This window comes from Bos indicus x Bos taurus, chromosome 24 (genome assembly GCF_003369695.1).
Source record: "Bos indicus x Bos taurus breed Angus x Brahman F1 hybrid chromosome 24, Bos_hybrid_MaternalHap_v2.0, whole genome shotgun sequence".
Lineage (NCBI taxonomy): Eukaryota > Metazoa > Chordata > Mammalia > Artiodactyla > Bovidae > Bos > Bos indicus x Bos taurus.
In genome coordinates this window covers 12,589,004-12,650,667 of record NC_040099.1, presented here as the reverse complement: position 1 = coordinate 12,650,667, position 61,664 = coordinate 12,589,004, and the positions used below count along the sequence as shown (strand labels likewise).

The 61,664-nt window shown below is 42.3% G+C and overlaps 2 protein-coding genes and 1 non-coding gene across 6 annotated transcripts; all 3 read left to right on the top strand.

Moving 5' to 3' along the window:
- Positions 1-5,237: 5,237 nt before the first annotated feature.
- Positions 5,238-27,223, top strand: SERPINB10 (serpin family B member 10). The gene is given in 6 exon segments (XM_027525530.1): positions 5,238-5,319; positions 12,456-12,536; positions 20,477-20,619; positions 24,335-24,490; positions 26,434-26,518; positions 26,521-27,223. Coding segments are annotated over 6 exon segments (864 nt in total). The 3' UTR covers positions 26,838-27,223.
- LOC113882771 (serpin B8) lies at positions 24,466-51,423 on the top strand. Of its 4 annotated transcripts, XM_027525880.1 has the most exons (8): positions 29,262-29,540; positions 38,398-38,575; positions 42,597-42,734; positions 44,310-44,395; positions 45,056-45,173; positions 45,765-45,907; positions 47,486-47,638; positions 50,897-51,423. In XM_027525880.1, the coding sequence occupies exons 4-8, from the start codon at positions 44,318-44,320 to the stop codon at positions 51,299-51,301; spliced, it is 897 nt and encodes a 298-aa protein (XP_027381681.1). In that variant the 5' UTR covers positions 29,262-29,540; positions 38,398-38,575; positions 42,597-42,734; positions 44,310-44,317; the 3' UTR covers positions 51,302-51,423. The 4 variants fall into 4 exon arrangements, with proteins under 4 accessions (XP_027381679.1, XP_027381680.1, XP_027381681.1 ...); XM_027525878.1 differs by lacking the exons at positions 29,262-29,540; positions 44,310-44,395 and adding an exon at positions 24,466-24,490; XM_027525879.1 differs by lacking the exon at positions 44,310-44,395 and having other exon boundaries at positions 29,182-29,540.
- On the top strand, positions 32,718-32,790 carry TRNAK-UUU. Its single transcript has one exon. It is a non-coding gene; the product is annotated as a tRNA-Lys (tRNA).
- Positions 51,424-61,664: the final 10,241 nt, after the last annotated feature.

The following is a 61,664-nucleotide window of genomic DNA, read 5'->3' as shown; positions in this document are numbered from 1 at the left end:
GGTAATAACTAGTAACTTTCTGAATCATTGTGAGGTTCTGAGTCTTAAGATATATATCACCTTCATCACTGAATTAGAGGATGAGCACAGAATTATAGGTTCAAAGTATTCTTCACACTTTGTTGTTGTTCAGTTGCTATGTTGTGATCAGTTGTGTCTGACTCTTTGCTACTCCATGGACTACAGCATGCCAGGCTTCCCTGTCCTTCACCATCTCCCTGACTTTGCTCAAACTCATGTCCATCCAGTAGGTGATGCCATCCAACCATCTTATTCTCTATTCCCCTCTTCTTCTGCCTTCATTCTTTCCCAGCATCAGGGTCTTTTCCAATGAGTCATCTCTTCTCATCAGGTGGCCAAAGTATTGGAGCTTCAGCTTCAGCATCAGTCCTTCCAATGAATATTCAGGGTTGATTTCCCTTACAATTGATTGGCTTAATCTCCTTGCAGTCCAAGGGAATCTCAAGAGTCTTCTCCAGCATCACAATTCAAAAGCATCAATTCTTCAGCGCTCAACCTTCTTTATGGTCCAACTCTCACATCTGTACTTGACTACTGGAAAAACCATAGCTTTGACTCTAGGGAACTTTGTGGACAAAGTGATGTCTCTGGAGTTTTGCTTCTTGTAGTTTTAATAATTTTATTTTTGCTTTTAATGCTGTTCTTAATATTTTATCACATTATGAGTCCTTTAAAATGGTTTTCAAAATTTAGTTTATTCATCAGGAGATGTTTTCCATTTGGAAACCTGCATCTTGGTTTAGTTCTGGGAAACTCTCAGACACCACTATGGCCTGAATATTTGTTACCCTTACTCCAACACAGATGTTGAAACCCTAATCCCTGATGTAATGTTGTTTTTAGGGGGGCCCTTTGGAAGATAATTGGGATTAGAATTGGTCATAAGGGTGTGCCCCAGAATGTAATTAGTGTTCTTATGTAACTGGGAAGGGTTAATTTGAAATTCACAATGAATCTGCTCTTTGATTTTTAACCCTTATATTGTCGATTTTGTTATTATAGGCATACATAATGGTCTGCCTCAGGGAGATAACCTGACTCTGCCCACCTGTGAAGGACTGTGATATTCTTAGATTCATCGTGTCGCCTTAAATTCTTTGTGTGGCAAATGGCGGGGACCTCCCTTGTCTGCTGCTTACTCGTGGGGCCCAGATATTCACATTTTGGGAGGCGGGCATCACAGATAGATGTGGCATCTTTGATTTCTGATGACAGGAGATATTCCATTTCACACCACCCATGAAATCACAATTGATGCTTTTGAGCTGTGGTGTTGGAGAAGACTCTTGAGATTCCCTGTGAGCCAGGAAGTGAGCCCTGACCAAGTGCCCAATCATGTTGGCACCCTCATCTCAGACCTGCAGTGTCCAGAACTGTGAAAAATGGATGTTCTCCAGGCACCCAGTCAGTGGTCTTGTTACCTGACCTATGGTTGAATAAAGCAGCCATTATCCACAAAATTGTCTGGGCTCCACCCTATTTCCTTTCTTCTTCTGGATTCCCATTTAAATAATACTAATGTACCTAGAGTCCTTTTTTTTTTATCTAACAGATTTTGAATATTTAATACGTTCCTTGCAATCTTAACATCAAATATTGCAAAAACAAAACAAAAGCTAGAGCAAAACTCTCCCTTTACACCTGTTCTCCATTCATATAGCCCCTATTCCTTCATGCTCAGTAGGAATATTGGTACATATTGCTAAACATACACCAGGCAGGCCACAACTACCAACAAATAAACAAATGAGCAAAATTCTGCTGATATTATATTGTTGACTTAGGATAGCATTACCTCTTTCCTTGCCCCCTCCAAACAGTCATCAAAACAATGCAAAACCAAAATTTTATCAGTAGAGCTAGTATGTGTGTGCTGGGCTCAGTCACTTCAGTCTTCTCAGACTCTTGGCAACCCCGTGGACTGTAGCCTGCCAGGCTCCTCTATCCATGGGATTCTCCAGGAAAGAATACTGAAGTGGGTTGCCATGCTCTCCTCCAGGGGATCTTTTTGGCCCAGGGATCAAACCTGCATCTCTTATGTCTCCTGAATTGGCAGACGGTTCTTTACTGCTGGCGCCACCTGGGAAGCCCATAGCTAGTGTTGAGACCGGCTCGACAAGCAGGGTTTCCAAAGTGCGATACAGCAAAAGAATCAGAAATGAGACACAGGAATTTAGAGAAAAGCGATGATCAGGGGATCAACACCGCTCCAAGGCAAAGGTGCCGAAACTGAGTCCAAGCCAGCTTTGTTATACTTTCAGCCGTGAATGAAAGAATATGTGAGGAGTTAAGCTAATAACTTATGTGGCCTTCAGGGCCAAAAAACAAAATGATCATTAACCACTGAGTAATTGGGAAACAGTAATTAATAACAAATCAGTAACTAAGACTAATATTCTTATCTATTTTTCCACCAGAAATTTAAAACATGTGACTCTGAGATGCCAGTTGAGAAACAGTCTGGGGTCAGTTTTCTGACTCCAGGATCATATCTTGTTTTCAAGATTATGAACTGTTCCCTCTAGACTTATTCCAAGAGTCTCATGCCTTATAGCATCCAGTTTAATCAATAATTATAAATGTCTTTTGTGGCCCTTGCTGGGGCCTGCTTTTCTTTTATTCTTCCTGTCTCCTACAAGCTAGTATATCAATATATAAAGATTTCATTTTATTATTTATCTATTTTTGGCTGTGCAGTGCAGCCTCTGGGACCTTTGTTCCCTGATCACGGATTGAACCCATGCCCCCTGCAGTGGAAGTTCAGAGTCTTAAACAGCAGACTGCCAGGAAAGTCCCTAAAGATTTTAAACAAGAGGTAAGTGAGAAAGGAATCTGGAGAAGTTTTGTGGGAAAACATGAGTAAAACTTAGTCTGTGGTTTTAGAGAAGGTGAAATAATTTCTTGTCTGATTCCTCCCCAAACCAATATGGATACATTGAATGTAATGCAAATAACTAGATCTATGCAGTGATATAGCCTGAGTCACACTTTAGTGAACCACTGGCAGTCAAGACGGACAATCCCTCGATCTGGAGCCTCCATACGATGCATGAGTGTGTGTGTGCATGTGTGTGCTAAGTCACTTCAGTTGTGTCCAACTTTTGGCAGCCCTATTGACTGCGACCAGCCCTACTGACCAGGCTTCTCTGTCCATGGGATTCTCCAGGCAAGAATGCTGGAATGGGTTGCCATGCCCTTCTCCAGAGGATCTTCCCATGCCCTCCTCAAGGGGGTCAGACCCAGGGATTGAACCAATATCTCTTAGGTCTCTTGCACTGGGAGGCGGGGTTCTTTACCACTAGTGCTGCCTGGGAAGCCTTGAGATCCTCCGGTCCCAGGGATCAAAACTGTGTCTTCTGCATTGCCTGGCAGGGTTTTTTTTTTTTTTTTTTTACCAGACCCAGTAACTGCATCTAAAACACCCGTCCAGACCCCATGTCTCTGGAGTGGGGACAATGGACATAAACTAGTTGGAGTTGTGCTTGGGGGTCGACACCAGCACCCAAATGAGAAGAACAGAAACATTTCCTGGATACTTCACGTAGTAACTTGTGAGCAATTTAACAGCAAACAGTTTACCTATAATAATCTCCATATCATTGCTCTTAATTATTCTACTAATTTAAAACTTTCTGTTTTTGTAGGAAAAAAAATATCCTGGGGAAGCCACTAATCGCTGCCAGTTGGCAGACTAGAGAAAACATGAAGCTGGGAATGTGTGAGTTACAATTCGTCATAATTCCAGGCTCTGTATGCAGACAGACATAGAAAATGTGGGCAATTAAGTAATTGAAGCAAAACCTTATCTATCTTTCTTTTTATCTGAGCTTCTGGCCAAGATAAACTTGAAAGGAAGAGTGTGTGGGCTTATAAAAGTGAATCAGAGGGTGGGGCTAAGAAAAGGGTGGTGCTAAAATTGCTAAAAATTACTCCTACAGTTCAGAGTTAATTAACTCAGCCACAATCTCTTACTAAAGGAACCCACTGCCAATTCTGCTCCAGTGGAAGAAAGCAAGGTGTTGTAAATATGTCTCTGTTTAAAAATATTTATTTATGTTTTCTTTCTTCATTGAAGTGCTTAGCTAAATAACAAGTTATCAAGACTTCCACAGAACAGAAATGATAGTTGAAGGCCATCCCCCAAGAATTCTGTGCAAGTCTGAGAGATTTAACCCTGAACTGACTCAAAGATTGTGCTGGAAAAAGGCTAAGCAGGAGAGCACCTTCATTTCCAAAGATGTGAGAGAGATGGTTTTACCATGAATTGTTAAACCATGAATGATGTTTTCTCCAGTCACATTTTTGGATTTGCAACCTTTGTATCTGTCAACAGAGGCAAAAAGAAATAGGATAGTCTCAGAATGATTGAACCAAAACCCTTCTACCCCTTCAAAAGATTGGACATGGCAACATAAACTTGATCTCACTCATTTGTGTAGGGAACTATTGATCTGACTCTTTATCCCCTACTCCTACCCAGCTTCAAGTCTTGGCCACCATTCCAGGGGCCATTAGCTTTCCCCTCTTTCATAGAATAATCTAAGCCCCTAACCTTACACTACATGCTTATCAGAAACCCTGCCAGACTATTAATTCCCAGAGAAATGGCTTTAGGTAAACTTAGAAGTGCTGGGAGTGTGGAGAGGTTATTTTCTGATATGCATGGCTCCACCAGGTAGGCAGTATTAGCACTGTCGGAAAGTCAGGAGGCCTTAAATATCCTCTCATGGAAAAGGGGAGGAAAGTCCTTCCTGCTCCCTCCTCCAGCTCACCATCATCCTTCCTTTTTACCTCCTCCTGCTTATCCTCTTTCATCACCCAATCCCTCCCTTTTACCATAAAACCTTAAAGGCAAGAAAATATAGTGACAAAAGCATTTGCATTTAGGTTCCAGAGCCTGGGATTGTGATGATAGCTCTTAGATGACTATGCATTTTAATCAGCACATTTAACCTCTCTGGGCCTTAGCTTCCTAGCAGATAAAATGAGGCAATTTGATTAGAAGGAATGGAAGATTCTTTCCAATTCTGATTTGTTGGGAATATGTATATCTATGATGAGACATTTTGATGAATGCCACTATCCTTTTCTTATTTCCATATTTCTTTAGTTAAGCCCCTTTACAGATTGAGATTTTACATAAATGTGTTTATTTATAGGTATGTATACATACTGTATATGTATAGTGCGGGCGGCTGCGACCGGCATACTTAAGCATGGCCAAGAGGAATTACCCCACGTCCGAGGTCAGGGGCAGCGGCTGCGACGGCATAGGAACGGCTGAGAAGAGCTACCCAAGTCTGAGATCAGGGGCAGCAGCTGAGAGGAGCTACCCCGCGTCCAAGGTCAGGGGCGACAGCCGAGAGGAGCTACCCCATGTCCGAGGTCAGGGGTGTCAGCCGGGAGGAGCTACCCCACGCCCCCATGCCCGAGGCCAGGGGCGGCGGCCGGGAGGAGCTACTCCATGCCGGAGGCCAGGGGCGGCGGTGGTAGGACCAACCCCACGTCCAAGGAGCGGTGGCTGCATGGGCCCAAGAGGGCCTAGAGGAGCTATCCCACGTTGAAGGTCAGGAAGGGCGGCGTTGAGGAGATACCCCTCGTCCAAGGTAAGGAGCAGGGGCTGCACTTTGCTGGAGCAGCCGTGAAGAGATACCCCACGGCCAAGGTAAGAGAAACCCAAGTAAGACGGTAGGTGTTGCAAGAGGGCATCAGAGGGCAGACACACTGAAACCATACTCACAAAAAACTAGTCAATCTAATCACACTAGGACTACAGCCTTGTCTAACTCAATGAAACTAAGCCATGCCCGTGGGGCAACCCAAGATGGGCGGGTCATGATGGAGAGATCTGACAGAATGTGGTCCACCGGAGAAGGGAATGGCAAACCACTTCAGTATTCTTGCCTTGAGAACCCCATGAACAGTATGAAAAGGCAAAATGATAGGATACTGAAAGAGGAACTCCCCAGGTCAGTGGGTGCCCAATATGCTACTGGAGATCAGTGGAGAAATAACTCCAGAAAGAATGAAGGGATGGAGCCAAAGCAAAAAGGATACCCAGCTGTGGATGTGACTGGTGATAGAAGCAAGGTCTGATGCTGTAAAGAGTAATATTTCATAGGAACCTGGCATGTCAGGTCCATGAATCAAGGCAAATTGGAAGTGGTCTAACAAGGGATGGCAAGAGTGAACGTCGACATTCTAGGAATCAGCGAACTCAAATGGACTGGAATGGGTGAATTTAATTCAGATGACCGTTATATCTACTACTGCAGGCAGGAATCCCTCAGAAGAAATGGAGTAGCCATTATGGTCAACAAAAGAGTACGAAATGCAGTACTTGGATGCAATCTCAAAAACGACAGAATGAACTCTGTTCATTTCCAAGGCAAACCATTCAATATCACAGTAATCCAAGTCTATGCCCCAACCAGTAATGCTGAAGAAGCTGAAGTTGAACGGTTCTATGAAGACCTACAAGACCTTTTAGAACTAACACCCAAAAAAGGTGTCCTTTTCATTATAGGGGCCTGGAATGCAAAAGTAGGAAGTCAAGAAACACCTGGAGTAACAGGCAAATTTGGCCTTGGAATACGGAATGAAGCAGGGCAAAGACTAATAGAGTTTTGCCAAGAAAATGCACTGGTCATAGCAAACACCCTCTTCCAACAACACAAGAGAAGACTCTACACATGGGCATCACTCTACAGATGGTCAACACTGAAATCAGATTGATTATGTTCTTTGCAGCCAAAGATGGAGAAGCTCTATACAGTCAGCAAAAACAAGACCGGGAGCTGACTGTGGCTCAGATCATGAACTCCTTATTGCCAAATTCAGACTTAAACTGAAGAAAGTAGGGAAAACCACTAGACCATTCAGGTATGACCTAAATCAGATCCCTTATGATTATGCAGTGGAAGTGAGAAATAGATTTAAGGGCCTAGATCTGATAGATAGAGTGCCTGATGAACTATGGAATGAGGTTCTTGACATTGTACAGGAGACAGGGATCAAGACCATCCCCATGGAAAAGAAATGCAAAAAAGCAAAATGGCTGTCTGGGGAGGCCTTACAAATAGCTGTGAAAAGAAGAGAAGCAAAAAGCAAAGGAGAAAAGGAAAGATATAAGCATCTGAATGCAGAGTTCCAAAGAATAGCAAGGAGAGATAAGAAAGCCTTCCTCAGTGATCAATGCAAAGAAGTAGAGGAAAACAACATAATGGGAAAGACTAGAGATCTCTTCAAGAAAATTAGAGATACCAAGGGAACATTTCATGCAAAGATGGGCTCGATAAAGGACAGAAATGGTATGGACCTAAAAGAAGCAGAAGATATTAAGAAGAGGTGGCAAGAATACACAGAAGAACTATACAAAAAAGATCTTCATGACCCAGATAATCACGATGGTGTGATCACTGACCTAGAGCCAGATATCCTGGAATGTCAAGTCAAGTGGGCCTTAGAAAGCATCACTACTAACAAAGGTAGTGGAGGTGATGGAATTCCAGTTGAGGTATTTCAGATCCTGAAAGATGATGCTGTGAAAGTGCTGCATTCAATATGCCAACAAATTTGGAAAACTCAGCGGTGGCCACAGGACTGGAAAAGGTAAGTCTTCATTCCAATCCCAAAGAAAGGCAATGCCAAAGAATGCTCAAACTACCACACAATTGCACTCATCTCGCATGTTAGTAAAGTAATGCTCAAAATTCTCCAAGCCAGGCTTCAGCAATACATGAACCGTGAACTTCCTGATGTTCAAGCTGGTTTTAGAAAAGGCAGAGGAACCAGAGATCAAATTGCCAACATCCACTGGATCATGGAAAAAGCAAGAGAGTTCCAGAAAAACATCTACTTCTGCTTTATTAACTATGCCAAAGCCTTTGACTGTGTGGATCACAATAAACTGTGGACAATTCTGAAAGAGATGGGAATACCAGACCACCTGACCTGCCTCTTGAGAAATCTGTATGCAGGTCAGAAAACAACAGTTAGAACTGGACATGGGACAACAGACTGGTTCCAAATAGGAAAAGGAGTACTTCAAGGCTGTATATTGTCACCCTGCTTATTTAACTTGTATGCAGAGTACATCATGAGAAATGCTGGGCTGGAAGAGATACAAACTGGAATCAAGATTGCCGGGAGAAATATCAATAACCTCAGATATGCAGATGACACCACCCTTATGGCAGAAAGTGAAGAGGAACTAAAAAGCCTCTTGATAAAAGTGAAAGAGGAGAGTGAAAAAGTTGGCTTAAAGCTCAACATTCAGAAAACGAAGATCATGGCATCCGGTCCCATCACTTCATGGGAAATAGATGGGGAAACAGTGGAAACAGTGTCAGACTTTATTTTTCGGGGCTCCAAAATCACTGCAGATTGTGGGTGACTGCAGCCATGAAATTAAAAGATGCTTACTCCTTGGAAGGAAAGTTATGACCAACCTAGATAGCATATTCAAAAGCAGAGACATTACTTTGCCAACAAAGGTCCGTCTAGTCAAGGCTATGGTTTTTCCTGTGGTCATGTATGGATGTGAGAGTTGGACTGTGAAAAAGCCTGAGTGCCAAAGAATTGGTGCTTTTGAACTGTGGTGTTGGAGAAGACTCTTGTGAGTCCCTTGGACTGCAAGGAGATCCAACCAGTCCGTTCTGAAGGAGACCAGCCCTGGGATTTCTTTGGAAGGAGTGATGCTAAAGCTGAAACTCCAGTACTTTGGCCACCTTATGCGAAGAGTTGACTCATTGTAAAAGACTCTGATGCTGGGAGGGTTTGGGGGCAGGAGGAGAAGGGGACGATAGAGGATGAGATGGCTGGATGGCATCACTGACTCGATGGACGTGAGTCTGAGTGAACTCCAGGAGTTGGTGATGGACAGGGAGACCTGGTGTGCTATGATTCATGGCGTCGCAAAGAGTCAGACACGACTGAGTGACTGAACTGAACTGAACTGATACTGATATATGGGCTTCCCTGATAGCTCAGTTGGTAAAAGAATCTGTCTGCAATGCAGGAGACCTAGGTTTGATTCCTGGTTTGGGAAGATCCCCTGGAGAAGGGAATGGCTACCCACTCCAGTATCCTGGCCTAGAGAGTTTCCTGGACTGTAAAGGAAATCAGTGCTGAATGTTCATTGGAAGGACTGATGCTGAAGCTGAAACTCCAATACTTTGGCCACATGATGCGAAGAATCGACTCATTGGGAAAGACCCTGATGATCGGAAAGACTGAAGGCAAGAGGAGAAGGGGACAAGAGGATGAGATGGTTGAATGGCATCACCAGCTCTATGGACATGAGTTTCAGTAAGCTCCAGGAGCCGGTGATGGACAGGAAAGCCTGGTGTGCTGCAGTCCATGGGGTTACAAAGAGTTGGACATGACTCAGTGACTGAACTGAACTGAACTGATACTGATATAGGGAGTAGGAAATGGCAACCCACTGCAGTATTCTTGTCTGGAAAATTCCGTGCACAGAGGAGCCTGGTGGACTACAATCCATGGGGTCAGAAAGAGTCAGTCTGGGCAACTGAGCATGCATACTGATATATCTATATACCTCTTGAAAACTGCAGAAGAGCAATCATTTTGAAAAGGGAATATTTGACTTCTGACCTAGACATTAGTCTTTACTTATAATTTCCCCTGAAAAGATCACTCTCCATCCCTTGAATGGATAAATTATTTCATGAGAATTTCATCCCCAAATTTTGCATCTTTCAGAAAGCACTTTTCACTACTGGCTTAGCACTTCAGTACTTTTTTTAAAGGCAAGAATTGTTCTTCTTGTATGTTCTAGGCTGCATCTGATATACTAATGATGATATTAACAAGAGAGTTAATGAAGCTGAAGATAACTGGCTATTAATTTTCCACAAGAAATTAACTCTTTCATCAGAAAGAATTATCATTTTCGGGGATTTGTTACAAGTATCTAAACTCTAGAATAATCATAAATCATAAGTAGAAAGATATAAGTCCTCAGCCCTAAAATAGTAGTTTCTCCTCTTTCCTTCAAGGTGATTATGCTTTGGCCATGGAGCCAAGCATTTTCCATATGAAAAAATTCATAAGTTCTTAAAAGATAAAGCTTAGGGGACTTTCCTGGTGGTCTAGTGGCTAAGACTCCCTGCTCCCAAAGCAGAGGACTTGAATTTGATGCCTGTTCAAGGAACTAGATCCCACATGCCTCAACCAAAGACCCTACATGCCACATATAAGACCCAGTATAGCCAAATAAAAAAAGCTAAAAAATGAAAGATAAAGCTTAATCTATAGGCAGTAAACAAAGCATCATTTAAATGCACATAGCTATAAAGAAAACAGGGAGCTTATCTCCAAGACGACACTGGATCTGTCAGGAGAAAGTGCTTATATTGACTTTGACACTTTGTAAATTTCAAACATTTTATGAGGGCGTAGAGTTATTACAAAACTAGAGTTGTTGCTCTTTTTATTAAAATGTGTTAGCCTAGAATTATCATCAGCTTCTGCAATAAGTAGGTGATGATGATGCTTCTGTATCATCAACTAGAGATGATTTAAGGGCTAAGAAGCTGTTCGGTTAAGGGTAAGCCTATGACTAGGAGAGGTTTCACCAGTTTTCACTGTTAACTCAAGTCATGATAAAATCAAGACTTTGTCTATACATGTTTCTTCTGTGATTCAACCATTTAACTAGAACGATCTCCTGACTTTTCTAAAGTTCTCATTCTAGGTTTCTCAGAGGGCCAGATGATATCAGTGCAAGACCAAGTTCTACACAATAGTGGCCGTAATGGGAATCTCTAGACCTAGGAATCTGGCTTATTTTAAATTAATCAGTTTGAGAAATTATTTGGCTATAAAATGATAATGGTTTGAACTCATTATTTCTTTGATAGCGATCCAGTCTTAAAAAACTTAAAAGAAAATATCAGAGTGATTAAAAGTGAAATTTAGAAGCTGAATACAATATTTTAGAAATATGAGAAAGCTTGAATTCCTCTGTTCATTAAGATTGGTTTCAGGGAGACTCGGTGAGTGAGAATAAATACAAGAGTCTTGACTTCTCTACTTCTCTATAAGCATTTCTTCTCTACTTCTGTATAAGCATTATCTCTGTTCATTAAGATTGGTTTCAGGGAGACTCGGTGAGTGAGAATAAATACAAGAGAGTCTTGATTTCTCTACTTCTCTATAAGCATTTCTTCTCTACTTCTCTGTAAGCATTATAAACTGTGGAAATTTTCAGGTTTAAATAGATTTTAAAAAATGGTGACTAGAACCCAAACTATAAACACTCTAAATAAAAAATAAGTATTTGTAAGTTTCCATTTTGTGCAAAGTCCTGAGCTGGGTGCTAGTTGATGCACAAAGAAGATTAAGAAAATTTTGCTCTCAGGGAACTTATCTTAGAGTTGAAAAGATATAAGTATATAAAAACAGAACTAGCAGTGTGATGAGTGCCAAGCAAGTGGTGAAATTTACGTTATGGGACTTTGGTGGCAGACATGCTCCTGTGAACCGCCAAGTTCAGAAAAAGCTTCCAGAGGAAAATATCTGCAGCAAAGTTGGGTTTCACCTTCTTGTAAAGGAGGATAAAGGCTCTCCAGGAACCAGGATATCACTCATCAAAGTGTGAACAAATAAACAAGGTTAAAAAGTATATAAACAGGGGGTAAAAGATAAGTGAGAAAAAGTACAAAGTCAAAAAGGTGTATAACTATTCCTCATTTACTGGTAAAGTCAGCAGGTATGTGTTGTATTAAAAAGAAGCACTTGGCTGATTCCATTACCATTTATATTCTGGCATTTTCAACAGGGAGCCACTAACTGACCAGGATCCAGGTGTTCTCTCAGGAGTATCAGCTGTAGAATTTGAGGGAGTTCTCTTAAACTCTCTAGACTCCAGTTTTCTAATATTAAAATAATATTGGAATTATGTTCATTCAGTTCTTATGAGAGTATGGATAAAAGATATACAGATTATTGTCGTTGGTGTTTAGACGCTAAATTGTATCCAACTCTTTGTGACCCATGGACTGTAGCCCACGAGACTCCTCTGTCCACAGGATTTCCCCGGCAAGAATTCTGGAATAGGTTGACATTTCCTTCTCCGGGGGATCTTCCTGCTCCAAGGATTGAACCCATGTGTCTTGCATTGGCAGGCCAATTGTTTACCATTGAGCCACTGGGGAAGGCCCATATAGATTTTACATTGGATAATACATTCTTTTGTCATTTCAATGAGTGTGATAAAAAAGATAATTGTGTAAGCCAAAAAATCCATGTACAAAAATAAAATAAATGGAAAGGATTATTAACACGATCTTTAACTGCCTTACTTTTCTTATATCTTCCCAATAGACTCTATAGCAAAATCTGTCAACCAATTTGCTCTGGAGTTTGGCAAAAAGCTAGCTGAATCTGCTGACGGTAAAAATATCTTCTTTTCTCCCTGGGGCATCTCAGCTTCCTTGGCCATGGTGTATTTAGGCACCAAAGGGACCACTGCAGCCCAAATGGCCTAGGTGAGTAAGAAAGATCAACTATCCTCTATGTCTTAAAATGAAATGTTTCTTTTTTTTTGCTTTCACTTTCATTCCTCTCCTGAAACCCAAATAATCCACATTTTACAATCATGTCTTCCAAAATAAAAGACACACAAATTTTCCAGACCTTAAAAAATAAGTCTGAGAGAGTGAATCAACTGACAGCTGTTTCTAGGAAAACCATTTAAGAATGCCTGTTCTCTGGCAAAATCGGTTGTAGGGATGAGGTTATCAAGTTTGGTTCAATGTTTAAAAAAAATTGTTTTGATTATTAAAATATTTCAAGAAAGTCATGGCTCATATTTGGATAGCGTTAGTCATCATCTTTCTAATCTTAGAAGGATTTTCTTAAAAACACAAATAGAGGACTTCTTTGGTGGTCCAGTGGTTAAGAATCTGCCTTTCCATGTAGGGGACACAGTTTCTCAGGGAAGATCCCACAGGCTGCAGGGCAACTACTGTAGCCTGTGAGTCGAGAGTCTAGACTCCAAAATAAGGGAAACCCCACTTAGAGAGTAGCACCCAGTCACCTCAACTACAGAAAGCCTGAATGCCCGTGCAAAGCAGCAAAGCACCAGTGCAACCAACAATAAATAAATAAAATAATAAATGATTTTAAACGACACAAATAGAAAAATCAAGTGAATTTTGTTCCTCATGCTTTGTTTGGTTGTTACTTTGTTCAGTCCCTGCTTGTCTGGACAAATCTAATGAATCCATGAAGAGAATTAAAATAGCAGAACAGTATTATTGTATAAGCAGTTATTAATTTGATGTAAGCATTCTCAAATCACAGCGTGTGTGTGGGCATAGCCTTATATATCAAAGCAAAAGTAAAAGCCACTCATTAGTGTCTTGACTTTTTGTGACCCCCAGGGACTGCAGCCTGCCAGGCTCCTCTGTCCATGGAATTCTCCAGACAAGAATACTGGAGTGGGTTGCCATGCCCTCCTCCAGGGGATCTTCCCAACCCAGGGGTCAAACCCATGTCTTCTGCATTGCAGGCGGATTCTTTACCATCTGAACCATCAAAGAAGACCTTATATAGCAAAACATATAATCTAATAGCCATATATATATGTATCTATGCATGTGTAAACATAAATGTGTGTGTTTTAAATAAAAATAGAAGCAAATAAATTCAGCTCTATATCATACAGCAATATAAAGACCAAGTGACAGAACTGCCACCCAAGAGGGTGGCCTCCATGACAAATGTAGAAATGAGACAGATAATAATCTTGAATGAGAGAGGCAGGGTACATATTCTGTCAGTTTGGACTGAGAATATCTCCTTAGTCTTGTAATTTACAAGATACGTCATGGCTTAAAAAGAGTAATAACAGAATTTTGGTTCACAGAAATATCCTAGTTCACAGCTAGTTAATAATAGGCTAATTATGAAAAGGTTTCACTATGAATGTGATAGATTTAATCTTAGATAAATTCCAATTTGGGTCCATTTCTATAAATGTATTGCTGGATGTTGCTTACTCTTGTTTTATTTCAATGCTACTTAAATATTAACAGCTTCAGTTTGAAATTAATGAATTCTCTCAGTAAAGTTCAGTTCAGTTGCTCAGTCGTGTCTGACTCTTTGCAACCCCATGAATTGCAGCACACCAGGCATCCCTGTCCATCACCAACTCCTGGAGTTCACTCAGACTCATGTCCATCGAGTCAGTGCTGCCATCCAGCCATCTCATCCTCTGTCGTCCCCTTCTACTCCTGCCCCCAATCCCTCCCAGTGTCAGGGTCTTTTACAATGAGTCAACTCATTTGGCATGAGGTGGCCAAAGTATTGGAGTTTCAGCCTCAGTATCAGTCCTTCCAATAAACACCCAGGACTGGTCTCCTTTAGGATGGACTGTTTGGATGTCCTTGCAGTCCAAGGGACTCTCAAGAGTCTTCTCCAGCACCACAGTTCAAAAGCATCAATTCTTTGGCACTCAGCATTCTTTATAGTCCAACTCTCACATCCATACATGACCAATGGAAAAACCATAGCCTTGACTAGGCGGACCTTTGTTGGCAAATTAATATCTCTACTTTTGAATATGCTATCTAGGTTGGTCATAACTTTCCTTCCAAGGAGTAAGCGTCTTTTAATTTCATGGCTACAGTCACCATCTGCAGTGATTTTGGAGCCCCCAAAAATAAAGTCTGACACTGTTTTCACTGTTTCTCCATCTATTTGCCATGAAGTGATGGGACCAGATGCCATGATCTTCATTTTCTGAATGTTGAGCTTTAAGCCAACTTTTTCACTCTCCTCTTTCACTTTCATCAAGAGGCTTTTTAGTTCCTTTTCACTTTCTGCCATAAGGGTGGTGTCATCTGCATATCTGAGGTTATTGATATTTCTTCCGTCAATCTTGATTCCAGCTTGTGCTTCTTCCAGTCCAGCGTTTCTCATGATGTACTCTGCATAGAAGTTAAATAAGCAGGGTGACAGTATACAGCCTTGATGTACTCCTTTTCCTATTTGGAACCAGTTTGTTTTTCCCTGTCCAGTTATAACTGTTGCTTCCTGACCTGAATATAGGTTTCTCAGGAGACAGGTCAGGTGGTCTGGTATTCCCATCTCTTTCAGAATTGTCCACAGTTTATTGTGATTCACACAGTCAACGGCTTTGCCATAGTCCATAAAGCAGAAGTAGATGTTTTTCTGGAACTCTCTTGCTTTTTTGATGATCCAGTGGATGTTGGCAATTTGATCTCTGGTTCCTCTGCCTTTTCTAAAGCCAGCTTGAACATGTGTAAGTTCATGGCTCATGTATTGCTGAAGCCTGGCTTGGAGAATTTTGAGCATTACTTTACTAGCGTGTGAGATGAGTGCAATTGTGCTGTAGTTTGAGCATTCTTTGGCATTGCCTTTTTTTGGGATTGGAATGAAAACTGACCTTTTCCAGTCCTGTGGCCACTGCCGAGTTTTTCATATTTGCTGGCATATTGAATGCAGCACTTTCACAGCATCATCTTTCAGGATCTGAAATAGCTCAATTGGAATTCCATCACCTCCACTAGCTTTGTTCATAGTGATGCTTTCTAAGGCCCACTTGAGTTCACATTCCAGGATGTCTGGCTCTAGGTCAGTGATCACACCATTGTGGTTATCTGGGTCATGAAGATCTTTTTCATATAGTTCCTCTGTATATTCTTGCCACCTCTTAATATCTTCTGCTTCTTTTAGGTCCATACCATTTCTGTCCTTTATCGAGCCCATCTTTGCATGAAATGTTCCCTTGGTATCTCTAATTTTCTTGAAGAGATCTCTAGTCTTCCCATTCTGTTGTTTTCCTCTACTTCTTTGCATTGATCACTGAGGAAGGCTTTCTCATCTCTCCTTGCTATTCTTTGGAATTCTGCATTCAGATGCTTATATCTTTCCTTTTCTCCTTTGCTTTTCGCTTCTCTTCTTCTCACAGCTATTTGTAAGGCCTCCCCAGACAGCCGTTTTGCTTTTTTGCATTTCTTTTCCATGGGGATGGTTTTGATCCCTCTCTCCTGTACAATGTCACGAACCTCCATTCATAGTTCATCAGGTACTCTATCAGATCTAGTCCCTTAAATCTATTTCTCACTTCCACTGTATAATCATAAGGGGTTTGATTTAGGTCATACCTGAATGGTCTAGTGGTTTTCCCTACTTTCTTCAGTTTAAGTCTGAATTTGGCAATAAGGAGTTCATGATCTGAGCCACAGTCAGCTCCCGGTCTTGTTTTTGCTGACTGTATAGAGCTTCTCCATCTTTGGCTGCAAGGAATATAATCAATCTGATTTCAGTATTGACCATCTGGTTACGTCCATGTGTAACATCTTCTCTTGTGTTGTTGGAAGAGGGTGTTTGCTATGACCAGTGCGTTCTCTTGGCAAAACTCTATTAGCCTTTGTCCTTCTTCATTCTGTATTCCAAGGCCAAATTTGCCTGTTACTCCAGGTGTTTCTTAACTTCCTACTTTTCCATTTCAGTCCCCTATAATGAAAAAGATATCTTTTAAGGGTGTTAGTTCTAGAAGGTCTTGTAGGTCTTCATAGACCTATTCAACTTCAGCTTCTTCAGCATTACTGGTTGGGGCATAGACTTGGATTACTGTGATATTGAATGGTTTGCCTTGGAAACAAAGAGAGATCATTCTGTCATTTCTGAGATTGCATCCAAGTACTGCATCTCAGACTCTTTTGTTGACTATGATGGCTACTCCATTTCTTCTAAAGGATTCTTGCCCACAGTCGTAGATATGATGGTCATCTGAGTTAAATTCATCCATTCCAGTCCATTTTAGCTCCCTGATTCCTAAAATGTCAACGTTCACTCTTGTACTCAGGTCAAACCCCTGTTTGACCACTTCCAATTTGCCCTGATTCATGGACCTAACATTCCAGGTTCCTATGCAGTATTGCTCTTTACAACATCGGACCTTGCTTCCATCACCAGTCACATCTGCAACTGGGTGTTGTTTTTGCTTTGGCTCCATTTCTTCATTCTTTCTGGAGTTACTTCTCCCCTGATCTCCAGTAGCATATTGGGCACCTACCAACATGGGGAATTCATCTTTCAATGTGATATTGTTTTGCCTTTTTATACTGTTCAAGGGGTTCTCAAGGCAAGAATACTGAAGTGATTTGCCATTCCCTTCTCCAGTGGACCACATTTTGTCAGAATTCTCCATCATGACCCATATGTTTTGGGTGGCCCTACACAGAATGGCTAATAGTTTCATTGAGTTAGACAAGGCTTGGATGTGTGGTATCTCCTCTTGGCTGCTCGCTGCTCCAGCACTGCACTGCTGCTGCTTGCACATCAATTCCACTAATATCCCAAGCTTGGGAACATGATACACTTTATGCTCTGGTGACAATTTTGCCTTAGCTTGCCTGGGGATTTCCTGACTTTAGTATCTGAAAGTCTCAGTCCCGGACAAACCAAGATAGTCAATTGCTTGGACTTGTAACAAAAGATGAATCCTAACTTCCTAAACTGACATAGAAGCTCAGCGTTACCTCAGAGATCTTTCCTGTCTCTCTACTTCAACTCTTGTCATTCTCTGACTCAAAATTAATGCTCAGGAATTCTAAGTGGCAAGAATCCTGGAAGATTCCTGTGCTACCTCACGACCCCATACACCTGCTCCTGTGTCCCCGCAGTCTGAAACTGTCCCATCTTCTGCCACTCCTAGCCCCTTCATGGCCACTGGATAACAACTCAGGGCCTCCCTCAGGGATAAGAGCCTTTCTACTTGCTCTCAAAACCCCTTTGGGAACCTTTATCTTGACACCATGTTGCTCCTAAAGTTAACAATTGTTCAGTTGTTCATTGAAGTCCCTACCTCTCCCACTAGATTCAAAGACTCAAGTGCAATATTACTACCTTTTTTGAGTTTCTGCTTTGAATCACTAACACATAACAGCCTCGCTTATGGTAGTTGCTCCAAACATTAATGTTTATTGAAGTGAATTGAGGAAGCTGGCAGCCCTAAATTCTCAGTTCTTTTTTTCATTGAACTAGTGACTCATCAGCCATGCTGAGGCAGGAGTGACTGTTTTCCCTAACTTATGCCTATTTGGATTTATCCAAATGTGAGCCTGGTTTGAGAATTATAGATTAGCCTGTATTTACAGAAAGAAACTATTTGCATTGTTCCAGTTCATATGAGAAACAAACGTGATTGTACAGGCAAAAGCACATTGAAATACACAACACAGACTCAGCATAGTAGCTGTGCTAAGTCACTTCAGTCATGTCCAACTCTTTGCGACCCTATTGACTACAGCTCACCAGGCTCCTTGGTCCATGGGCTCCTCCAGGCAAGAATACTGGAGTGGGTTGCCATGCCCTCCTCCAGGGGAATCTTCCTGATACAGAGATCGAATCCATGTCTCTTATTTCTACCTGCATTGACAAGCAGGTTCTTTCCACTAGAAATGGAAGCAATTATAGTGCCAGAGCTGAACTAAATCTCAGCTCTCAAATTCCTGCCCTCTGCCTTCGTGGTTCTCTGGAAGACAGGAGGGGGCCTTACAGACAGGAAGGCAGGGAACGACCCATGTGCTATCTTTCACCCCAGCAAAGTCTTTCAGAGCTGAATAGAGAGAAACTGTCATGCTCATAAGATTGGTTTGTGTAAGTGTCTTGCCATCTTCCCCATATAGGCTGATGCGCTCAAGGAGCATGACAGAATCCATTTCACCAGATCACAGAGCTGTCCAGATCTCCCTATGATGACAGAAATGTGCCATAAATCCGAGGGCTGCCATAGCAGATGACCACAAACTGTGTGGTTTAAACCAATGGAAATATAGCCTCTGATAGTTCTGGTGCTTTCCTAGTGGCTCAGTGGTAAAGAATCTGCCTACCAATGCAGGGGATGCAGGAGATGCAGGTTTCATCCCTGGGTTGGGACGATCCCTTGAAGAAGGAATGACAACCCACTCCGGTATTCTTGCCTGGGAAATTGCATGGACACAGGAGCCTGGCGGGCTACAGTCCATGGGGTCGCAAAGAGTCAGACATGACTTAGTGTGAAACAATGCAACAACACAATTCTGGAGGCTGCACTTCTGAAATTAAGGTGTTAACATGGCTCTGTTGCTGTTCAGTCGCTAAGTTGTGTCTGACTCTTCACAACCTCATGAACTGTGGCACGCCAGGCTTCTACTCCTTTGGAAAGTTTTAGGAAAGAAGCCATTCCATGCCTCTCTTCTAGTCGCTCATGGTTGCTGGCAAACCTTGGCTTATAGAAGCATCTCTCTGATCTTTACCTCTGTTGATACATGGCTTTCTTCTTTTGCTTTCCTTTGTCTCTGTGTTTTAACAGTCCATGTGTCTGTTCTGAATTTCCCTTCTTTTATAAGAACGCAGTCATTGAATTATAGCCCCAACCTAATCCAGTATGACTTCATTTTAACTTGATTCTACCTGCAAAGACCCTATTTTGAAATAAGACCACATTTACAGGGACTGGGGGTTAAGAATGAATGTATCTTTTGGGGAGGACAAAATTCAGCCCACAAGAGTAATATTCTCTCCCAAATGCATAACCTAAGTATTATCTTGAGGCAGCATCAGACAAATCTGAACCAAGAATTACGCATTCTACAATTTTGTTTTTCAAAAGTATCAAGGTCATGAAAGACAAAGAATGAATGAGGAACTGCCTCAGATTAAAGAAGACTAAGAGGAAATGAAAGCTAAATGCAACCGGAGTCCTTGGATTGATTTCTGGTCTAGAAAAAAGGACACTATTGCCTTTCATTGGAGAAGGCAATGGCACCCCACTCCAGTACTTTTGCCTGGAAAATCCCATGGATGGAGGAGCCTGGTAGGCTGCAGTCTATGAGGTCGCTAAGAGTCGGACACGACTGAGCGACTTCTCTTTCATTTTTCACTTCCATGCATTGGAAAAGGAAATGGCAACCCACTCCAGTGTTCTTCCTGGAGAATCCCAGGGACAGGGGAGCCTGGTAGGAGGCCGTCTATGGGGTTGCACAGAGTCAGACACGACTGAAGCGACTTAGCAGCATTGAAACAACAGATGAAATTTAAACAGGGGATGCCCCTGGCAGTCTAGTGGGGCTGGGCTCTTGCCTTCCAAAACATGAGGTATGGGTTTGATCCCTGGTTGGGGAGCTAAGATCTCACATGACTTGTGGCCAAAAAAACAAAACATAAGACAGAAGCGGTATTGTAACAAATTCAGTAAGAACTTTAAAAATGGTCTACAAAAAAAAAAAAAAAAAAAATTAGAAGAAATCTAAATAGATCTGTTGATATTAAAAGTATTCTATCAATACTGACTTCCTAGTTTGAATTCCTGTATGTTCCATTTAATAGTATTTCATAATCATCAGTTTTATAAGTGTGGCATTTCACCACGATGTAACTGTATCATTTGGAATCTGTCCCTTTGCTCCTGTAGGAAAAATCCTGAATCTCCTACCTGATGATGCTGTGGATCCTACAACCAGAATGGTTCTGGTGAATGCCCTTTACTTTAAAGGAGTCTGGGAACATCAATTCTTATTCCAAAATGCCACAGAAAAGTCTTTCAAAATAAACAAGGTAGGAGCCTGTTAGTAACCAGTATGCATTTTATAAGATATTGCAAATGAAATTCTATTTTAAATTCATTCTATCTGAATATATGTTCCTGTAAACTATGGCTCTTTACTCGGGGAGGGACGACTGACCTAAAAGCCCCAGTTTCATCCCATGTCCCCAGTAATCTGGACATTACCCTTTCATTATTTTATTCTCTGAAGATAGACCACGCACATATTTTATCACTCACTCCTTGCTGCGACTGTGGTAGTAGTGTAGGTGAGGCATTTACTGCATTCATTTCCCAGCTTAGAAATGCAGTGTGGCTAAGTGACTAGATTCATGTCAATTTTATTTATTTTGGTTGCATTACAGTTTCCCAAGTCAATAGAGGAAACAACCTTTAAATGTCCAGTGTTTGTGTGTGTGCATGTGTTAATCGCTGTTTGTGACCCTACAAAGACTTTGTGACTGTAGCCCGCCAGGCTCCCCTTTCTATGGGATTTTCCAAGCAAGAATACTGGAGTGGGTAGCCATTTCCTCCTCCAGGGGATCTTCCCGACCCAAGGATCGAACCTGGGTCTCCTGCAGTGGCAGGCGGATGCTCTACCGATGAGCCAGTGGCGAAGCCCCAAGTGACTAGAGCTGTGCTTCAGTGAGAAGGCTGCCAGAACCAAGATTCCACGCTCTTCACTTACTAGTTCTGTTCTTGTTCTACTAAACTAGCACTGCTACTGCTGCTAAGTCACTTCAGTCGTGTCCGACTCTGTGTGACCCCATAGACGGCAGCCCACCAGGCTCCCCCGTCCCTGGGATCCTCCAGGCAAGAACACTGGAGTGGGTTGCCATTTCCTCCTCCAATGCATGAAAGTGAAAAGTGAAAGTGAAGTCACTCAGTCGTGTCCGACTCCTAGCGACCCCATGGACTGCAGCCTACCAGGCTCCTCCGTCCATGGGATTTTCCAGGCAGAAGTACTGCACTATCTTATACCAAACTCTTACTTTTCCAGAAGAAAAATAAATAGAAAACATTGTAAAAGCTCATCTCTTTCTTTAAGGTTTCCCTCTGGGCTGGCACACAGAACACTTGTTTTTCTAGTAGGAATTTACTTCAGTAACAAGGGAGGTTAACGGAAGGTCACAGACACACCCAAGGGCTGGGTCTTGGGACTTGAGTGGAAACAAGTATTCAAACATTGTCAGGATTCATTCTCTATCAGTACCTTGGCCACCTGATGCGAAGAGCTGACTCATTTGAAAAGACTCTGATGCTGGGAAAGATTGAGGGCAGGAGGAGAAGGGGACAACAGAGGATGAGATGGTTGGATGGCATCACCGACTCAGTGGACATGGGTTTGAGTAAACTCTGGGAGTTGGTGATGGACAGGGAGGCCTGGCGTGCTGTGGTCCATGGGGATGCAAAGAGTTGGACACAACTGAGCGGCTGAACTGAACTGAAGTGATTCTCTATCTTTTCAACTCTGTTTCTCCCATCCTTTTTCTCTCAATCTGAAGTCTAACCTCCATTCTAGAGATCAGTTTGATAGGTCACATTCCAAATTCCTAGGTAAGGAACTGACTGGCCAAAGTTTGTGCAAACATTTTAGCCCTGGGTGGATGATCTCACTTAAACAGTGCTGCTGAGGACATATTATTCTAACCATATGGTTGTGTGCAATAGGCAGTTTTCAGATAATCAGTGGTGTAAGGATAGAGAAGGGACTGAATTTATAATCCAACAGGCTAACTAGAAATAAGCTGGATAGTTACTTGGCTTAATAAAATCACTAGGAATTTTCAGCTGCAGGTGATAGGAAAGCATTCCAAACTAGCTCCAGTGACATGAGAATTATTTTAGTGTTAGCTCAAGAGCTTCCTTGATGGCACAGTGGTAAAGAACCCACCTGCCAATGTGGGAGGTGTGGGTTCGATACCCTGGTCGAGAAGATCCCCTGGAGAAGAAAATGGCAACCCACTTCAGTATTCTTGCCTGGAAAATCCCATGGACAGAAGACATTGGCGGGCTACAGTTCATGGTTTCGCAAAAGAGTTGGACATGAATAAGAGACTAAACAACATCAAAGCAACCAAGAGGAACCAGGAGTGGGACCTCTAGAGTCTCAAACATAATCTGTTCTCTCTGCCTCTACCCTTGACCCATTATTATTGCTCTCATTCTCTAATATTAAAGATGGAATTTATCCATATAACAAGGGAATATGACTGCCCTGTATTCTAGCTTCACAACTCTGCTATTAATACAGAGAGTCTTGGCTGCTAGCTCTAACAGAATGCTCCCAAAGAAGACTCTGGTTGGTCCCACTCATACGCTTATCCTTGAGACAATCATTTCATCACAAGCATCCTGAACGAACAGCCCTGGTCACATGGCCACTACCTTAGCAGAAAGGTAGGACTTTGTGATTGACATTTAGCTCCACATAGAGTGGATAAATAACAAGTCTACAATGTCTGAACTGTAGGGTTTTACTTTCGTTTACCATTGGCTTTACTAACATTTCATAATGTCATGTATCCACCATTACAGTATCAAACAAAATAATTTCATTGTCCTAAAAATGCCCTGTACTCAACACATTCATCCCTCCCTCTAAGTCTCTGGCAACTGCTGATCTTTGTACTGTCTCTATAGTTTTGCCTTTTTCAGAATGCCATCTAATTGGAATCTCAAAGTATGCAGTCTTCTTGGACCACCTTCTTCCACTTAGCAATACGTACTTAAACTTCCTCCATGCCTTTTTGTGGCTTGATAGGTCATTTCACTTTATTGCTGAATAATCTCCCATTGTATGGATGTAAGAGTTTGTTTATCCATTCATCTTTCTGAAGGGCATTTTGGTTCTTTCCAGCTTTCGGTAGTTACACTAAAGCTGCTATAAGCATTTGTGTGCAAAATTTTGTGTGAACATGTTAACTCATTTTGGTGACCACCCAAGCGCACAGTTGCTGGATCACGTGGTAAGGTCGTGTTTAGCCTTGTAAGAAATCACTGCACTGCCATCTGGTGCGACTTCCACTTTACATTCTCACTGGCAGAGAATGTCAGTTCCACCTTCACTAGAGGTTTGTGTCATCCGGGTTTTGAATTTTTAGCCATTCTATTAGCTGTGGAGTGGTATCTTCTCTTTTAATTTGCAATTCCCTCAGCACATAGGATTGAACATCTTTTCTTACGCTGTAGGTCTTCCTTTGGTGAGGTATCAGTTCAGATCTTTTGCCTATTTTTTAAGTAGGGTTCATTGCTTTACCACTGTTGAGTTTTAAGAATTCTTCACAAATTTCGGATAACGGTACTTTATCAAACATGTGTTTTGCAATTCTTAGCTCCTAGTTTATTGCTTGTGTTTTCATTCTCTTAAGTGAATTTCAGTTTTATGATATTAAAAGACTGTCTCAAATGTTTGAATCTGAAATGCAACTTAGTTTCTGAATCATTGGCATTTGCATAGTTTGCATAAAATTACATACTCTTAAGTGTTTGGTAGAATCCAGCTTGCTGTGATTCACAGAGGATGGCATAATACTGCCAGAGAAAGAAACTCCCACGTCATTTATTGATGATGTTATCCAGTAGAACACATATTTCCAGAAAGCAAGGTTTGGATAATTTTATTCAGCTTTTGGCAGAGGATCACCATCTTTGACTCAATGTTGCTAAAGAATTAAGAATTTGGTGAGAGACCTCCCCAGTGATTTTGCTGCATACATTCTACAGATTACAAGCAAACCAGTGCAAATGATGTCCATGAAAGAAAAACTTTGAGTATTTTACATAGAAAACCCACAAGCCATAGGCCTTCAACTCTACTATGAGAGCCGTGACCTCAGTCTGCTCATACTACTGCCAGAAAACACTGGTGGACTGGATCAGGTAAAGGGATCAGTCTGTTCATATCTCTCTCTTGTCCTCTCCCCTTTGGTAACATTTGTTTTTTCTCTGTGAGTCAGTGTCTATTTTGCAAACACAAAGTCGCTTTAGTCATGTTTGACTCTGTGTCATGGACCCATCAAGCTCCTCTGCCCATGGGATTCTCCAAGCAAGAATACTGGGATGGGTAGCCATTTCCTTCTCCAGAGGACCTTCCCGACCCAGGGATCAAACCTGTGTCTTTTATGTCTCCTGCATTCGCAGGCAGGTTCTTTACCACTAGCACCACCTGGGAACATTTATTTACATGGAAAAATAACTTTTTAAAAAAGACATCAGTTTAACATGAAGATGGTTCTAGTGTTTATCCCTCCTGGGAAAAACATAAAGACACAATCTCCCAGTTCTTTAATTGCTGTACAGGAAGGCAAACAACATACCTTCAGCCCTAGATACTGTATTTTCACATTATCATTTAAGCTTTACAAAATTTTGTAAGGTTGATGTTACTATTCCTCAGGAAGGTTAAGTAGTCTACAGAAACCTTTAGCATCAAGTAGTTACACAAACAACAGTTAGAGATATTTATCATGAGTAACAAAGCTGTGTAGATTGATCATAACAATCTTTCAGGTAGTATAGGTCTTTTTCCTCCTTCTGGTAGAACCTAGTTCATTAACTTTATGTTTAAGTGAGCTTTAGACATACATTTAAAAACATTAAACAGAGTCTAAAATATTGTTTAAAGAACACTTTTTTTTTTTTATCAAGTAAACATTCTTCAGAAGATATAGTCTCTATCAGTACATCTTCAAGTTATTATTCAAGTTATTCATCAATTAAATATCTCTTAAGCCTGATTTTGCTCAGACCACGTTTCTGAGCAATTCACATGCAATAAGTGGTCTGTGTGTCTTTGCCCTGTGATAATTCTCATGTGTGCCAGATTGTTTATATTTCTGCTTCCACTGCCCTACTAGTGTTTAGAAAGATTTCTAGATAGTGTCATAAAATTTGTGAAACTGGAGAGGATGGTAAAAATAAGACCAAGTGTGAATATTAAACTATTAGAGTTACATCATTATAAGATAAGCCTTTTTTTAGAAAATGCAAGTTCCTGACCTGAAAACATTGTCACTTAATGCACATCATTTACATATGTGTCTTTGATAGCAATATTTGGATCAAGAAAACTTTGAAGTAGCAAAAGCATGTGCTTTAAACAAACATGTTATTTGAAAAATCAAACATTGCTTTGTAGCCTCTCTATGTACACATATGTGTATATACATATATATTTATTGTTTCAAAATTTTAAATATCAAGAGAAAAAGCAGCTTCAAAATCACTATTTAAAAAGTTATTACTCTTAAGATAGAAGGATTTTCCTTTCTTTTTTTCTGTGATTTATAGCTACTAGTTTCATACTGGTGTGATTTTAGACATTTTATTTTATTTCAGATTTTGTTTTTGAAGGATTGTGTACTGTGTTAATAAAACTAATTTAATAAATTAGCTATTAAGTTAGTTTATTAATTAATAAACTAGTTTTAAACTAGTTAAAAACTAATAAAAATAATTTTTTTTTGTTCCCTGGCATACAACATGTCCTAGAGTATATGCTTTTGTATCAATGACATCTAAATGTATATTTATATTAATATATTTGTGTATGTAGTTGCTGTCTTGCAAATTATCACAGAAGCATTTTCATTTCAAGGTCTAATCTACTAAGCCTATATCCTGAGAACTATTAATCTGCAAAATAATATGTCAACAGTGTGAAGGATCTCATTATAAACAAAAAACTTCCAAATGTGTGTGTTTTATTATCTTTGGTAATAGGAATGATTATAATTCATCTATGTAATATCTAGAGGTCTCACTCAACCTCTATTTCTTAACTGGAAATTACTGACTTTTTCTTCATCGGCTCCAAATTGCAGCTGGAAACAGTGATCACCTACGAGAAGCTGAGTGAGTAGACTAGCACAAACATGATGGAGTTGGGCAACCTGCAGTTAAATCTTCCAAGTTCAAGCTGGAAGAGACTTATGATATCAAGTCAACTTTGAGAAGTATGGGGATGAGCAATGCCTTTAACCAGAGCAAAGCTGATTTCTCAGGAATGTCCTTAGAGAAAAACCTATTTCTGTCCAATGTTTTCCATAAGTCTTTTGTGGAAGTAAATGAACAAGGTGCAGAGGCTGCAGCTGGTACTGGGAGTGAAGTGAGTGTAAGAATTAAACTCCCCTCCATCAAATTCAATGCAGACCACCCATTCCTCTTCTTCATCAGGCACAACAAAACCAACAGCATTCTATTTTATGGGAGATTCTGCTCCCCCTAAACCCTGCATCTCTCTCATCAAACAAGAGCATCTTAGTGTGAAAAATACACATATGATCAAAAACACAATTCTAATAAAACCGGTTTGTAGCCTGACTCTTTCTTATGCATAAATATTAGCAAAATTATCTTGAAATAATATATTCTAGTGATCCTATGAGGCCTATATAGCTAGAGAGAATGGAAAATTTAATTTTTTTAACATTTTATTTTAATGTGACTTTTATTTACATTTCAGAAATTCGGTTATTCAATCAAATGCCTTCCAATGCTTGACCTACCTGGTCACTGTATTTCCATTGTCATTTATATTTCACATGCATCATTTTGTGAAGAAAAATCTCTATAAAGGTGATATAATGATATCACTGATATTAATATGTGAATTTAAAAGCATTCCAAAATAAAAATTTTATTAGAATTATTATGGGTAAAAGTTGTCACATTAACACCTTTGCTTTAAAAATCTTATAAACTAGAAGAGTAAATTTCTAATTTATATAAATGCGTATTGTCAGGTATAAGAAGATATTCTTAGTAAAATTTTATCTCCACAAAATTGCCTTTGTTTTTCCAACTCCTACTAAAAATGCTGCTACACAATGGCTTATTGGTCGTCTCATCAGCTCTTATTCTAATTTTAGAGACTAAGTGTATCATTCTAGGTTGCTTTTTTTCATTTTAATGTACTGAGTGAAAGATATAATCTACCATGGATCTGACATGAACAGTGTATAAAATAGTACAAGAAAACGTGTTTTCTGTGTAAAATCTTGGTTTGGTATCATAGAATTAAAAAAAAAAGAGATCCTATACTTTGGGCTTCCCTACTGGCTCAGATGATAAAGAATCTGCCTGCAATAGAGGAGACCCGGGTTCTTTGCTTTAGCTCCAAAGAAGGGAAACTGTAGTATATATGACGTTTTATCATATCATCATGTAACGTTTTGCCTCTACCCATAGCACCTCACATTAAGTAACAACAAAAGAAATCCCTGTGTCTGTGTTCTGTCGCATTAAAAGTCCTCACGTATCATGTGGACTCAAAAGAAAAGTAGGTTAACAAGTGAACAGGGAGCCTAGAAACCAAGCCAAGATAAAGGAAGACCAGAGTGACTCTGTCAGAAGCTGACAGTCTAAGAACATTCAACACAATATTTTCCAAACAAACAAGAGGAAAAAGGATGATAGTAGAAACTGCAGGTTAGGAAGATGCATTCAGGCAGTCATTCATTTAAAAAATGGTTACTAGACATCTGTGCTGTATTAGTTGATATTTGGGGCATAAGACTCTGCTTCTGAACACAGACGGACCCTGGTCCCCTGTCTCCTGGAGTCATGAAGCTTACAAACTCAAGGGGGAAATAGACTCAAAGTAGATGCTAGTACAAAAAATGATTGCAAAATAAACTGCAGTCATCCTGGACACACATGTATGTGTGTGCACTCATCAGGCTTTTTCAATAATGAGGCTTAAAGTATTCCCTGGTATTTGTTTTTCTCCTTTAGCGCAAATGTATATAGCCTGTCTTTTTAGAAGTATCACAGACTTTAGAACAATAGATAATAATTATGGTCTGTTAATCTCCCTTTTTCCCCCAGGGAAAACAAAACTATTAATGGAAAAAGCAGTACAGTAATTAAAGAGTATATGGGCTTCCCTGGTGGCTCTGGTGGTAAAGAATCTGCCAGCCAATGCAGGAGATGCAAATTCATTCCTGGAGAAGAAAATGGCAATCCACTCCAGTATTCTTGCCTGGAAAATCCCTTGGACAGAGGGACCTGGGGGGATAAAGTCCATGGGGTCACAAAGAGTCGGACAGGACTGAGAGACTAAACAACATGTTCAATAATATAGACATTTGTGTAGTGGCTAAAAATGTAACTAGACAGACTGGAATCTGGATTTTTAAAGTTCTCTTCCATAGGCTTACTAAACAAGGCGTATTAAACAAGCTGGGCATGTGTGCTAAGTCACTTCAGTTGTGTCTGTCTCTTTGTGACCCCATGGACTGCAGTCCACCAGGCTCCTCCATGGGATTTCCCAGGCAAGAATACTGGGGTGAATTGTCATTTCTTTCTCCAGGGGATCTTCCCAACCAAGGGATCGAACCCCACAACTCATGTCTCCTGCATTGGCAGGTAAGTTCTTTATACCACTTAGCTCCACCTGCGGAGCCCTCTAAATAAGCTAAGGAAAAGTGAAAGTGAAGTGCTCAGTCCTGTCCCTGACTCTTTGCGACCCCATGGACTGTAGCCTACAGACTCCACCTGCCATGGGATTTTCCAGCCAAGAATACTGGTATGGGTTGCCATTTCCTTCTCCAGATCTTCCCAACCCAGGGATTGAAGCCGGGTCTCCGGCATTGTAGGCAGACGCTTTACCATCTGAGCCACCAGGGAAGTCCTAAGACTATGGCAAGTTAACCCAGGAAAGCAAACCCATTCCCTAACGGGCGAGGCCTTCTGCAAACACCCTCGGAGGACCAGGCCCTAGCCTCCACCACCAATCCGTCTGCTCTCTCGGGCCGGGGAAGGGAGATACGCGCGAGGCTCAGCCTCCGCCCACGGTCCAGCCGCTGCACAGGCCGGGCCATCTCCCGGAGTTCTGAGTCACTGCCGGAAGCCTGGCCCCAACTTAAAGCGGACGTGAAGCATCCACCGAGCTGGAAGAGCCGCAGCCGCCGCAGCAGGAATCTCCCAGGTACCCGGTCTCCGGGGGCTCCCGAGCCCTCCGGGTACCCAGGCGGCTGCCTCTAGCCTGGGGACGTTGTAGTTGTAGGGACGGCGGGAGGCCGGAGGCAACGCGGGTCAGAGCAGGGAGGTGGAGAGGACCAGGGGAAGGCCTGCGTGGGTATCCGGGCAGGAGAGACGCGGGGCCGGGGTCGCCCCGGGCCCCGCCGCACCCGCGGGATCCCGGCCCGCTGGGTTGGGGCCTCAAGGGTGAATCTCCAAGGACGGGACTAGGAGGCCCGAGCTCTGGAGTGCAGACCCGCCCTGGGTCACAGGGTGGTCCCCGCAGTGGGGGCGACACGGGCCTGCTGACTACTGCCCTGCGATTTGCCAGTAGGGAGGGCGCGGCCGGGAGCCCCGCCCGGGCTGCGGTTCCGGGAGGAGGACTGGCGGGAGCCCTGGCGTGGGCGGGGGGTGAAGGGTGAGAGGGGGGAGGGAAGCCTGTAGGCTCTTTAATTACTATACTGAATTTCCATTAGTAGTTTTGTTTTCCAGGGGCAAAAACGGTTAACAGACCATGATTATTATCAATTGTTCTAAAGTCTGTGATACTTCTAACAAGGTTGGGGGCGGAGGGGGAGAGGGGGAGTCGGCGGGGGACGGGGCGGGGGTGCGGAGCGCAGCGGGAGGTCTATGGTGCCCACCGCAGCCTCGCCTGGAAAACTCCAGGTGAGTGAAGCCTCCGGTGAGCTCAGGAAGGTGCCGGGCCTCCAGCTTATTGGGTGTAACCAGCCCCCCTCCCCTCCCCTCCTCCACATTCTTCTATGTGTTCCTCCTCCCCTCTGTCCCTCCCTTCTTTACCTCCTTTCTTTCTGTATTTCTTTTTTTTTTTTCCTTAACATCTGTTCATCTGTTCTTATTCATGGGCTCCTCTCTCTGTGTTCTGCTGCGCTTAGTCGCTCAGTTATGTCCGATTCCTTGCGACCCCATGGGGTCTTCTACCCCGCCAGGCTCCTCTGTCCATGGGATTCTCCAGGCAGGAATGCTGGAGGGGTTGCCATGCCCTCCCTCCAGGGGATCTTCCCCACCCAGGCCTCCCATAATGCAGGCGGATTCTTTACCAGCTGAGCTACCAGGGAAGCCCTCTCTCTCACGTGAAACAAACAGCTTCCTCCCGGTCTCCCCATCCTCAGCAGTCACAGTGTGGATTGCACACTCCCCGGATACCCCCAGCTCCCTGGTTCCTGCTCCCACTAACTCTGCTGAGGGATTTGAGGTCTGAACTGCCACCCCTCACCGCTCCCCGGTCCAGCCTGGGGTGCTGCCTTCCTCTCCTCCTCCATCCTCCCCACTTGCCTGGTCCCTTACTCATGTCCAGTTCTCCCAAGACATCAGGATTGCTGGGTCCTAGTCTCTTGGCTTTTCCTCTCACTACCTGTGAAAATGGGAAATTCCCCAGAACAAAGTAGATTTTTTTTTCGTCTTAGGCCTCCACCTGTACGTTCTAATTCCATCCATTTACCTACAGGTTCCTGGAATGTGGATGCAGACTAAGGGCTGTCAATCTCTTGCTCTAGAGCCTCCTATCCTCTTAAGTCCCCTCCCTGTGTTCACAAACAACCCTGGGCAGTCTTTGTTACTGGAGCCCTTGAAATGGTATGTTCCACTCATCCCAAACAGAATGTAGCACCTTCCCCATTCCAAGCTGACTCATATAACTTCCTGTGGTTGGTGTCCCACCCTTTGGACGGATTAGCTAAGAGCCTCTGCCTGGGACTCTGTCCTCCTCCTTATCCTCAGGTGATCAACCCCCGAGCCTGGCAGTTCCATCCTCCACTCTCTAGTGCAGACATTTTCTCTGTGTTGGGGAGTCGCTAGTCAGTAGCAAGGGTCCCCAGTTTTGTTTTTTAACACCAAACCATGAGCCACAATCTTTTTCTAAAACTCATATAAAGTCTTTGTTTGAAAACTGCCTGGCTTCCTAGATCATAGCTCAAGTCCCAAACTCTCAACCTGGTGTATGGGGTGCCCCCTTCCTGTCTCAGGCACTGTGCCTCAGGTAGGAAGCAGCACTCACCTGCTCCCTGGGCCCCACGTGGACCATGCGCTTCCTGTCCATTCTGTGCACCTGCTGGCCCTGACACTCACTCCCTTCCAGAGCTCCTGCCAGTCTTTGAGAACCAACTTACTGCTCCCCTTCTCCTGGGCTTCTGAAGAGATTTCTTCCTGCTTTACTGTTGGCTTCCTTAGCGCTTTGTTGTTTATCCTGGTACAGAGTACAGGCCAGCTTGAAACCAGGCATTTATGCGTGTGTATCTCCCCAAGGATGGGAGCTCCCAGTTGTTGCAGAAACCAGTACTCGAGAAACCAAGCACCACACTCGGAGAGTTGGAGAACTCAGATTTATTATGCAGGTGGACCCAGAGGAGTTAACACTCCAAGCTCTGAGCCCAAAGGGATTACAGAGTTTTTATAGACAGACTATAGTGGGCAACCGGAGGAGGCAATGGCACCCCACTCCAGTACTCTTGCCTGGAAAATCTCATGGACGGAGGAGGCTGGTAGGCTGCAGTCCATGGGGTCGCTAAGAGTCGGACATGACTGAGCGACTTCCCTTTTCACTTTTCACTTTCATGCCTTGGAGAAGGAAATGGCAACCCACTCCAGTGTTCTTGCCTCGAGAATCCCAGGGACGGGGGAGCCTGGTGGGCTGCCGTCTATGGGGTCGCACAGAGTCAGACACGACTGACGTGACTTAGCAGCAGCAGCAGAGTGGGCAACACTAGCTGTTAATAGGCTGGTTTTAACTAAGGGGTTACGTGTGAGCGGGAACAGCAGTCAAGATAGGGAAGGGAATGCCTGACCTTTACACGGACAGGCATTTAATCATGCAAGTTTGCAGAAGCGGGACAGCTGAAAAGAGCAGGACGAGGATGAGTGAGATAAGCTCCAGTTCTTAGTATTGTAAGTCCCCACTTTCTGAGACTACGTGACCTGCGTGATCCAGACTTTGCAAGGAGTAAGCTGAGTTACAGAGACAGAAGGAGCAGGAGGTTACATAAAATTTTAACTTTTCCTCTTCACAGTCAGGAATTATGGCCTTTGTTTTTTGTTTTTTAATCCTCCAAAATCTTATAAGGAAAGTTCGACATAAACGCTCTTTGGACAAATTCACTTTTGGATGTATGTATGGGTTGGATGTATGTATGCCTGGATAGCTCAGTTGGTAGAGCATCAGACTTTTAATCTGAGGGGCCAGGGTTCATGACCCTGTTTGGGCATCTCTGTTTTTTGTGACCTTGTGGCACAATGGTAGCGCCTCTGACTCCAGAATTTTGGGCTTCCCTGGTGGCTCATATGGTAAAGAATCTGTCTGCAATGCCAGAGACCCAGGTTCGATCCCTGGGTGAGGAAGATCCCCTGGAGAAGGGAAAGGCTACGCACTCTAGCATTCTGGCCTGGAGAATTCCAGGGACTGTATAGTCCATGGGGTCCCAAGGAATTGGACACGACTGAGCAACTTTCACTTCACTTCACTTCATGGGTTGGAGGTGAGGGGTAGAGCAGGGACGTGACAGGTATTCTGTCCCAGGAGGAAATGATGCTGAATACAGTCAGTCCTCTACTCTATCAGAGGTTCTGCTTCCGCAGAACCCACAAGAAACTGCAAATGTTTGAAAAAAAAATTCCAGGAAGTTCTCAAAAGCAAAACTTGAAATTGCACCCTCTGGCAACTATTTACATAGCATTTTACATTGTGTGAGGGATTATAAATAATCTAGAGATGATTTAAAGTAGACAAGAGAATATGTGTAGTTTATATGCAAATACTACACCATTTTATAGAAGGGACTTAAGTGTCTTTGGATTTTGGTATCCAGGGGGCTTGTGGAACCAACCCCTCATGGATACTGAGAGATATCTCCTTGGAAGCAGAAGGCTTGCTTTTATGACTGAATCTGCTAGTTTCTTCTGAGACCTGAGGACAGTATTTTAATTGTCCTGACATTGTTCACCTGTAAAAGGAAAACAAGTTTAATGCCAATCCATTTTTATTGGCTGGAAGTAAAATCTTTTCACTGGTGTGAGCTGGGACGCATCTGAGAGGTGCACTTGCGTGTGTGTGCAAGGGTGTTTCAGTGCTTGGGGGACATGATGATGGAAAATACTCAGCCGCAGACTAGCACCCCGATGTTGAAAAGGAACGGAGGTAAGGAGATGAGATGGAGAAAGGGGAAATGTGGAAGAAACCTGAAATTAGACATTTACAATTAAGAGCAGTTAAAATGTAAAGAGGAAATTAATGTGATACTCCAGTTCATTCCTTCGCCTGTGCAGATTGGACAACTACACACTCACAGACACACACAGACGCGTGCGCAGACTCACTCACCAGCATAAGCTTATGCCAGCCTCACCCTGGCTCCTGTGACACAAAGAATGCTGCTCACCTTCCAGTTCTACAAGGATCAGGTGTTGAGCTGCTGCAGTCACTGGCTGACAGTGTACCCTGAACAGAATTCAGAATGAAAAACAATAAGCCACTCTGTACTTTGGGAAAACAGGCTCCTTAGAGATTTCACTGGAAAAAAATTAATAAGCCGAGATTCTTGCATCTTCCCCTACATCACAAAGCGCTAAAAGTACTAAGTGCTCTCTGGTCCTCGTGACTAGCAGTGACCTTTTACTGAGCTGAACGGCTGACCGCAGGCATTCTGTAGCCCAAATCGTGCTTTTCTGCCTGCCCCCTCGGAGCTATGTCAGAGAGCCTATCTCCCTTACTATAGTTTACCTTAGTAAGATCCTGAGTAAAACTTAACTCACAACTTAAAGTCATGTTGTGCATTTTTCTGTTTCAGTCCACAGTCCAAAGCTTCTATGCTCCTGTAAAATCCAATCCAAATTTATTCCTGTCTTTCATCTCCAGGTACCCAATTCTCTCCTTCTTTGAATCTCTTTGCTGCCACTTTCTGATAGGTGCAGTGCTATTAGGTTTCAGTATCCCTCTTGGCTTCCCTGGTGGGTCAGCCGGTAAAGAGTCTGCCTGCAAAGCGGGAGACACCGGTTCTATTCCTGGGTCGGGAAGATCCACTGGAGAAGGGAATGGCTACCCTCTCCAGTATTCTTGTCTGGAGAATTCCATGGACAGAGGAGCCTGGTGGGTACAGTCCATGGGATCACAAAGAGTCTGACATGACTGAGTGAATAACAGTTTCCTGGCTCCTAGGTTTTTATTTTCTGACCAGAAGTGGCAAGGAGGCAGGCTGGGTCCTGCTCTGTGGTGGGACTTGCCCACTGCAGGTACATCAGCCTTCCAACTCCTGCAGCCCTCGTGTTGGAACCTAGCAGCTGAAGTCCCTGGAGAGACTTACTGAAGTGAGGGCTCAAAAAAAACAACATTTTGTCCCTCTATTAAGTATTAACTATAGAGCACTGTTGTATTTTCTTGGATGACGTTTTAATACTTTTTTCCCGCCAAACTTTAAGTAATCTGTACTGGATGGGACTGTTTTATACTTAGGGTGAATGTCACACTTTTTTTTTTTCCTACCATGCTTTTGTTTCTTTTAAGCCAAAGACATCTTCTTTTGAAACAATTTCTTAGCAGCTTCAAAGGAACCATTCAACAGCGAGGAGGCTCTGGTTGAAATGTTGCCCTTTCCCCCACCCCCTTCACTTGCCGCTTCTGTCTGACCCCCTCCAAAGCTTAATGAGATTCACTTTCGAGACGGTTTCAGGAAGCCCGGTCAGTCCACCGGGAGACTGAAAGATGAAGGACCAGAGGGTGACCCATCTGCTTATAAAAATGCACAAAGGCGTGATGACCCATATCTCTAGGTAGAGCTTCCAGTACTTTTGGTTTTGCTTGTTTGCTAGTTTTTCAAACTGGAACAGATTGTTCTTGTGTCACTTTACAATTTTTGAGTTAAAAAGATACATATACATTTTTTAAAAGGATCACATAATAGAAAAGATGAGCTTATAGGATCATGGGATTATGGATGATGATTTGTCCTTTTATTTTCCAAAATGCTCTCAACTGTAAGAGTAAAGAGACTCAGGGAAACTGAGATGAGTTGATGAGTTTTAGTAATTTACTGACTAGGAGCCAAGGTTTCGAGAAGGTTTAATAGAAATAAATAAAAGGTTTATAATTTTTTCCTAAAATTATACTAATCAGTTGCAAAAACTTCTCGCAACTAGCAGCAAGGTGGCTGCTGACGTTTTTCTCGCCCTGTGCCATGGAGACCATCTTCCTTGATGATTGTATTTTAAAGGGCTGGCTTCTAGGGGCTTGAGAAAGAGTGTCTAGGGTTGTAAAATAAGAAAGAGACTTTTCAAAATGTTTAGCTGCCAAGAAGCAGAGAAAAAACTTATGATGACCAAAGGAAAGGGAGGCCAGGGATCAGAGTTGGGAAGAATCTTGTCTGTAGTTTAGTTAAGCTGGGGGAGGGTCAAGGCTGGATCCGTAATGAGTTCCTGATTCAAACTGCTGGGCTTCATATTCTATCTACATTCCCAGGGGGCCCCTTTCACAGTTCTTAGTCCAATTTCAACACCACCAGTGGAAAACTGTTTTTTCTTTTCTTTTTTTTTTTTTTTTTGAGTCCTTCTGATTTAAAGTGCATTTTGTGTTTTTCCAGGAACCTGCATTTTAGGGCAGGCTGTCCCACACAAACCCTCCAATACCATTGAAATACATCTAGCTGTTTTCTTTTTCTTTTTAAAAAAAATTTGATTGAACCCCACACCATGTGGAAACTTAGGTCTGAGACCAGGGACCAAACCCATACCCCTTGCACTGGAAGATGGAATCTTAACCACTGGACCACAAGGGAAGTCTGTTTCTGGCTGTTTTCATGTGAGATAATATGGGATTGAGATTAGGATGGGGGGGAGGAGGCCTTTTTAAAGCCCATGAACTGAGCAAGATGATTAACTCAATCCTCTGTGCCTGTGGTTAAAACCAACAGAGAAACAACAATAACAACAGAGTTTGGGGGTTGGTGGGGAAAGGGAAAACATGTTTACAAATAGTTTTAATGAGGGAAAACGTGCAATAATGATGAATGAAAGGAACAGAATGCTACAATTGTAGGGATATTATATATACAACCATGCCAAAGCCTTTGACTGTGTGGACCACAACAAACTCTGAAAAATTCTTAAAGAGATGGGAATACCAGACCACCTGACTTGCTTCCTGAGAAATCTGTATGCAGGTCAGGAAGCAACAGTTAGAACTGGACATGGAACCAACAGATTGGTTCCAAATAGGAGTACGTCAAAGCTGTTTATTGTCACCCTGCTTATTTAACTTATATGCAGAGTACATCATGAGAAATGCTGGGCTGGATGAAGCACAAGCTGGAATCAAGGAGAAATATCAATGACTTCAGAAGATGAAGATGACACCACCCTTATGGCAGAAAGCAAAGAAGAGCTAAAGAGCCTCTTGATGAAAGTTAAAGAGGAGAGTGAAAAAATAGGCTTAAAACTCAACATTCAGAAAACTAAGATCATGGCATCTGGTCCCATCATTTCATGGCAAAAAGATGGGGAAACAGTAACAGACTTTATTTTGGGGGGCTCTGTAGAGCCCATCACTGCAGGTAGTGACTGCAGCCGTGAAATGAAAAGATGCTTGCTCCTTGGAAGAAAAGCTATGACCAACATAGACAGCATATTAAAAAGCAGAGACATTACTTTGCCAACAAAGGTCTGTCTAGTCAAAGCTATGGTTTTTCCAGTAATCATGTATAGATGTGAGAGTTGGACTATAAAGAAAGCTGAGTGTCAAAGAATTGATGCTTTTGAACTGTGGTGTTGGAGAAGACCCTTGAGAGTCCCTTGGACTGCAAGGAGATCCACCCAGTCCATCCTAAAGGAAATCAGTCCTGAATGTTCATTGGAAGGACTGATGCTAAAGCTGAAACTCTAATACTTTGGCCACCTGTTGCAAAGAACTGATTTATTTGAAAAGACCCTGATGCTGGGAACGATTGAAGGCAGGAGGAGAAGGGGACCACAGAGGATGAGACGGTTAAATGGTATCACTGACTCAATAGACATGAGTTTGAGTAAACTCCAGGAGTTGGTGATGGACAGGAAAGCCTGGCGTGCTGCAGTCCATGGGGTCACAAAGAGTCGGACATGACTGAGTGACTGAACTGAACTATATAGGCAACTATGTAAGAAGATGTGTGTATGTAAATGACATTTTTATTTACAGAAAATTGTTAATAACTCATAGAATGTTGCTTAAAGATTATGCCAGAGACACCAAACTGAGGGAGAATGATCAGTAATAGGGGGTTTATCTTACACTTCTGGAGGTCAGAGGTCCAGAAGAGGTTGGCAGAGCTACTGTTTTTTCTCTTGGGGCTCTAGGGCAGAGTCCAGTTCCTTGCATTTTGCAGCTCCGCGAGGCTGCCTGCATTCTTTAGTTTCTGACCCCACATCATCCTTCCATCCTCATGTCTCCTTCTCTGCTTCTGACCCTCCTGCCTTTTATTTTTTTTTAATGTTGATTTATTTGGCTGTGCCAAGTCTTAATTTTGGCACATGGGATCTTGTTCTCTGACCTGGGATCAAACCTCAACCCCTGCATTGGGCAGACAGCTTAATGGCTAGACCACCAGGGAAGTCCCTTGTGGTCCTCTTATAAGAAGCCTGTGATTACACTGAGCTCACTCGGTGATCCAGGTGACGCTTTCCATTGCAAAATCCTTAATTCAGTCTCACCCACAGGTTTCCGGGATTTGACGCACATGTCTGAGGGTGCAGCTGCTTTGCTGACCACACCCAGTGTCCACAGATGGGGCATGAATGAGCAGGTGACTAGTGGAGTGCGTGGCTGATGTGCCTGTGTTTGGCTTTTGCTACAGACCTCCACCGATGGATGCTCTCTGCGAAGCAAATGGCACCTTTGCCATCAACTTATTAAAAATGTTGGGTGAAGAGGACCACTTGAAAAACGTGTTCTTCTCTCCGCTGAGCCTCTCCTCTGTCCTGACCATGGTCTTAATGGGGGCCAAGGGGAACACGGCGGCCCAGATGTCCCAGGTATGTGGGCTTCCTCTGCTTTCACAGGGCTGCTCTGTTCCTGCCTCACACCTGCTGATGGACGCCAGTGAGGCTGGGAGGGGCACTGGAGTGATGGAAAGAATGCAGACCTGAAAGTGGAAAGAATTGTGTGAGAGACATCTGCTAGTGTTCACGGGAGACACTGAGTGTTGTTTCCTGCATCTTTGATGAGCAAGTTCAGTTCAGTTGCTGGGTCGTGTCTGACTCTTTGCAGCATGCCAGGCCTCCATGGCCATTACCAGCTCCCGGAGTTTACTCAAACTCATGTCCATTGAGTCGGTGGTGCCATCCAACCATCTCATCCTCTGTGGTCCCCTTCTCCTCCTGCCTTCAAACTTTCCCAGCATCAGGGTCTTTTCAAATGAGTCAGTCCTTCCCATTAGGTGGCCAAAGTATTGAAGTTTCTGCTTCAGCATCCAATGAATATTCAGGACTGATTTCCTTTAGGATAGACTGGTTGGATCTCCTTGCACTCCATGGGACTCTAAAGAGTCTTCTCCAGCACCACAGTTCAAAAGCAGCAATTCTTCGGTGCTCAGTTTTCTTTATAGTCCAAATCTCACATATATACAGGACTACTGGAAAAATCATAGCCTTGAATAGACAGACCTTTGTTGGCAAAGTAATGTCTGCTTTTTAGTATGCCATCTAGGTTGGTCATAACTTTTCTTTCAAGGAGCAAGCGTCTGTTAATTTCATGGCTGCAGTCACCATCTGCAGTGATTTTGGAGCCCCCAAAAACAAAGTCAGCCACTGTTTCCCCATCTATTTGCCATGAAGTGATGGGACCAGATGCCATGATCTTTGTTTTCTGAATGTTGAACTTTAAGCCAACTTTTTCACTCTTTCACTTTCATCAAGAGACTCTTTAGTTCTTCTTCACTTTCTGCCATAAGGGTGGTGTCAACTGCATATGTGAGGTTATTGATATTTCTCCTGGCAGTCTTGATTCCAGCTTGTGCATCTTCCAGCCCGGCATTTCTCATGATGTATTCTGCATATAAGTTAAATAAGTTAAATAAGAGTGACAGTATATAACCTTGACGTACTCCTTTTCCTATTTGGAACCAGTCTGTTGTTCCCTGTCCAGTTCTAACAGTTTCCTCCTGACCTGCATACAGATTTCTCAAGAGGCAGGTCAGGTGGTCTCGTATTCCCATCTCTTTAAGAATTTTCCATAGTTCGTTGTGGTCCACACAGTCAAAGGCTTTGGCATAGTCAATAAAGCAGAAGTGGATGTTTTTCTAGAACGCTCTTGCTTTTTCGATGATCCAGTGGATGTTGGCAATTTGATCTCTGGTTCCTCTGCCTTTTCTAAATCCAGCTTGAACATTTGGAAGTTCAGGGTTCATGTTGAAGCCTGGCTTGGATAATTTTGAACATTACTTTACTACTGTGTGAGAAGAGTACAATTGTGTGGTAGTTTGAGCATTCTTTGGCATTGCCTTTCTTTGTGATTGGAATGAAAACTGACCTTCTCCAGTCCTGTGGCCACTGCTGAGTTCTCCAAATTTGCTGGCCTATTGAGTGCAGCACTTTCACAGCATCATCTTTCAAGATTTGAAATAGCTCAACTGCAATTCCGTCACCTCCACTAGCTTTGTTTGTAGTGGTGCTTTCTAAGGTCCACTTGACTTCACATTCCAGGATGTCTGGCTCTAGGTGAGTGATCATACCATTGTGATTATCTGGGTCATGAAGATCTTTTTTGTACAGTTCTTCTGTGTATTCTTGCCACCTCTTCTTAATGTCTTCTGCTTCTGTTAGGTCCATACCATTTCTGTCCTTTATCGAGCCCATCTTTGCATGAAATGTTCCCTTGATATCTCTACTTTTCTTGAAGAGATCTCTATTCTTTCCCATTCTATTGTTTTCCTCTCTTTCTTTGCATTGATCACTGAGGAAGGCTTTCTTATCTCTTCTTGCTATTCTTTGGAACTCTGCATTCAAATGGGTATATCTTTCCTTTTCTCCTTTGCTTTTTGCTTGTCTTCTTTTCACAGCTATTTGTCAGGCCTCCTAAGACAGCCATTTTGCTTTTATCCATTTCTTTTTCATGGGGATAGTCTTCATTCCTATCTCCTATACAATGTCCCTAACCTCTGTCCATAGTTCATCAGGCACTTGGTCTATCAGATATAATCCCTTGCATCTATTTCTCACTTCCACTGTATAATCATAAGGGATCTGATATAGGTCATACCTGAATGGTCTAGTGGTTTTCGCTACTTTCTTCAATTTAAATCTGAATTTGACAATAAAGAGTTCATGATCTGAGCCACAGTCAGCTCCTGGTCTTGTTTTTGTTGACTGTATAGAGCTTCTCCACCTTTGGCTCCAAAGAACATAATCAATCTGATTTGGGTGTTGAGCATCTGGTGATGTCCATGTGTAGAGTCTTCTCTTGTGTTGTTGGAAGAGGGTGTTTGCTATGTTTCCCTTGATGAGCCAGGGAAACTACAATTCTGTTCCACAAAAAAGCCAAGAATTCCAACTTTGTTCTATTTTAAACTTTTGCTAATGTCATATCTCAAATGGAAATGCTACTATGGAAATGAATTTTTTGTTTAATGTGTGTTTCTAGTATAATGTTACGCATAAGTGGAAAAAGTGCAACACAAATGGGGACTTATATCTTCTGGAATTTTTAGGATATAATATATATATATATATATATATATATACAGAAAGAGCTCAGCCATATATATATATATGTATATATAATATGTATATATAATCAATCAATCAATATATAATCTGGTTGACCTGACATGGTTTATATATGACTTTAGCTACCAATAAAGTGGGCTTTCTATGTGGCTCACTGGGTAAAGAATCAGCCTGCCAATGCAGGAGATGTAGGAGAGTGGGTTCAATCCCTGGCTCAGGAAGATCCCCTGGAGAAGGAAATGGCAACCCACTCCAATATTCTTGCCTTGGGAATCACATGGACAAGGGGGCCTGGTGGGCTACAGTCTATGGGGTTGCAAAGAGTCAGACACGACTGAAGTGACTGAGCACACGCGCATGCACCAGGGAGGTAGTGGCTATTGCTTTAGGGAGGTAAACTCCGTGGTGAAAGGGTCCCAGAAAACTGTCATATACGCATCATGTTCCCCGAATATCAGGGTGCAGGGACCCTCCTCAGAATCCTTCCTCAGCCACAGTTGAGTCCTGGGTGGCTGTTTCTTTCAGCTCCCTGGAGGAGGGAGGCTTTGGGCTGGTGGTGTTGGGAGATAAGGGAACAGACTTAATTCTCACTCCGATTTGACATTTAAATCCCGTCAAGAGTGGAGGACTTCTGTGGAATTCCCAATGAAACATTCCCATGTCTATTTCTGCTCATTCTTGTATCCTAGAGATCATTGCACGACCTGTTTGTTCTATTCAGTCTCCTTCCTGAATGATTATGCCCTGCCTTCCTGGCAGAGATAAACCTGCTAGAGCAGGGCTGTCCACTTGGGGGCGATTCGGCATCCCTGGACAGTTGACAAGGTCTGGACTGTGTTGGTTGTCGTTCCCGAGAGGTGCTGCTGACATCTAGTGGACAGAGACCAGAAATGCAGCTAAATATTCTAGTGTGCGCAGGACAGCCTCACAGCAAAGTGGTGGTGGTGGTTTAGTTGCTAAGTCGGGTCCAACTCTTGAGACCCCATGGACTGTAGCCCACCTTGGGATTTCTGTCCATGGGATTTCCCAGGCAAGAATATTGGAGTGGGTTGCCATTTCCTCCTCCAGGGGATCTTCCCAACCCGGGGATCAAACCCACCTCTCCTATGTCTTCTGCATTAGCAGGAGGATTCTTTACTGCTGAGCCCCCAGGTTTGTGGCCCCAAAAGTCTATATTTCCAGGTTGAGAAACTCTGTGCTAGATGGTCAAACCAAACTCCTTTTAAAATAGGATCCTTTGTTATTTTCAGTGCAGAAATTTGCTTGGGAAGAGCTCTTTGAGGGAGAAAATGGCATGTTAAAAGTTAGTGTTCTTGTCTTCTATCACCAGGCACTTTGTCTGAATGAAAGTGGAGATGTCCATCGAGGTTTCCAGTCACTCCTCAGGGAAGTCAGCACGTCCGGCCCAAAGTGCCTGCTCAGAACTGCCAACAGACTCTTTGGGGAAAAGACATGTGATTTCCTGCCAGTAAGTAGTGCTTGCACATCGATAAAAAAAGACACTGAAAATAAAACAGAATTATGGAAGAGCAGAAATAAAGTATAGTTGTGCTGCCTTAAAAATATGCTTAGAATTATACTTCTGTATTTGAGAATTTTGTGATTGCTTCTGAACTGTATCCTTTAAAAAAAATGACTGTTTCTGATATATCATACTCCCAGATGTCAATTTCAATTTGTCCATCTTCCTGCAACCCACACCTGCCTTTCCCCCACCCACATCTCAATGACCACAACCCCTAACCCTTGTCTCATCTTTACTGGGCACTTTCTGTGGAGCTGACCATGCAAAGTCTTTTAAATTTGTCCCCTCTCCTGAATCACCATCGTCATTCCCTGTGTCCAGGCTCTCACTCCTTCTACACTGTTAGTTTAATTGTTTTCTAAATGATCTCTCCAAGTGCAGCCTGGTCCTTGCACACCACTGATAGAATTCAATTCCATTCAGTCGCTCAGTTGTGTCCGGCTCTTTGTGACCCCATGGACTGCAGCACGCCAGGTCTCCCTGTCCATCACCAGCTCCCGGAGTTTACTCAAACTCATGTCCATTGAGTCAGTGATGCCCTCCAACCATCTCACTCACTGTTGTCCCCTTCTCCTCCCACCTTCAATCTTTCCCAGCATCAGGGTCTTCTCAAATTAGTCAGTTCTTCACATCAGATAGCCAAAGTATTGGAGTTTCAACTTCAGCATCAGTCCTTCCAACAAATATTCAGGACTGATTTCCTTTAGGATTGGATCTCCTTGCTGTCCAAGGGACTCTCAAGGGTCTTCTCCAACACCAGAGTTCAAAAGCATCAATTCTTCAGTGCTCAGCTTTCTTTATAGTCCAACTCTCACATCCATAACATGACTACTGGAAAAACTATAGCTTTGACTAGATGGACTTTTGTTGGTAAATGATAGAAAAGTCTTTCTAAAATTAAAATCTGTCACTTAAAAATAAGATTTTGAATCTGAGTATTTCCTATTTACTGCAGTGTATAATTCCAAAGGTCTCTAGTCCATTATTCAATAAGTGAGATCCAAAAAACTGTGCTCTACAGTAAACAGAGAGATGTTATTTTAAGATTAATGAAATGATCAGGGTAAGTCTGGCCATCTTAGCAGTCAGCAGTTCCAAGGATTATTATGTAAGACTCAAATATAACCTTGTCCTGGCTGCTGTTGGGTGCTACCCAGTGCAAACTGCCTGCTCTGGGGTTCAGTAGCCTTGGACATGATTCTGAGTCCTTCAGCTAGTTAGGTTTTCTAGGATAAGTACCCACTCCAGTGTTCTTGCTTGGAGAATCCCAGGGACGGGGGAGCCTGGTGGGCCACCGTCTATGGGGTCGCACAGAGTCGGACACGACTGAAGCGACTTAGCCCCAGCAGGAAAAGTACTTGTGATTCCAGGAAATCCTGGTTTATGGATGATCATTTTTGAATATCAGCCAGATTTTTGAATATTGTAATTGAGGAATATTGAGGACACAGAGGATCGTTCTCCACTTTTCATGGTCGCTTGGGTTCTTCTTCTCTCTGCATCTTCTTTCCTCCGTAGAAACTAACATGTTTGAGGACAGGAGATGGGCGGAGGATGGGAGCCAATTGCCAGGCACATTATATCAGAAAACAAGTTTTTGTGAGGTGAGTTACCTGTGGATTTTAATGTGTTGCATGTAATGCCCTTCCTGATTTGACCCCAACTTACAGTTCATGGCTTATCCCTTGCTACTTTTTTCCCTAATTCCCTACACACACACACACACACACACACACACACACACACACACAATGATTCCATTCCTGGAAGACCCGGAAGATTTTTTGATAGTCTAGTTCAAGCCTTCCAATCATTCCATAAAGATGTTTTGGACACTCTGGTCTGTTCTGATCATACAGAAATGAGTAAAACATGGTTAGACCACATAGTGGAGGAGATAAAAATCAAACAGAAGGTCAACGTGGAGTTTAAGTGTTTGACAGGAAAGTTCGCAGGCTGTTTTGTGCATAGCTGCCGCTGTCCATATTCTCAAAACATCTTGAAACTCTCTGTGTATATACATTTCTCCTCCGCAGACTGTGAGCCACCTCAGGTCCAAAGTCCTGTCTTTACCCTGGCGTCCCGCACCTGGCACGGTGCCAGTGGTCTGTACATTTTGATTAATTGCACTAATGAGTTTTAAAGTACAGAGTGCCCTGTACAAGCATTTATGCCAGAAACGTGTTAAGAAAAAAAATGTTTTCACACTTTTAGGAAATTTTGCCAGGTAGAATATGGCCACACTTGGTATTCTGCATTTGTAGGCTTTTAAAGAATCCTGCCAGAAGTTCTATCAGGCTGACCTGGAGGAGCTGTCCTTTGCTGAAGACACTGAAGAATGCAGGAAACACATAAATGACTGGGTGATGGAGAAGACGGACGGTGAGCGGTTTTCATTTTGGGAGAGGTGGTGTTATAAGGGAGACAGAGCCAAGACCGCCCGGATGTGACCTCCTCGGTGTGACCACTCTGACGCTGTTTCCAGTAGCCTGTGTGTATGTTTGCTGGGTTTTGAAGCAGGTAATGCCATTCTGACATGGACTGCAGCCTGCCAGGCTCCTCTGTCCGTGGGATTCTCCAGGCAAGCATACTGGTGCGAGTAACCATTCCCCTTCTCCAGGGGAATCTTCCCAACCCAGGAATTGAACCCGGATCTCCTGCATTGCAGGCAGATTCTTCATTGTCTGAGCCATCAGGGAAGCCCCAATGCCAATCTGATATTTTTCTTGGGCTTACGGTGTGGTGATTTCTGAAAAATGCTTAAACCTAGTGTTAGTCTCTGCTTCAAGATTATTGTTTAAAGACAAATACTAGACTGCATGTGTGCCCCGCATGAAACACCATCCCCCTGAGTCCTCAGGCAGCCAGAACGGCAGAATTCCAGCCATTTTTCAATATCGAGAGAGAGAACTTCTGTAAAAGAAAGGTTTATTCTCCCCCAATAGCAGTAACTGTATCTTATATTCTTTACAGGTAAGATATCAGAGATACTGGGGGCTGGCACGGTCAGTCCTCTGACTAAGCTGGTCCTGGTGAATGCCATCTATTTCAAAGGCAAGTGGAATGAGCAGTTTGACAGAAAGCACACAAGGGGAATGCCCTTTAAGACTAACCAGGTAGGAAAACATTTTGCAGACATATTGCTACTTTCTAAAGACTGTGAAGGAATGGAAAAATAATTTATTTTACACTGTCTTGATTCTTAATTTATTTCTGAATAAATTTCATGTCCCCTGTATATCTCTTATTGGAATGGGAAAGAGAAATACCAAAATAATTGTTATATTGATCTTTTTGTTTTTGGATCCTTGGTCAAGTCGATCTGTGTCTGGTCATATTATTTGGATTGAAAGAAAATTTCTTCTAAGCTTTGGAGTTATGTTTGTATTATTTGATCACTGAGTGTATTTAGACTTTTTCTCGCAATTGTCAATGACAACTATGACTATTTATTACCTTAGAATTCATGGCTGTACAATTTGGAATACAAGAAAAAAAGTGTTAGCAAATGTTCAGGACAGCTTTGTTTTTATTTATTTTTGGATCTTTTTTTAAAAAATAAAATGTTTACATATTTAAGGTGTATAAGAAGAGGATTTGAGATACACAGTGAAATGATTACTGCAGTGAAGCTAATTAAGATATCTTTTGCTCACATAGTTACCATATATTTTCTCGATGACAGCACCTGAAATCTACCCTCTTAGCAAATGTCCAGCATTCCATATTATTATATTATTAATCCACACTATTATTAACCATAGTCATCATGCTATGTGTTTGATTTTTAGACTTCTATACCTAACTTTATAAAAAACTTTTCTCCTTTCACTTTTGAATATGATAATGGCTGAGGTCAATAACTCTCAGCTTGGAATTTGACCTCTATCCACTTGATAATAGCATATTGCACAAAAATTTACATTCCCAGAATACATTTGTTGCAGTCTTTAAAAATGGTGGACTCTGGACATCTCATCAAGGTTTTCCCTCCAAGAAAAGCAAGGCCATAGCGCCAATTATATAATTGAGCAACTTTTCAGAGTAAAAGTGTAACTCTCTCTGGTCTATATACCTTTTCTAAATAAATCTTCCAGGGCAAAGATTTGAATATTAGTTCATTTTCTTCTTAACTTCGAGAAATAATTTTTTAATTAAAAGGTCCCTGTGAGTGCTACTCTACTTATCTTTTAAAAAGAGAAAAAAGCACAATTTCTTCTGAGGATAATATAGAGAGTTTTATGTCTCTATTCATCAATTTTTTCCTCTCCCACGTGGTAGTACTTGATCCGCTGGGACAATGGAATGTTATTACTCAACGCTAGTATGTACTAATGAAGATTTTGCATCAATCAGCATAAATGCACAGAAACAATAATTATATGTACCTATATGTTATGTTCCGTGGGCTTCCCTGGTAGCTCAGTGGTAAAGAATCTGCCTGCAATGCAGGAGACATGGGACCGACCTCTGGGTCAGGAATATCTCTTGGAGAAGGAAATGGCAACCCATTCCATTGTCTTGCCTGAAGAATCCCATGGCAGAGGAGCCTGGTGGCTACAGTCTATGGTGTCACAAAGAGTCAGACGTGACTTAGTGACTGAACGACAAGGGTTCTGTGAATTAGACATACCAGTTCTTAGCACTCTGTGTTATTTTTCAGTGATTTGATTTTAGTTTCATGTTTTTATCAGGAGAAGAAGACAGTACAGATGATGTTCAAGCAAGCCAAGTTTAAAATGGGGCACGTGGAGGAGGTGCCTGCCCAGGTCCTGGAGCTGCCCTACGTGGGCGCCGAGCTGAGCATGCTCATCCTTCTGCCTGATGAGAACACAGATCTTGCTGTGGTAAGCCCTTGACATGGAGTCTGAGTGTCTATGGATCCAGTCTGCGCATGTTTGTTTGTTTTTTTTAAACTTTTTATTCTGTATTGGGATATAGCTGATTAACAATGCTGTAATAATTTCAGGTGAACAGTGAAGGGACTCAGCCATATATGCATATATATGCATGCATCCATTCTCCCCCAACCTCCCCTCCCATCCAGCTGCCACGTACCATCATGCAGAGTTCCCTGTGCTCTACATTAAGTCCTTGCTGGCTATCCGTTTTAAATGTAGCAGTGTATACATGTCCACCCCACTCTCCCTAACTATGCCTTCCCCCAGTCCTTCCCCATGGCAATCCTAAGTAGCCTGAGCTCATTTTCAAAAGTGCATCCACTGGATTGCATTTGAGGCATTTCCAGTTTAGGGTTGTGCTAAGTGAGTAAGTGAGTGATAGTCGCTCAGTTGTGTCCAACTCTTCGATGGACTGTAGCCTGCCTGGCTCCTCTGTCCGTGAATTCTCCAGGCAAGAATACTGGAGTGGGTTGCCATTTCTTTCTGCAGAGGGTTGTTCTAAGGAGTGCTAAATGAATACCACTGCGTGACTTTTGGCGAACATGTGTGTACATTTCCACTGAGTGTACACCTAGGAGTGGAATTGCTGGAATAAACAAATTCTGATGAAGCCTAGAGGAAGAGAGTTCCAAAAATAAGAACATTATTATTTATTCTGAAGAGAGGGGCTAGTTGCCAGCCCAGTAATTATTGAACAAAAGAACAGGAAAAAGATAAAGATGGCTCTGAGCAGTGTTCCTCAAGCACTTTAATATGTGCATAATAATCTAATGGGATCCTGTTAAAATACAGATTCTGATTTAGGGGGATTATGGCCTGAGATTTTGCATTTCTGACAAGATTCCAAATGATACAGATGCTTTTGGTCATAAACCCAATTTTGAGGAGCAAGAGTCTAAAGTACAGGTGAGGAATTTTTCTCAGACAGGAGGAAAAGGATATTTTCCCATGACAGGAAAAGAGGGTTCAGGTTGGGGGAAAGTAAATTTACAGGATGGGAGGTGCAGGAGCGACAGTGTGCTGGTTATCTGGCTCCTGAGGTGTCAGGGAAGACCTCATTTATAACATTTGCTGATTCCTGTGGTGTAAATACCTGCACCATGGCCAAGTTTAGGCTCCCAAGGGTTTAACAGTTGACTTTTGCAGAAGATGCAAGCTGGCGCCAGCACACCGGCGCACGCCGGCCCACCCCTGTGAGGGGAGGGCCTGCCTGATTTCCTTGGCTTCTCTATGGAATCAGGAACCTCCTGGCATAAGGCAAGGAAGAGATCTGTCATGGCAATTTTAAGAAAATGAGATGCAGACATAGAGAAGAGACCTGTGGACACAGCAGGGGTAGGAGAGGATGGGATGAACTGAGAGAGTAGCATGGAAACATGCATATTTCCACAGGTAAAGTAGGTAGCCACTGGGAATTTGCTCTATGATGCAGGGAGCTCAAACCCCATGCTCTGTGACAACCTACAGGGTTGGGACAGGGTGGGAGGTGGGAGGGAGGTTCAATAGGGAGGGACATATATATATATATATATATATATATATATATACACACACACACGTATGGCTGATTCATGTTGATGAATGGCAGAAACCAGTGCTACATTATGAGGCAATTATCCTCCAGTTAATAATAAACAAATAAAAAATGATAGTTATATAATATGAGGTATTAATTACTGCTATAATGGCAATTATATTTTAATATATAAATGTATGACACTAACATGTACATGTCAAATTTACACAATGTTGTATATCACATATATTTCATTTTTTTCAAAAGCTCCCCACCCCCCAAAAAAAAGAAAATTAGGAAAGTCTAGGAACAGAACTGACATCCAAACATTTGCCACTGGAGAGGAGCTCTCACCTGGACTTCTGCTGGTGGGGGGAAGATGCTCCTCTGTATATTTTCCTTGTTAATAAACAAGAATGAAGGCTGGATCTGGGAGGGTTTGAAGCTGCCCCCAGAACAGGCAGAGGGCAAGCAAGGATGCCAGAAGCAACGGTCCTGTGGGATTTCCCATCCTGCCCTCCTCCTCCAGAATCACGGAGTTCTCCCTTTTTCATTCAGCCGAGTTCTGAGTCATGCTTTTCTCTCTTTGGTCAACAGTTTCTCAAACTCACGATACTGTATTGCGTTTGATGTTGTTCAGTTGCTAAGTCATATATAACTCTTGGAGCCCCATGAACTGCAACATGCCAGGCTTCCCTGTCCTTCATTATCTCCCTCAGTTTGCTAAAACTCATGTCCATTGAGTCAGTGATGCCATCCAACCATCTCATCCTTAATTTTTCCCTGCATTAGGGTCTTTTCAATGAGTCAGCTCTTCCAATCAGGTGGCCAAAGTATTGGAGCTTCCACTTCAGCATCAGTCCTGCCAATGAATATTCAGAGTTAATTTCCTGTAGGATTGACTGGTTTGATCTCCTTGCAGTCCAAGGGACTCTTAAGAGTCTTCTCCAACACCACAGTTCAGAAGTGTCAGTTCTTTGGCACTCAGTCTTCTTAATGGTCCAACTCTCACATCCATACATGACTACTGGAAAAGCCATAGTTTGACTATACGTAGTTTATCGGCAAGGTGATGTCTCTGCTTTTTAAAACACTGTCTAGGTTAGTCATAGCTCTTCTTCCAAGGAGCAAGCGTCTTAATTCCATGATTGTAGTCACTGTCCACATTGATTTTGGAGGCCAGAAAAATGAAATCTGACACTGTTTCCCCATCTATTTGCCATGAAATGATAGGACTGGATGCCATGATCTTAGTTTTTGAATGCTCAGTTTTAAGCCAGCTTTTTCACTCTCCTTTTTCACCTTCATCAAGAGGCTCTTTAGTTCCTCTTCACTTTCTGCCATTAAAGTGGTATCATCTACATAAGTACAATAAATTGGTTATGAGAATTTCCTAAACTAAAAAACCAACGTGACATGAATTTGGTCCAAATAGTTCAAAATAAAACCCCATCTTTGTCTCAGGTGTTTCCTAGCTGTTGCTCTCTTATATCCATAAAACAGGGAAAATACAAGAAATAGAGGGAAAATCTTGGTGTGCTTATAAGAGGAAATATCCTGTAGATTACTGGAGCAGAACTCAGTATCAAGTCACAGGTCGTGAGGGGCAGGGGTTAATGAACCAATAGGTGGGTGGGTACCGGGCTATTGTCGTCTAGCTTTTAAGACTTAACTCTTCATTGTTTCAGGTGGAAAAAGCACTTACATATGAGAAGTTCAGAACCTGGACGAGTCCAGAAAAGCTGACTGAGGAGAAAGTTCAAGTTTTTCTTCCCAGATTAAAGCTGGAGGCAAGTTATGACTTGGAGGCTTTTCTTCGAAGTTTAGGAATGACTGATGCTTTCGAGGAAGCCAAGGCAGACTTTTCCGGAATGTCAGCTAAGAAGAACGTGCCCATGTCCAAGGTTGCACACAAGTGCTTCGTGGAGGTCAATGAGGAGGGCACAGAGGCAGCTGGGGCCACTGCCGTGGTCAGGAACTCCCGGTGCTGTAGAATGGAACCGAAATTTTGTGCAGACCACCCTTTCCTCTTCTTCATCAGGCACCGGGAAACCAACAGCATTTTGTTTTGTGGCAGGTTCTCTTCTCCGTAAGAGGCACAATCGCTTTACTTCTCTCTTCTTGCTTCTACACACTCTGCCTTACTCCAAATTCTGGTTGCCAAATTGATGCGGTGGTTTGAATGCTGAAATAAAGTGTGATTATGGTTAACAGATCTCCCCTTCGTAGAGTTGTTGAGAGGATTTAATGGGTTGATAAAGAACCTGGGGGCTTCCCTGGTGGCTCCGATGGTAAAGAACCCGCCTACAATGCAGGAGACCTGGGTTTGATCCCTGAGTGGGGAAGATCCCCTGGAGGAGGGAATGGGAATCCACTCCATGGACAGAGGAGCCTGGTGGGCTACAGTCTATGGGGTCACAGAGAATCAGACACGGCTATGACTGTCACTTTCACTTTGGAACAATACCTGTTATAGTAGCAAATGATATCATTATTGGACAAGAGTTAATTGCATTTTTATGTGCTTAAGAAACAACAGTGAGAAAATGTAATTACTTTTGCACTAAAAATATAATGTTCTCAGGAATAATGATTAACAAAACCTAAGTAAGACTGTTACACTAAAAATTATAAAGTGCTATTGACAGCCATTAAAGATGACCAAAATAAATGGACATATTTCATGTCAAGAATAGACCTTGAGTTAAAAATTGTCAGTTCTCCTCCACTTGTGCTATAGATGTCATTCTAATCCAAATTCCAGCCATGTTTCTATGGGACTTGACAAGTTTATTTTAAAAGGCATATGAATAAGCAAAAAGGCAAAAAGATATAACACATTCTAAAGAAAAAGATCAAGTTGAAGAGCTCTGGTTCTACTAGGTAGTGAAGCTTATTATAAATTACTGGTAATATACTGTGGTGTTTACTCAGGGATAGACATACCGATTAATGGTACAGAATAAAGAGCCCAGAAGCATACTTAATGCATGTATGAAAATGTGAAATAGAAAAGAACTGGTATTAGAGGTCAATAAGAAAATGACAGCCCAGTACAATGTTCTGTGCAAACTTCCTTATTTAAAAGAAGAAAACGAGACTTCCCTGGTGGTCCTGTAGTTAAGAATCTGCCTTCAAATGCAGAGGATGCAGGTTCGATCCCTGGTAGGGGAACTAAGATCTCACATGCTGTACGGCAGCTAAACCCACCGCGAGTCACACAACTCGAGAGAGCAGCCCAGAATGCAACTAAGAATCGAGGCAGCTAAATTAATTAATTAATTGGGGGAAAAAGAGAAAACAATTATTGACAGAGTAAATACTTAATTAGAAAAGAACAATTTATATCCTTTACAATAAAATATAGCAGAATATCCTTTGACTTTAGGGAAAAAGAAGAATTTCTTCATCAATATATAGAAAAGTAAGACAAACAATGGACAAAATCAACTACATTAAAATACAGGTTAAGTTTAAAAGCCATAAAATTATCAAAATATATGCACAAAACAGGAGATAATAATTTAATGGATTTAACTGCTAGAGGATAAATCTCCAAAACGTGAAATAATTCCATGAAAGAAATGGGAAGAAAAGCAGCAAACGACCCAATAGAAAAGTTGACAAAGACTTGAAATGGAGAACTCACAAAAGAGAAAACAGAAAAGGTCAGTAAACACATGAAAAGATGCTCAATGTCATTCATAAAAGTAAACAAATTAAAATAGACATTAGAGATCAGAGGGAGATGTGACCATGGAGGAAAGGCAGAGAGAGAGTCAATGTTGCTGACTTTTGAAGATGGAGGAAACGGGCCCAGCCAAGTGTGGATGGAGAAGCTGGAAGGCAGGGACATGCATTCTGGCCTGGAGCCCTGAGACAGGGCTGTGGCTCTGCTAGGACCTTGGTTTTAGCCCAGAGACCTGCCCTGAACTTCTGAACAGCACAGCTTTGAGATAGTGAATGTGTGGTGTTTTACCAATAAGTCACTACATTTATCATTCGGAAATGAATACAGCATTCAAGACTGGTTCTTTTCATTGGCAAATGACTGAAACACATTACTGTCTTAGTGAAAAGCAATTTATTATCTGATATCAAGTTTGGAAAAGTGTGTGAGGAATAATCAGAATCTTGGACCCAAGTGCCTTAGGTTCTTTCTTCATCTCGGGTTTTATTGTTTCTCTGTGTGTCAGCTTCCTTCTCTTTCCCCACGGAACTTGAAGCAGAGTTCCACCCTTTAACCCCAATATGGACTGGCCAAATTTTGCTCCACAGCTGTCCATTCTAGAACAAACAACATGGGCAAAGTGTCTGGAAACCAGAGATGAACTAGAGACAGTTACTAAAATACATTGCTTGGAAGACTGATCAGGTGTCTCTTTTCCACCCAACCTGTTTTGCCTTTAATTGAGCAGTGATGCTTCTTAGTTTCATGGCCTCCTCCTGCCAATTAAAGATTGACACAACTAGAAAAATGATTAATTTGAAATAATATTGATCAGGCTGTTTGAAAGCATTTGAATCACCAAAACTATCATTAACTAGGCTCATCAAATGTGCTGGTTTTTATTGCTGACAGATTGCTACAGTCTCAGTGGCATGAGAAAGGGTTTCCCAGATGGTACAGGGGGAAAGAACCCACCTGCAATGCAAGAGACCCAGGTTTGATCCCTGGGTTGGGAAGATCCCCTGGAAGAGGGCATGGCAACCTATTCCAGTATTCTTGCCTGGAGACTCCCATGGACACAGGAGCCTGGTCACAAAGAGTCGGACAGACTGATCGACTAACACTGAGTAAGAGATCTCTGTCTCATAATATTGTAGGTAAGTGACTTGTCTGCCCTGTCTTAGGTCTTACAGGGTCAAAGTCTGGCTGTTGGCCAGGCTGCCTCCTTGGCAGGGTCTGAGGGAGAATTCATTTCCGGGGACTTTCAGGTTACTGGCAGCACTGAGCTCCATGTGCTTGCAGGAATGAGGTCCCTGTTTCCTCTTTGCCTGTCAGCTGAGGGCCTTTCTTGTGGCTTCTTCCATTTTCAACTCCAGCAATGGTGGTCCCCCATCCACCTGATGCTTTTGTAAGGAAGGGAATCTTCTGTCCACTGTTTTAGGTTTCCAGCTGAGACTTGTTAACAAAAAGATTAACAAGAGAAAATTAGTTTGTTTATTTTTTATTTATTTGGCTGCACCAGGTCTCAGTTTCAGCACATGGGATCTTTTCAGTTGCTGCGTGTAAGATCCAGTTCCCTGACCAGGGATCAAACTGGGACCCCTGCACTGGGAGAATGGAGCCTTAGCCACTGGTCCACTGGGGAAGTCCGGAGCAAAAGTTTGTTGACATATGTATGTGTACGCACTGTTACCAGTTATTTCACTCCTAGTTAGGAACCCTAGAGAAACCATATGTTCCAGAGACGTGTAAAATAATGCTCATGGCAATACCATTGCAAGAAACCAAGGAAAAACTGTTAAAGAAAGCTCAAGAAACCTAGGAGGACTTCCTTGGTGGTCCAGTGGTTAAGACTGTGCTTTCAGTGCAGGGCAGGTTTGGCCCCTGGTCAGGGAAATAAGGTCCCACATGCTATGCAGCATGGCCAAAAAAAAAGGAATAAAAAGTTAGAAAAACAACCCTAGGAAAAATGCTGAATTATTAAAATGAGTAGATTATGTTGCATTCATACAAAGGATCGGGGTTACGGCCTTCTTCAGCTCCGGGGCACCATCCACATTGTCAGCACCTTTACAGAACACAATGTACAAGCTTCCACGATTTTTTACAGAACACCATATATTAGGGAAAATGAATTAATCACAGCCATCAGCATAAAATGGTCCAGAGCAATGCTATCATGTATCAATTGCATTTGTATAAAGTTAAACAATAAGCAGGCTGATCATTAAATTGTTTAAAGCAACATATATATAGTTAAGCTATAGAGAAAAAGCAAAGGAACTGCTTACACAAAATACAGGATAGTACTGAATCCAGTGCAGGGAAAGAGTATAATCAAATCAACGGGAAGCTGCAGAATTATACCCAATACTCTGTTTCTTAAGCTGGATAGTGGATATTAGAATTTTATTCAACTTAACTATTAATCTTTAAATATGCATATATATATCCATTGTGTGTATTTGTGATACATTTCACAATAAAACATTTTAACAAAAGAATGGAGAAACCATGGTATAATATGATGCCATAAGAACTACAGCCAGCTAAGAGAAGCAAGACTAACTATTACAAATTTAATAATGGAACTAAATGTAACTTCCTTATTAAAAGATAGAAATCTCTTACATTGAAAATAAAAAATGGTGTTCTGTCAAATATGGTCTTCCATTAGCATATCTCAAACAAAATGACATAAAATCAGCAAAGATATATCAGGCAGATTTAAAGAAAGGGACAACAGGAGTCAAGCTATTAATACCAGAAAAATCAGACTTTAAGGAATGAATTAAAATGGAAAAATGCTGTCATTTGATATAGAAAAGGTATGATTCACAGTAAAGATGCAATTTAAATTTCAATGTGCCTCTTTCAAAACGGGACAGATGAACACACAAAAAAATAATAATTAAAAAACTGATAAAAAAGCCAAAGATCATACCATACTTCACAATAAGACCCATTTTTGTACATTTGCACACCTCCGAAAGTAAGCTATGTCTTGATATAATTGTCACGGTCCATACATGTTTTAGTCAAGGTATCTATTTTTTTTTTTCATTTCAAGTTATTTTTGGTGTTGTATGTGTTGAGAATAGTCGCCATTAATTTTAAAGATGATATCTGGCATTGAAAACATTATTGTAAATGCTAAAAATTATTGAAGTGAAACAGTGATGTGGAATTTGATATTAGAGAAGTGAATATCTAGGTTTGGAGGAATGAGTGAAATTCCCAGTTTTCTTGCAAAGCAACGTTGTAGGACCTAAGAAAGAACAAGTGGGTGAGTGTGTTACAGGGTTGCACTTCACACACCAACATCAAAGCTTGCAGGAAGAGTGTCAGTAGCTTGGAAGAAAAACCTCCCGATAATAGCACTGTGTTTGTTCATGTTTGGTAATGCCCACATACCAAAATTCTTGCCAACATATTAAAGAATACCATTATGAAAAATTAACATCTATGATTTTAAGCCCCATAACCATTTAAAAGAACCAGATTCTAAAGTTTTTTTGTGTGTGATTTATTTTGCAAATATTGCATTCTATCAATACATATGAATAAGATATACAAAAATATATGTCTAAACGCAAAGGAACTTTTTACATATTTATCATGAAATTTCAAGTGAAATAAAGTATTGCTGCTGTTGTTGTTGTTTAGTTGCTAAGTCGTGTCTGACTCTTTGCAACTGCATGGACTACAGCACTCCAGGCTTCCCTGTCCTTCACAATCTCCTGGAATTTGCTCAGACTCATGTTCACTGAGTCGGTGATATCATTCAACCATCTCATCCTCTGCCCCCTTCTTCTCCTCCTGCCCTCAATCTTTCCCAGCATCAGGGGCTTTTCCAATGAGTCGGCTCTTCCCACCAGGTGGCCAGAGTATTGGAGCTTCAGCTTCAGCATCAGTCCTTCCAATAAATATTCAGGGTTGAGCTTCTTTAGGATAGACTGGTTTGATCCCTTGCTGTCCAAAAGACTCTCAAGAGTCTTCTCCAACACCACAATTGGAAAACATCAATTATTGTATCATAATTCAGTCGGCACAAGTTTTAATTCCTTAGCAAAACATGAAATAATATTGCATTTTAATGAGGTCATTTTAGTCTTCTTGTTCCATTACCTCTTGTGGAGTGAAGGTCATAAAGATGAACCAAAGGGATGCAAAACAATATAGTTACAAAGTATCCTAAATATCAGGAAAAGAAGTAGAATAAAGGAGGCAATGAGAGAATCACCTGGGAGACTTACTTGGATGGCCAAAGAGGGGAGATCTCTTTGAGGAAGTACCATTTAAGATCTAAATTTTGAGTGACAATAACCAGGCTGTTAATGAGCAAAATGTACCAAGAAGAAGAAACAGCAGGTGCAAACTCCTGATATTGAAAGGTGCTTATTGAAGGAGCACTGAAACAATGTGTGAGGGAAGTTTTGAGCCAGAGGAGGAGGGGTGAAAAGGAAGCAAAATAAAGAAGCAGGGTCAGTCATGAAGGGTGGGTGTGTCACACACAAAAATTTATATTTAACTAATAATACTATTGGTGTGCTTCCCTGGTGGCTTAAAATGTAAAGAATCCATCTGCCAATGCAGGGGCCGCAGGAGATTCAGCTTCAATCCCTGGGTCCGGAAGATCCCCTGGAGAAGGGAATGGCTACCCACTCCAATATTCTTGCCTGGAAAATCCCATGGAGCCTGGTGGGCTTCAGTCCATGGGGTCTAAAAGAGGACACGACTAAGCGACTAACACTTTCACTTTCTTTCATATGGCACCCCACTCCAGTACACTTGTCTGGAGAATCCCATGGATGGAGGAGCCTGGTGGGCTGCAGTCCATGGGGTCTCTAGGAGTCGGACACGACTGAGCGACTTCACTTTCTCTTTTCACTCTCATGCATTGGAGAAGGAAATGACAACCCACTCCAGTGTTCTTGCCTGGAGAATCCCAGGGACGGGGGAGCCTGGTGTGCTGCCGTCTGTGGGGTCTCACAGAGTCGGAGACGACTGAAGCGACTTAGCATAGCATAGCATAGCAAAAGGGTTTTATGTAGAAGGAAAGACTTAAATCATCTGCAGTTTCTAAATATGATTTGGATTGCTGTATGGAGAATAAAATAGGGCAAACATAGAAACAAGATGTCCAATTGGGAGGTTATTTTAACAGTCTTGGCAAGAGATGAGGGCTGATCTGGCTAGAGTAGTAGAGGACTATGCTTAGAAAAGGGAACGTATGAGAGACATATTTTAGAGAAGTTATCACAGGTCACAGTGTGGAACAAAATGTACCAGGATACGTGTGAGGGTGGGGAGGGCAACTTAAGCTATGGAAGGGTCTGGCATAAGTTAAGGAACAAAAGGAGGTGCTTTTCCTGTGGTGGGGAAAAGCTGAAGGGGGAGCAGGGTCGGGCAGTTGTAGGTGGCATGGGGACCAAGGGTCCCATTTTGAACTGGTTAACACTGAGATTCTTGCAACATTTATGAGCAGTTGGCACTCCATATTGTGGAATTCAATCTGTGGTTGATTGAATCTGTGGATGTTGAACTTGTGGCTAATGAAGGCCGACAGTATGTGTTATTTCAAGAAGGTAGCTTCATAGCTGTATCTAGAGCACAGAACAGAGTCAGATGATGCAAGGCCAGGGAAGTAGTTGGGGATGCAGAGCCCTAGGCGGAAAGATTATGGATTGAGAGTCCTTTCAGCAATCCTTCTGTAAGCCAATTATCTCTTTTTTCAACCGCAGACTCTTGGATGGTGTGATCCAATTTCATAAATAACACATCAACTTGATTTCTGTTGTACATACCAGTTTCCATCCATTACCTTCAGATTCTGCAGGAGAGCCTTCTCAGATTGCCCTTCTCTGAGTATTTTCCATGCCGCTTCTTTGCGTTTGATCTGAGGGTTCATCTCTATAGGCTCTACGCCTTTCACTTAAAATTTAAAAAATTTACTTATTCTTGAAAAATGTGTCATCTGTATATCTGAAAGGCAGATTAAGCCACGAAACTCCAAATATTTTAAAACTTTTAAAAGGCTGAACTGTCTGAATGCCTCACCTGTTGACTGATCTTAGGACTTCTCATATTAAGCAGTGTTTGGAAAAAAGTAATTTTATCTTTGGGGTTTTCTATCTTTTCTCTTATCCCTAATGTTTAACTCTGTGGGCTTCAAATTTTAAGATGCACCATGCCTTCATCAGCCCTTCATCCTTTTTGTCCAGTACTTTTTTGAAATTTACAGCCTTGGTCCCTGTGTTCCAGGTCATATGTCATCAGACAGATCTGACACAGAGGGCATAGGTCTGCACACAGACCTCTGACTCTGCAGCTGTGAGGCAGTGATGAGGCAGGTTTCAGCAAGTCTATGGCTTAATAAGTATAACACAGAATGGACCTGAGATAGCAGGACAAACGTTAGGCCCCAGGACCTACTGAACTTGAATTTCAGTTCTGGCTGTGTGTGCTTAGTCACTCAGTCATGTTCGACTCTTTGTGACCCCACTGACTCCTCTGTCTGTGGGATTTCCCAGGTAAGAATACTGGAGTGGGTAGCCATTCCCTTCTCCAGAGGATCTTCCCAACCCAGGGATCAAATTCGGGTCTCCTGCATTGCGGGCAAATTCTTTACCCCTAGCACCACCTGATTAGAGCTGTCTTAATCACTGGGCAAAGTTGGATTTGCAGGGAGAAGCGATTGGCTCCCCAGATGTAGAGGGGCAGTTGCTAAGAATTTGGAAGTCACTAACTAGTTCTACGACCTTGAGAAAGTTACCACATGTCTTCTGGGTTCCAAGTCTCTGCTTTGTAACATGAAAGGGTTTGCCTGAATGATCCCTAAGAGGCTTCCAGCTCTATTGCTGTCCCAAATGTGCAGCACAAGACTATTTGGGGCCATGCACGTGACTTTCTGTGTTGCGATTTTTCATTACTTTGTAAGCTTTTGTTATTTCAAAGATGACTTTCGGTGTTAGAAATCTAAGTTGGCTCTACTGGGCTTGTTATGGTTATGCCTTTTTTTCATTTCAGTCAAAGACTTTGATGACAGTTTTTAGTGAGAGCCCAGCAAAATAAAATCACGTTTTCTGTTCTAACATTTGTTTCATCTTCATCTTTTGTCAGCGGAAATATTGCTATTTGTCATTTCAACATTTTCCAGGGACATTGCTTTCCTCATCAGGGGTCTTTGAAGTTCCTCTCATCAGAATGAAGGCTTCTGCTAATAGTTCTCCAGGGCTACGACTTGTGTCAGAGACAGGGGTCTAGGCAAGCCTGCTACGTGTTAACCAAGGGCTCCAGGCAGTCTCTTTGCTTCCTGATAAAGAGAGCGACATTCGATTAGAGGACCAAAATTTGGAGGAAAAAGCTGCTGCAGGGCTCAGCGGCTCATGTGGCTTTTGTGCAGTTCTTAGGAAGTAAGATTATTTATATTCACAGAACCGCTAAGCCTCTTTCAGGTGACACCTGGGAGTGCAGGGTTTGGGGGCAGGGCAGCTGATCTGGTTATGCTTCCTGAGAAATACAGCTGGTGACTGAAGCTTGCCAGAAAGTCCTTCCACTGGGAGAGGCCTTGTTTATCCAATAGGTCACAAAGCTTAATAGACGATTCTTTAGAAAAGCTTTCTAGCTGTCTCTGCCAAGACCAGTTCCCTCAAAGCCTTAATCAGTTATTGTTTGTTCAGTTGCTAAGTCGTGTCTGAGTCTCTGTGACCCCATGAACTGTAGCACACCAGGCTTCCCTGTCCTCACTGTCTCCCGGTATTTGCTCAAACTCATGTCCATTGAATCGGTGATGCCATCCAACCATCTCATCCTCTGTCTCCCCCTTTTCCTCCTGCCCTCCATCTTTCCCAGCATCAGGGTCTTTTCCAATGAGTTGACCCTCACACCAGGTGGCTAAAGTATTGGAGCTTCAGCTTGCATCAGTTCTTCCAATGAATATTCAGGGTTGATTTCCTTTAGGATTGACTGTTTTGATCTCCTTGCAGTCCATGGGACTCTCAAGAGTCTTCTCCAGCACCACAATTAGAAAGCATCAATTCTTTGGCGCTCAGCCTTCTTTATGGTACAACTCTCACAACCATACATAACTACTGGGAAAATCACAGCTTTGATTATCCTCAATCAGGGCACAATGCAAGTGTGTTTTCAGAAACACAGGTTGGAAATCGTGTTTGTTTTTTTCTTTTTTTCTGGTTGAAACCAGGTGTGTTCTGGTTTGAAATGATATTTGTTCTGATCTGAAATCAGATTTGTTCTAGAAAACCCAGAAGTTTTGAGACTTCTGCTTTCAAGGGAGGCTGCAGCAAGGTTGATTTCCTTACCTTCAGGTAGACATCACAGACAGAAATATTCAGAGTGATGAATGGAAGGGATAAATAAGTTTTATTACTGCTAAAGGTGACTGGTGAATAAAAAGGGGTTTACTGGAAAGTCACAGAGATTCAGAATTTGAATAGGGGGAGCTTTTAGGAATAATCTAGATGCCACCCTTATTTTATGATTTCCCTGGTGGCTCAGACAGTAAAGAATTCACCTGCAATGAGGGACACCTGGGTTCGATCCCTGGGTTAGGAAGATCCCTTGGAGAAGGGAATGGCTACCCACTCCGTAATTCTTGCCTGGAGAATTCCATGGACAGAGGAGACTGGCAGGCTACAGTCTATAGGGTTGCAAAGAGTCAGACACTAATGAGTGACTAACACTTTTCACTTTTCATCCTTATTTTAAGGAATCTAAGACCCAGAGAGTTTGTATAGCCTGTCCATCATCCAGAAGATCACCTC

Excerpts from the sequence above, each read along its gene's own strand:
- LOC113882771 (XM_027525878.1), top strand. The coding sequence starts at position 38,408 with ATGGATGCTCTCTGCGAAGCAAATGGCACCTTTGCCATCAACTTATTA. Across the intron at positions 38,576-42,596 it reads CGGCGGCCCAGATGTCCCAG|GCACTTTGTCTGAATGAAAG; the intron begins GTATGTGGGCTT and ends TTCTATCACCAG. Across the intron at positions 45,908-47,485 it reads TGCCCTTTAAGACTAACCAG|GAGAAGAAGACAGTACAGAT; the intron begins GTAGGAAAACAT and ends TGTTTTTATCAG.